Here is a 72,089-nt window from a genome sequence, read left to right as displayed (position 1 = left end):
TTTAGCATACAAGTCTTTTAACTTTTGGTTAGATTTATTCCTAAGTATTTAATTATTTTAGGTGCTATTTTAATTTGAATTGCTTTCTTAATTTCCTTTTGGATTGTTCATTGCTGGTATATAAAAAAATACAACTGATTTTTCTGTTTTGATTGTACCCTGCAACTTTGATGAATTTGTTTATTAGCTGTAGTACTTTTCCTGTGAATTCTTTAAGATTTTCTATAGATAGGATCATGCCATCTGCAAATAGATAGTTTTACCTCTTCTTTTTCAATTTGAATGTTTTTATTTCTTTTTCTTGATAGCTCTGGCTAGAACTTCTAGTAGACTGTTAAATAGCAGCAGGGAAAGTGGGCATCCTTGTTTTGTTCCTAATCTCAGAAGGAAAACTTTCAGTCTTTCACCATTGAGTATGATATTAACTATAGGCTTTTCTTAAATAACCATTACCATGTTGAGGAATTTTCCCTTTATTCCTAGTTTTCTGAGTGTTTATCATGAAAGGATGTTGGATTTTGTCACACAGCTTTTCTGCATCCGTTGATCATCTCCCCCCCACCCCCTTCATTCTATTAATGTGATGTGTTACATTGATTTTTTTATGTTGACCCACCCTTGCATTCCTGGAATAAATCCCAGTTGGGCATGGTGAATAATCTTTTTAATATGCCCTTGGATTTAATTTGCTAATATTTTGTTGAGGATTTTTGCATCTATATTCATAAGGAATATTGGTCTGTAATTTTTCTTGTGACATCTTTATCTGGCTTTAACATTAGAGTAATTCTGGCCTTGTAGAATGAGTTAGGAAGTGTTCCCTCTTCTTCAGCTTTTTGGAAGAGTTTGACAAGGGTTTATGTCAATTCTTAACTGTTTGGTGGAATTCTCCAGTGAAGTCATCTTATCCAGGACCTTTCTATGTTGGAAGATTTTTTATTATTGTTTCAATCTCCATACTAGTTATAGGTCTAGCCAAAATTTCTATTTCTTTTTGAGTCAGTTCATGTAAATTTTATTTTAAGAATTTGTTGATTACTTCTAGTTTATCTAATTTGTGATTTTACAGTTGTTCACAGTATTCACTTCAAATCCTTTTTATCTTTACTAGATTAGTAATAATGTCCCAACTTTCATTTCTCACTTTAGTTATTAGCATCTTTTCTCTTTTTTTTCTTTGTCATCTATGTATTTGTCAATCTTTTCAAAGAACAAATTTTTGGTTTTATTGATCTTCTCTATTGTTTTTCTAGTCTCTTTTTTGTTCATCTCTTTATTCCCTTCTTTCAGCTAGTTTTGGGTTTAGTTTTTTTTTTTTTTTCTAGTTCCTTAAGGTGTAATGTTAGGTTATTGATTTGAAATATTTCTTCTTTTTTAAATAGGCATTTACAGCTATGAATTTCCCTCTGCATCTTAATGCGGATATAAATTTAGTTATTTAAAGCTATGCATTTCCCATACATTTGGTATGTTGTGTTTTTGTTTACACAAAAATTCATCTCTAGATTTTTAAAATTTTCCTTCTGATTTATTATTTTTTCCATCAGTTATTTAAGAATGTGTTATTTAATTTCCACATATTTGTGAATTTTCCAATTTTCCTTGTGATATTCATTTCTCACTTCATCCTGTTATGATCAGAGTAGATATTTTGTATGACATCTACTTTTAAAATCAATTCAGACTTGTATTGCAACCTCACATATGATCTAACCTGAAGACTGTCCCAGGTGTATTTTAGAAGACATTTGTATTCTGTTATTGTTGGGGGCAGTGTTCTGTATACATGCTAGGTCTGATTGGTTTATTGTGTTGTTCAGGTCTATTTCCTTATTTATCTTCTCTCTGGTTGTTCTATTATTGATAGTGGGGTATTGAAGCCTCCAACTATTATTGTAGAACTGCCAATTTTTGCTTCATATATTTTTGAGGGTCTGGTATTAGGTATGTAAATCTTCATAATTTTGTATCTTCTTGCTCTATTGAAACTTATTAATATATAATGTCCTTCTTTAAATTTTGTAAGCTTTTTTGATTTTAAGTCTACTTTGTCTGATATTTTATAGCAACCCCAACTCTCTTTTGGTTACTATTTGCATGGCATATATATATATTTTACCATCCTTTCATTTTCAACCTATTTGTGCCTTTGGATCTACAGTGAGTCTTCTGTAGAAAAAAATAGTTGGATCATGCTTTTTTAAAATCCATTCTGCCAATCTCTGTCTTTTAATTGAAGAGTTTAATCCATTTAAGTTTAAATTATTGATAAAGAATGATTTAATTCTTCCATTTTGCTATTTGTTTTTTACATGCCTTATAGACTTTTTGACTCTCATTTCCTCCATTACTGACATTTCTATGTTCCATTGATATTTGTAGTGAAACATTAATACGTTATAATTTCTTTTTGTGTATATTCCTTAGATATTTTCTTTATGGTTACCATGGGGATTACATTTAACAGGCTAAAATCATAAAAATCTAATTTGAATTGATACCAACTTAATTTCAATAACATATAAAAACTCTGCTACTATATATGATAGCTTTACTTCTTTTATGTTATTGTCGCCACAACTTATATTTTATAAATTGTATACTCAGTAACATAGATTAATAATTGTTTTTATGCATTGTCTCTTAAATCATGTAAAAAATGAAAAGTGGAGTAACAAACCAAAATTACATTTATACTAGCTTTTATAATTGCCCATGTATTTACTTTAACCTCAGATCTTTATTTCTTCATACAGATTCAAATTACTGTCTAGTGTCTTTTCATTTCTACCCGAAGGACTCCATTTAGCATTTTCTTGCTTGAGCAGTCCAGAAGTAATAAACTCTCCGAGCCTTTCCCAAAGGGACCTATGGCCTTTACCAGGGTCACTGTACATTTGGGGAAAAGGGAATAATCAGACCTTTTTGGGATTACTGGACACTGGCTCTGAACTGACACTAATTCCAGGAGACTCAAAATGTCACTGTGGTCCACCAGTTAGAGTAGGAATTATAGAGGTCACATGATGAATGAAGTTTTAGCTCAAGTCTATCTCACAGAGCCCAGTGGGTCCCCAAACCTATCCTGTGGTTATTTACCCACTTCCAGAAGGTATAACTTCAATGATATACTCAGTAACTGGAGGAATTCCCACATGGAATCTCTGATCTGTGGAGTAAGAGTGGGAAAGACCAAGTGGAAGCCACTAGAACTGCCACTACCTAGAAAAAAAGTAAAAGTAGTATTGCATTCCCGGAGGGATTGAAGAGGTTAGTGCCACCATGGCTAGTAGTTGGTTTTCAAACTTTCTTCTGTGGTTTCAAAGCTTAAGCACCAATAAAGAGTTTACAGAAATATCCCCTTTCTCCCTTCATAGCGCTCAGTCACTTCCACTGGATTGAGCTCAGAGAGATATGAGAGAGAGATATCTGCTGATGAGCATGACTGCACTTGTTCTGGCCCTGTTGTCTTGAGGCACTCTTTTCTTGATGATCTCTGCTGTGGTATGATACATGCAACGGCCTTCCATACCACAAAATATTTTCAAAATAATTTATATTTCATTATGCTGCATCTCTGATTTCTGTTTCTATATTTATTTTGTGAACTAGCTTAATTTCCCCCAAATAAGTAACTATATTCTCAAGCATCCCAAATTGATTTAAAATCATCTTTCTCACTTTTCCTCCCTTTCTTCCTTCCTTTTTACTTTCCTGACTCTCCTTTTAGTGCCATTTAGCTGACTTGTATCATTGTCACGTTGATTATTATAGTTTTATATTAAAATGCTAGTAATAGAACAAACTGAGCTTTATTATTTATCACTATTTTCTTGATAAATATCACCAATGTAGTCATCTAGATAAGTATTAGAATTACTCTGTGGTGTTGAAAATATGCAAATGATGTTTTAATTATATTAAACGTACAGCTCATTTTATGGGAGACCTTAAATTTAGGCTTCTTTAAAATTTTATTTATATAAGAATATAATTCTGCATACATAATTCATGCAAAAATGTAAGTAACTTTTAAGATTTCTGCAACATATTTGACATGCTTCTCCCCCAAATTTAATATACAAATTATCTCAATCAGGCCTAACTTTGTTCCATTACTGAGGCAAAATCCTTTGAGTACAATAAATCATCACTTAACATTGTGGATAGGATCTTGGAAACTGTGACTTTAAACAACACAACATATAATAAACCAATTTTACCATGGGTTAACTGATATAAACAAGAGTTAAGTTCTGATGGTATATTTCTGGTTATAAAAACATCACCAAATTTCTAAATAAAGACCCAAAACATTTCTAATATTAAACACTGAAATAAATGTGATATAGACATATGTTTAATAAAGATTAATAAAAACAAGGTACTTATTTTCCAACCCACTTATTCCAGGTCAGGGTTGAGGGTGGCTGGAACCTACCCTGGCAGCTCAAGGCGCAAGGTAGTAACCAGCCCTGGACAGAATACCCTTCCATTTCAGGGTGCACTCAACTCACACACCCACAATCATTCAGACTGTGACAATTTAGACATGCCGATTAACCTAACATGTACATCCTTAGGATGTGGGAGAAAACCGGAGTACCTGGAGAAAACCCATGTAGACATGGGGAGAATGTGCAAACTCCACACAGGCAGTGCCTGTGACCAAGAATCATTTTTTTTCCTCACCAACATTATAATGAAACTACATTGAATGAAACATTATTCAAGGGCTTGGTGTACTGTACTCCACACCACGTGATTTATGAAGATTTGCACCATGTCTGATGGGAACAGGCACTATTATTGGCCCTATGTGAGCTCACAGTATTTCTCTCTAATCCTCTCCAGTGCTTCTTTCCTGGGAGTTGCACATGCACATGCTGGTGGTTGGTACTCAACTGATACTTGAGGAGGATGACCCTCCACTATCATGTGACTTGAAATTTCTCTCCATGGGGCAGTTCAAGGGCTCACCTGGTTCTTTACCCATCTCTCTGAGTTCACTGTTCTTCACTGTCCTATGTCCAATGGCTTCAAACCTGTTGTTTCACGTATTTTCTCCTTTTTTTTTTTTTTTTTTTTTTTTTTTTTTTTTTTTTTTTTTTTTTTTTTTTTTTTTTTTTAATATTTATTTTTTATTTTTTTTTATTTTTTTAATTTATTGGGGTGACAATTGTTAGTAGAATTACATAGATTTCAGTTGTGCAATTCTGAATCACATCATCCATAAATCACACTGTGTGTTCACCACCCAGAGACAGCTCCCCTTCCATCACCGTACATTTGATCCCCCTCACCCTCATCCCCCACCCCCCAACCCCCTTACGCTCTGGTAACCACCAAATTACGTTCCCCAGATTAATTTTCAAACCCCGTGGCCATCCTGTGGTCACCGACTGCCCTCCAATCCCCTCACCCTCCCCCCCACCCCCCACTCCCCCCGCCCATCTAGCAACCCTCAGTTTTTCCTCATTGTCTCCCAGTTTCTGATTAGGTCATTCACTTATTCTTTTCTTTAGAATCCGCAAATAAGTGAGATCATATGGAACTTATCTTTCTCTGTCTGACTTATTTCACTTAACATAATGTTCTCTAGATCCATCCATGTTGTTGCAAATGGTAAGATTTCTTTCTTCCTTATGGCTGCATAATACTCCATTGTATAAATGTACCACAGTTTCTTAATCCAATCATCTACCGATGGGCATTTTGGTTGTTTCCATGTCTTAGCTATTGTGTATAGTGCTGCAATAAACATAGGAGTGCATAGAGATTTTTGAATTGAAGTTCTGGATTTCTCCGGATAGATACCTAGGAGTGGAATTACTGGATCATAAGGTAGTTCCATTTTCAGAATTTTGAGATACCTCCATACTGTTTTCCATAGCGGCTGCACCAGTCTGCAATCCCACCAACAGTGCACAAGCGTTCCCTTTTCTCCACATCCGCGCCAGCACTTGTTGTTTGTTGATTTATTGATGATAGCCATTCTGACTGGGGTGAGGTGGTATCTCATTGTGGTTTTTATTTGCATTTCTCTGATGGTTAGTGAGGTTGAGCATTTCTTCATATGTCTGTTTGCCATCTGAATGTCCTTTTCAGAAAATGTCTCTTCAAGTCCTCTGCCCATTTTTTAATTGGATCGTTTGTTTTTTTGGAGTTGGGTTGAGTAAGTTTTCCATAGATTTGTGATATTAATCCCTTATCAGATATATCACTGGCAAATATCTTTTCCCATTCAGTAGGATCCCTTCTTGTTTTATTGATGGTTTCCTTTGCTGTGAAAAAACTTTTTAGTTTGATATAATCCCACATGTTTATTCTTTCTCTTAGTTCCCTCGCGCGAGGGTGTATATCAGTAAAAATCTTACTCCGGGTAATGTCTGAGAAGTTTCTTCCTATATTTTCTTCTAGGTATTTTATGGTTTCAGACCTTACATTTAAGTCTTTAAGCCATTTTGAATTTATTTTTGTATATGGTGTAAGGAGGTGGTCCAACTTCATTTTTTTGCATGTGTCTGTCCAGGTTTCCCAGCACCATTTATTGAATAGACTGTCATTACTCCATCGTACATTCTTGCTTCCATTGTCGTAGATTAAATGGCCATATAGGCGTGGATTTATTTCTGGACTCTCTATTCTGTTCCATTGATCTATGTGTCTGTTTTTATGCCAGTACCATGCTGTTTTGATTACTGTAGCCTTGTAGTATAATCTGAAGTCAGGTATTGTTATACCTCCCACTTTGTTCTTATTTCTCAAGATTGCCTTTGCTATTCGGGGTCTTTTATGGTCCCATATAAATTTTAGGATTATATGTTCTATTTCTGTGAAAAACGACGTTGGCAGTTTGATAGGAATTGCATTGAATATGTATATTGCCTTAGGCAGTATGGACATTTTAACTATATTAATTCTTCCTATCCATGAACATGATATGTGTTTCCATCTATTTATATCTTCCTTCATTCCTTTCATCAGTGTCTTATAATTTTCTGAGTATAGATCTTTTACTTCTTTGGTTAAATTTATTCCCAGGTATTTTATAGTCTTTGGAGCGATTGTAAATGGGATTGTTTTTTTAATTTCTCCTTCTGATGTTTTATTATTGGTATATACAAATGCAACTGATTTCTGAATATTAATTTTGTATCCTGCCACTTTACTAAATTCATCTATCAGCTCTAATAGCTTCTTGGTGGAGTCTTTAGGGTTCTCTATATATAGTATCATATCATCTGCATACAATGATAACTTTACTTCCTCCTTACCAATCTGGATGCCTTTTATTTCTTTTTCTTGTCTGATTGCTGTGGCAAGAACTTCCAGAACTATGTTGAATAGAAGCGGAGATAATGGGCATCCTTGCCTTGTTCCTGATCTTAGGGGGAATGGTTTTAGCTTTTCCCCATTGAGTATGATGTTAGCTGTGGGTTTGTCATATATGGCCTTTATTATGTTGAGATAAGATCCCTCTATTCCCACTTTCTTAAGGGTTTTTATCATAAATGGCTGTTGAATTTTATCAAATGCTTTTTCTGCATCTATTGATATGATCATGTGATTTTTATTTTTCATTTTGTTAATGTGGTGTATCACATTAATAGATTTGCGGATGTTGAACCACCCCTGCATACCAGGAATGAATCCCACTTGATCGTGGTGAATGATCTTTTTAATGTATTGCTGAATTCTGTTTGCTAATATTTTGTTGAGGATTTTTGCATCTATGTTCATTAAAGATATCGGCCTGTAGTTTTCTTTTTTTGTGGTGTCTTTGTCTAATTTTGGGATCAGGGTGATAGTGGCTTCGTAAAAAGTGTTTGGGAGTCTTCCCTCCTTCTGGATTTTTTGGAAGAGCTTGAGGAGAATTGGTGATAATTCTTTTTTGAACGCTTTGTAAAATTCACCTGTAAAGCCATCTGGTCCAGGGCTTTTGTTTGTTGGGAGACTGTTGATTACTGATTCAATTTCCGTGGTGGTAATCAGTCTATTCAGGTTTTCTGTTTCTTCTTGAGTTAGCCTTGGAAGGTTGTACGCCTCTAGAAAATTGTCCATTTCTTCCAAATTGTCAAATTTGTTGGCATATAGTTGCTCATAGTAACTTCTTAAAACTCTTTGTATTTCTGCAGTGTCCGTTGTCACTTCTCCTCTTTCGTTTCTGATTTTATTAATTTGGGTCCTCTCTCTCTTTTTTTTAATGAGTCTGGCTAATGGTTTGTCGATTTTGTTTATCTTCTCTAAGAACCAACTCTTGGATTCATTGATCTTTTGTATTGTTTTTCTGGTTTCTATTTCATTTAATTCTGCTCTGATCTTTATTATCTCCTTCCTTGTGTTCCCTTTGGGCTTATTTTGCTGTTCTTTTTCCAGATCCCTTAAATGTGAAGATAAACTGTTGATTAGTGATGTTTCTTGTTTCTTTAGGTAGGCCTGCAAAGCTATGAATTTCCCTCTTAGGACTGCTTTCGCGGCATCCCAAAGATTTTGGGTCGTCGTGTTTTCATTTTCATTTATCTCGAAATATCTTTTGATTTCTTCCTTGATCTCCTGCTTGACCCATTCATTATTTAGTAATAAGTTATTCAGCCTCCATGAATTGGTGTGTCTTCCCGTTTTTTTCCTGTAGTTCATTTCTAATTTCATAGCATTGTGATCAGAGAAGACAATTGGTATGATTTCAATTTTCTTAAATTTATCAAGACTTGTTTTGTGGCCTAACATATGATCTATCTTGGAAAATGTTCCATGTGCGCTTGAGAAGAAGGTGTATTTTGCAGCATTGGGGTGAAATGTTCTGAAAATATCGATTAAATCCAAGTGGTCCAATGTATCATTTAAGGCTGTTGTTTCCATATTGATTTTCTGTCTGGAAGACCTGTCCCTTGTGGTCAGAGGTGTGTTGAAGTCCCCGACTATAATAGTGTTACTGTTGATCTCTGCCTTTATGTCAGTCAGTACCTGTTTTATATATTTAGGTGCTCCTATGTTGGGTGCATAGATGTTTACTAGGGTTATGTCCTCTTGTCGGATCGATCCCTTTATTATTATATAGTGCCCATCTTTATCTTTTAGTATGTTCTTCATTTTAAAGTCTATTTTGTCAGAAATAAGTATTGCAACTCCAGCTTTTTTCTCGTTTCCATTTGCATGAAATATCTTACTCCAACCCTTCACTTTCAGCCTGTGTGTGTCTTTTGTTCTGAGGTGAGTCTCTTGTATACAGCATATACAAGGGTCTTGCTGTCTTATCCAGTCAGCCACCCTATGTCTTTTGATTGGAGCATTTAATCCATTTACATTTAAAGTGATTATTGATAGGTACATAGATATTGCCATTTTTAAATTTGTAGTTAGGTTGTTTTGATCTTTCTCCTATTTACAGAAGACCTTTTAGTATTTCTTGCAATGCTGGCTTGGTGGTAATAAATTCCTTTAGCTTATTTTTTTCTGGAAAGCTCTTTATCTCTCCATCAACTTTAAATGATAGCCTTGCTGGATAAAGCAATCTAGGTTGTAGGCCTTTGTTTTCCATCACTTTAAGTATCTCCTGCCACTCCCTCCTGGCCTTCAATGTTTCTGTAGAAAAATCATTTGATAGTCTTATGGGAGTTCCCTTGTATGTAACCCTCCGTCTTTCTCTTGCTGCTTTTAGGATTCTCTCTTTGTCTTTAAGCTTTGCCATTTTAACTATAATGTGTCTTGGTGTGGACCTGTTTGGGTTAATCCTGGTTGGAACTCTCTGCACTTCCTGGACTTGTATGTTGGTTTCCTTCATCAGGTTGGGGAAGTTTTCAGACATTATTACTTCAAATATGTTCTCAATCCCTTGCTTGCTCTCTTCACCTTCTGGTATTCCTATGATGCGCATGTTGTTGCGCTTGATGTTATCCCAGAGGTCTCTTAGGCCATCTTCATTGTTTTTTATTCTTTTTTCTTTTTGTTGTTCCGTTTGGGTGATCTCTGCTACCTTGTCTTCTAAGTCGCTGATTCGATCCTCTGCTTCATCTAGCCTGCTGGTAATTCCTTCAAGTGAGTTCTTAATTTCGGTAATTGTGTTCTTTAGTTCCAACTGGTTTTTCGTTATGATTTCTACATCCTTCTTTATGTTTTCTCTAAGCTCGTTTGTTATGATTTCTACATCCTTCTTTATGTCTTCTCTAAGCTCCTTAAACATTCTTATCACCAGTGTTCTGAACTCAGTCTCTGAGAGGTTGGTTACGTCTGCTTCATTTGGTTCCAGTTGTGGAAGCTTCTTCTGTTCTTTTATTTGGGACGTGTATCTTTGTTTCCCCATTCTGGCTGACTGTGTTTATTTTGATATATTAGGTAGATCCCCTAGAGTTCTTAGTTCTTGCTAGGTTATCTTGTGTAGTATGTGTCCTTTATATTTGACTCGCACCACGTCGTCCTCCTCTGCGTGTGCTCCAAAGGTGAGTCTTGTGTTGTGTACACTGTCCCGTTCAAGAAGATCTTTAATTGCTTCCCGCTAATGAGCAGGTGGGGTCAACTCCTGGGCTGACCTGCCGTGAGACTTGGCTCTGCCCCCCGCAGGGCACTCTGCTGCGTGAGGGTTGACCACCCCAATGTGATTTGGCCTCTATGGGCTCCAGAGCCTGCCGAGAACCCCCTCTAGGTATGTGACCTGTAGGTCAACCCCGGCTGCACTCCGATTTGGTCTGGAGTTGGCCCCCAGATATGCCGAGTCCCGTGCCACCCAAGCTGGGCCCCGGCAGGGAAGTCCCAGAACAAGGCAAATCACCAAGCACAGCAGCAACGACAACAGCAAAGAAGAAGAAAAGAAAAAAAAAAAAAAAAAAACAGCCGATAACCCCCGCTCAACACAGGCAAAGATATCAAAGATACAAGATAAAGCAAAACAAAACCAAGCAAAGCAAAACAAAGCAAAACAAAAAGCAGCGACCGTCTCGGCCTGAGCCCATCAAGCAATGACCAGGTTGTCCTCTGCTGTACCAAAGAGCCCCCTGCTTATTGCACAGGCAGAGCCGGTCACCTGGTGCTCAGAGAGACTTTGGGACTGCAGACTTAAAAGCGTGGGCCTGAGGGGTCTGGATGATAGTCTCCACAAAGTCAGTGCAGCTTCTGCCCTTGTCCGCACGTATGCACACCGAGAGGAGCACCACCAGTCCTTTGTCCAGAGCTCGTGAGTCCTAGGGCACTCCTTCAGTGTGTGTGTATGGGTGCGGGCGGGAGATTTCTGATCTGCTGACCGTGCCTCACAAGCTGGGCCCTGGCAGGGCAGTTTCAGAACAAAGCAAATCACCAAGCACAACAACAACAACAACAACAAAGAAAAATATCAAATACGTTCACATGCAAAAACCACCTGATAACCCCACTCGACAGAGGCAAAGATATCAAAGATATAAAGACAAAGCAAAACAAGACAAAACAAAGCAATACAAAAAGCAGCGACAGTCTCGGCCTAAGCCCACCAAGCAATGTCCAGGTTGTTCTCTGCTGTACCAAGGAGCCCCCTGCTTATTGCGCAGGCAGAGCCGGTCACCTGGTGCCCAGAAAGACTTTGGGACTGCAGACTTAAAAGCGTGGGCCTGAGGGGTCTGGATGATAGTTTTTACAATATCAGTGCAGTTTCTGCCCTTGCCTGCACAAATGCACACTGAGAGTGGCACCACCAGATATGTGACCAAAACTCTTGAGTCTTAAGGCACCTCTTCAGTGTGTGTGTGTGAGTGCGGGCAGAAGATTTCTGATCTGCTGAAAGCCCAGAGCTGCGCCTGCCTCACTGCTGATCTCCGGGTGTGTCTCGGCCGCTGCACCCACCCCACCCTAGGCAAGCCAGGAAGGGTGGGGGCTGGAGATGGAGGGGTCTTCACTCTCCCAGCCCAGCCGTGCGTCGCCCTCTTCCCGCAGGCCAGAAAAGGTGGTGGCTGGGGGTGGAGGCGTCTCTTCTCTCCTAGCGCAGCCAAAATCACGCACACTGCCCAGTCTGCCTGGGTCAGGGCTGCCCGTCAGGCTTCCCAAAGCGTGAGCGTTAGATACCACTTCTCAGTTCAGGGGCCGGTTTAAGTCTCTGGAAGGGCGGGGTAAGATTGAGAGGGCAGGGCGGGGGGGAGGGGCCCAGGTATGGAGACTGCGACCCCCCGTCCGCCGCAGGGCGCGCCGCCTTCCCGGCGGGAGAAATCAGCCGCGGGACGCAGGGAAAGCACCCGCCTCCCGGTCTCTGCGCTCTGCGCGCCCGGCACAGCGGGGCTGCACCGCGGTTTCCAGTCCCAGTCTCTGGAAGGGCGGGGTAGGATTGGGAGGGCAGGGTGGGGGGGAGGGGCCCAGGTATGGAGACTGCGCCCCCGACCGCCGCAGGGCGCGCCGCCTTCCCGGCGGGAGAAATCAGCCGCGGGACGCAGGGAAAGGGCCTACCCCCGGTCTCTGCGCTCTCCGCTCCGCCTGGGATCCCGCGCCTGCCCGGCTCCGTGGTTTTCGGTTTTCGCCCCCGCCAGCTGAGGCTCCGCTGGGGGCTGGGCTCTCCCGCCGCTGCCGGCCGGGCGCTCCCACGCCGCTTCTCCTCCTCCTCTCCTTGCTCCGTCCAGTTAGCTTATCCCCAAGAATTTCTTAGCTTCAAGCAATCCACGAATCTCTCCACAATATTGTGTGGTGAGCGAAAATTTCCTCGATGGGTTATAGTTCCCGTTTGCAACAAGATCTGGAGGAGAACTCAGATAGTGCGCCCTGCTGCCGCCATTCCTATCTATTTTCTCCTTTTTAAAGTTCTTTTTTAGACAAGAGGCAAAATCTGGTTCATATTACTTCATTTTGAGCAGAAGCAAAGAGGAAGTGATTTGAAAACACTTTTGCAAATTCCTAGAAAAAGAGTGTCTCTCTTTATAAAGACTTTGATACGTTTCTGAGCTTTCTATTCTGTTACACCTAATCAACATTTTTTGTATTAGTAATTTTAATTATTGAGATTTAAATGTTTTCACGTTTAGTTTTTCATTTTTTCTTGTATTAAAAAAAAACTTAAGAATCTTCTCTTTAAAAAAGAAAAATGCGAGTACCTTTGGCATTGTTTAGAAGTTCAGAATTACGTGGTTATCTAAATGTGAAAACACTAGGGTGAATCTGCAGGATGGAGGACAAGTACACATCCAGCTAACTAACATCTTTCCATTTTTAAAAAAATGAACAAAAGTTACAAGGACCCTATAAATTAGAAGAGAAAGATTTTAGTGCTCACCAGAACCACTGTGTACCCCAAAGTCAGTTTGGTTTTACTTGTCCAATTTTTCACAATTTCTACCAGAGCGCAAGTATTACAGTTGTAATTCTGACAAGTGAGCGCGGGCTCCAATGGAGCTGAGGGGACAAGTACCAGAGGCCGTCATTGAAGGTCCAAGCCCAGTGGGACTCTGTCTGAGAAGGCGGACCCCGAGCCCTGGGGTATTGTAGGAGCGTAGTCCATCCGGGGGAGGTTTGGGTAGTGTGGGTTCGCCTTCTGGAACATTATGGGTATAGCAGACTCCTCTCCGGAGGCATTGTGGGTAGCGTAGTCCCTCGCTCCAGGGCATTGTGGTAACGTAATCCCGCACCCTCGGAGCGGTTTGGTAGCGACGAACCGCGCCTAGGAGCTTCAGGGCCGTTGTAGTCTCCGGAGCATTGTGGGTAGTGTGGCCCCGCGCTCCGGCGCATTGCGGGTATTGTAGTCCCATCAGGGGACATTGTGGAGAGCGTAAGCCCCGCCGCTCCGGGGCATTGTGGGTATTGTAGCCCCGCGCTCAGCGAGCACCATGGGTAGCGTAGTCCCTCTCCCCGGGGCATTGTGGGCATTGCAGTCCCTCCCTGGGGCACTGTGGGTATCGCTCTCTTACGCCCCCCGTGGGTAACTTGGCGCGTGGTGGCCGTCCTTCGGCTCTTGTGGTGAGCGAGCCCACGATGGCCACCCGCTCCCGGGGAAGGAGGGTTGGAAAACGGGGAGGGCGGGAGGAGGATGTCTCACTCTGGCCGCGGATTCCTTGAGGTTTGATTTCCCGGGTGGGATTCGGGGGCTGGGTGCGCAGAGTCCTGCCCTGTAGGGGCCGGGAATAGTTCGCGTAATTTGGGGAACACGGGCACCCTTGGCTCGGAGCAGACGTCCCCACAGTTGTAGCCGGGAGGCTCGGGCTTCCTTCTTGGGTGTTCATGGGGGGCGAGCGGCTGGGTGGTGCCCACCGTGGTGGTGGAGGTCCCGCTTGACCCCCGAGGACCCGGGTTTGGGGGGAAGCGTTGGCCTAGAGCAAACCAGATTTGAATGGTGAGGGGCTGCTGGGGCGAGTGACCGGGGTCGGCGACCTCGGAGCCCTGGGGAAAATGAAACGGCCTAGTGGAGTCAGCCATGTGCTGGCTTGCGTCGGAGTCCTTGTGCCCCCCATGAGCTTCGGGACACAGAACTTTCACCAAACCCCACGGTGCTGCTGGTTGACCCCTTGAATTACTCGGGGTGAAGCAGGGGTAAGACATCCAGACTTAAGTTCTTATTTTTAACTTTTCATTATGAAAACATTGCAAGCATACCCAGAAGTAGTTGTGAAGTTCCATGGATTCATCAGTCAGATTCACCACTTATCAATGAGAAGCTGTCCTTTTCCCCTACGTCTGCGACCACCAGTGTGCATCTTTTTGGGCATTGCCTCTCCGCAGGGGCCTAGGCCACACCTGCAGTGGGAGACCCCACCTCTCTAGGGAGAGTTCAAATCCAGGTCTGCCCCTTTCTCACTGAAGCTGTTGTCAGTGTGGAAAGGTAAAACTTTTATCTGGCACATGCTAAGTCCTCAGTAATGTTAGTGTTTTTACTAAATCCCATAGGCACAGAGATGATGATGTCATGCTGGGTGCCAGGATGATGTCAGAGCAGGTTTTCTTTAAAACCCACACCCTAACTGTCCCTGGGGCTGTCCTTCCCTTCCTGGTTCCGATACTTTAGTGAAGAGGACCCAGCTGCAGGCTTGGGAGTTTCCAGCCTGCAGTCTGGGCTGGGAGAGAATCCTGAGGCTGGAGCTGCTTCTGTTGTGCCCAAGTCGGCCCAGGAGCGCCCTGAGCTCCCTCCAAGTCCAGCGGGGCTGCCTATGAGGGAAGGGAGAACTCCTAGGGGCCTGTAAGCCCCGTCTCAGGTGGGCAGGACTTCCTTGTGTTCCTGTGGTGTCTTTGCTTATCATCGAGGGGATGCATTGCTTTGCTGTCCTTGATATCTTGCTGGTAATATCCGCTCTGGGCTCAGCTGCAAGTGGTTTCCGAGGAAACCAGGCCTGTGCTTGAAGGGGCACACCCCTCTACCCGCATTCAGTGGCGTCCCGACATCTACAGGGAACACCCTCCCAGACAGTCACGCAGCTGTATTCTCAGGGCCTTGCAGTGCTGGCAAAACAAACGTGGTGAGAAGTAGTGTTTTGAGAGCAGTATTCCGGTGTTGGAGGTGTGCATTCAGTTCACTGCCATGGTTTATTTCCTCAGCCATCTTGTACATTTAGTAGTAGAATTCTCATTTTATAGAGAGGGAAATGTAATAACATTTATCTTGGAGCTAGCTATTCTTTAACTTTCAAAGTTTTGATGAAAAGTTAAAAGTTTTCATTAAAAAAACTTGCTCTATTTTTCAAGTTCATGTGATACATCTAATGCTGATAAAACTTTCTGCTGATCCTTGGTCTCAGTCCCTAATGACATTAACTTCTGTTGATGACATTAATGGCACCAACAGAAGGCAGGAATCACACCATCCAGTGTTTGCAGTTTACTCCCCCCACCCCCTTAAGGTTTCTTCTACTTTCCTTATTTTGGGAGTGTGAAGGGAGATGGGTTATTAAATTTAAAATTATGAAAATTTTACAAATACAGCCAAAAGCAGTGAGAATACTGTAAGAGCACCTGTGTGCCCCTCGCTTAGTTTAGCAATTGATAACATTCTGCTCTTCCTTTTAGTTTTTTCTGAAGTATTTTGCAGCAAATCCCAGGTAACATTTCACCTGTAAATAGTTCAGTATGCATCTCTTTTGAATAAGGACTTGAAAGAAAACAACTTGTATACCACGTTACACTCAACAAAGTAACCAAAATTCTTTAATGTCACCTGATAGTCAGGCTGTGTTCAATTTCCCCAGTTATCTCAAAATGCCTTGCTTTAAAGCCTGCTCTCAACAACCCAGGTAAGAGGCATGTGCAGAACAATACTGGGAATCCTGCCTTCTGAATACCCGTTCGCTTTTCTTCTCACCTGTTCTAGCCCTGGGATCTTTGTTAATGGCACGGTTCTAAGATTCTAAGTACTGCATGACCTCAGGCTTCTTGCCTCCTTGTTTTCCAGATTTCTCACTAATCTGATGAGTCTTGTCAGTTCTTCCCTTTCTTCTTTCTCACCTTTATGTTAGCTGAGCATATTGTCTTTCCCCATGTTCTAGTTCATCTTCATGTTACAAAAGGGTCCTCTATTGTGGGTTCTGAAGTCAGATTCTGAGTCTCCCCTACTACTGATGCTGTGACCTTTGCATTTGCCTTCCATCTGTGTCCCTCCCTTTTTCTCATCTGTGAAATGGGGCTAATAGCAATGTCAGGGTTGTGAGGTGGAAATGTGATCCCACTTTGGAAGGGCTGAGGGTGCCCGACGCATAATGAGTGCTCAGGAAATGGTGATGGTGATTATCCATTCTGAACTGCACCCCCAATGAGCCTTTCCAGAGTCATCCTTCACCCTGCACTCCATCTGGACTCTGGTTTATAGCCACTTGGAAATCTATTCTAGGCCATGCAGTTTTATTCCCTCATGCCTTTATGCTTCACACATTCACCCTTGTTAACCAATTAGCTCAGATGTTTCTTCAGTGCAGAGATTTCTGAGTGTTCTCAGAAAGCACTCCCACTGTCCCCTTTAGTCCCAGAGCATTTAGGCATGAGGACTGGGGCTAGCATGGTGCGTGTCGACTGTGTAACTATCCCGTTGGTGTTGAGATGGTTCTTTGAGAGACAGGCACCTTGTCTGGCTCCTGACTCCTCTTGGGTCACTGCTTGGCACTCAGCTGTGAAGATATGAGGGGTTGCCCTTTCTGAATGGAAAGGGACATTTGTGTGGGGAGTGATGGAAACTCGATGGGAAAGGGGGTTGGGCTGTTATTGGGGAGGGTCATGGGTGCTAGAATAATAGGTGTGGATCTTGTTCTGTGGTCAGTGGCAGCCACTGCAGAGTTTTGACCAGAGGGGAGGTCACGATTTCTTCCTTCACTTATTACCTCTTCTCTCTGCTCCCCTTGAAAGTCACCAAGAGAGTTGTCTACACTTGATAAATCCACTTTTTTCTTCACCCAATCTCTATTTCATTTCCAGATATTTGGGATTTTTCTAGATGACTTATTGTTACTGATTTCTTATTTAATTGTATTCAGATCAAAGAACAAATTATGTGTAATGTCAGTCCTTGTAAGCTGTGAGTTATTTCACGACCCAGCATATACAGTATCTTGGTGAATTTACCATGGGCCCTTGAAAAGAATGTATTCTGCAGTTGTTGGGTGTCGTTCTAATAATGTTAGGTCAAGTTGGTTTATTGTTATGTTCAGATCTTCTATTATGATGTGTTTAGTTATTTTTATCAATTTACTTAACAATAATTTAATCAATTTTATCTATTAGTAGTTATTTTATCAATTACTGTGACAAGGTGTTAAATTCTTTTAACTAGGATTGTAAAATTGTCTATTTCTTTTTTAATTCTGTTAATTTTTGCTTTATGTATTGTGGAGCACTTATAAGATACAAATATATTTACCTTTAGTATATTGTTCTGATGATTCGACCCTTTTATTATGATGAAACATCTCTTTGTATCTCTAGTAATATTCTTTGTTTTGAAATATACTTTATCTGATATTAATATTGCCACTCCAGCCTTCTTTTTCGTCTTGTAATGTCTTTTTCAGGTTTTGGTAGCTAGGTTGTGGCAGCCTCATAAAGTGAATTGGGGAGTGTTCCCTTCTTTTCCTACTGAAGTTTTGATAGAATTTATTAGTGATCCTGGACATTTCTTTCTGATAAAGTTTAAAATTATGATTTTTATATCTTTAGCAGATATAGGGCTATTCCAAATTTCTATTTTAGTTTTGATAACAAGGAATTTGTTTATTTCATCTAACTTTTTAGAACTTTGGGCCAACAGTTTATTTTTTTTAATAGGCATCCCTTATTGTCCTTTTCGTGCCTGTATAATTTGTAATAATGCTTCCTCTTTCAATCTTGATACCAATCATTTGACTTTCCTTTTGTTTTTCATTATTTAATCACTCTTCCTATGGGTTTAGCAATTTTTAAATGGGATTTGACCCTCTTTTATTATTTTTTATGGTAAAAAAACCAGAAAACCTACATTTACCCTCAACAATTTTTATGTGTACAGTACAGTATTGTTAACTGTATCCACACTGTTATACAACAGATCTCTAGAACTTTCTCATCTTGCATGAGTGAAACTACCCATTGATCAACAACTTCCTGTTTCCTCTTCCTGGTAACCACCATTCTCCTTTCTGTTTTTGTTAACTTACATTCCTCATGTAAGTGGAATAATGCAATATTTGTCTTTTTGTGACTGGCGTATTTCACTTATGCATAATGTCCTCAAGGTTCACCCATGTTGTAACAAAAGGCAGGATTTCTTTCTTTTTTAAGAGTGAATAATATTCCATTTTATGTATTTACCACTTTTTTTTTTTTTTATCCATTCACCTGTCGATCGACATTTAGGTTGCTTCCACATCTTGGCTAACGTGAGTGTGCAAATATCTCTTCAAGGTCCTGTTTTCAACTCCCATTGTTAATTTTTTTAGAAACCTCCCTACTATTTCCATAACGGCTGCACCATTTTACAATCCTGGCAACAGAGCACTAGGGTTTCAGTTTCTCCACATCTTTGCTGAAACTTATTTTCTGGTTTTTTGATAATGGCCATTCTAATAGGTGGAGGTGGTATCTCACTGTGGTTTTGATTTGCATTTCTGTGATAATCTGTGATGTTTAACCATCTTCATGTGCTACCAATCATTTGTATTTCTGAGGAAATGTTTATTCAAGTCCTTTGCCCTCTTTTTAGTCAGGTTGTATGTTTTTTGTTAATGAGTTGTAGGAATTCTTTATATATTCTGGATATTAACCTCTTATCTGGTATATGGTTTGCATCTATTTTCTCCCATTCTGTAGGTTGCCTTTACACTGTGTTGATTTTTTTCCTTTGCTGCATAGAAGTTTTTAAGTTTTATGTAGTATCACTTACCTGTTTTTGCTTTTATTGTTTGTGCTTTTGGTGTTATTGCCCATTCCAATGTCATGAAGCTTTTTTCCTGTTTCCTTGTATAGTTTCGGGCCTGGGGCTTAGCAATTTTAATATTTGCAAATAATCAACCTTGTCTTAATTACCTTTAAAGTTTCATTTATATTTCATTGATTTTTTCCTAATTACTTATTTTCTTCTTATTTATTTCCTCTTTATTTCATAGCTTCTTAAGGTGGAAGCTGAGTTTTTGTAAATTAAAACTCTTTTTGGTGCATTCATGTAAAGCTATAGCTTTCCCTTTAAGAAATGCTAGAGCTGCTGTATTAGTTTGCTAGCACTGCCATAACAAAACACCACAGACCAGGTGGATTAAATAGCAGAAATTTGTTTTCTCACAATTCTGAGGGCTAGAAGTTGAAGACCGAGGTGCTGGCAGTGTTGGTTTCTTCTGAGGCCTTTCTTTGGCTTGTAGATAGCCTTCTCCCTGTGTTTACATGGATTTCTCTGTGGAACTGTCTTGTATTCAAATTTCTTTTATAAGGATACCAGTTATATTGGATTCAGGCCAATCCTAATAATGTCATTTTAACTTAATGACCTCTTTAAAGAACCTACCTCCAAATAAAGTCACATTCTAAGGTACGGGGGATTAGGACTTTCACATATGGATTTGGTAGGGACATAGTACAGCCCATAACAACTCCATATCACAAATTTTGTTAGTTGTGATATGTTTCGATATGTTGTATTTATTAGAATTATTCAGTTTGGAACACTTCTTTATGTCCCTTGGAATATTTGCTTCTATCCATATCTCTTTTAGACCAGTGTTGCTTAATTTCTAATCATGGAGTTCTTTCTAGATATCTTCCTGTTAATGATTTCTACTTTAATTCCATCTTGGGCAAAGAACATACTCCTTTTAAGTTTTAGTCCTTTGAAATTGGTGACTCGTTTTATATGCCTTGGAATTTCATTTACCTTGGTGAATATCCTATGTGCACCTCCTGCACTTGGGTTTATTGTTGTATGAATGTAAATTATATCAATACTACCTTTAGTGTTATTTTAAATCTTCTGTTTCCTTACTGATTTACTGTCAATTTGCTTTATCATTTACTGAGAGGTATAGTAAGTTTTATTAGCTATGATTATGACTCTGTTTCTCTTCTTCACTCTGCCGTTTTTCCTTCATATATTTTCTCCTAGTCTGTGGACTGACTTTTTATTTTCTTACCAGTATCTTTTGCAGAGCAGAAGTTTTTAATCTTAACAGAATCCAATTTACCAATTTTTTCTTTCGTGGATTGTGCTTTTGGTGTTACATATGAGAAGACATGGCCAAACCCAAGGTCATCTAGATTTGTTTATTTTTTGTGAAAGGTGTAAGATCTGTGTGCAGATTCTTTATTTTTCCCTGCATGTGGATGTCCAGTTGTCCACTACCATTCATTAAAAAGACAGTCCTTTCTCCATTGAATTTCCTTTGCTCCCTTGTCAAAGATCAGTTGACTATTTGTGTAAGTCTATTTTTATACCCTCTATTCTGTTCCATTGATTTATCTATTTTTTAAATTTATTTTTTGCCAATACCACACTCTCTTAATTATCGTGACTTTATAGTGTTGTGAAATCCGATTGTGTCAGTCTTCTGACTTTGTTCTTTAGTATTGTGTTGGCCTTTCCATACAAACTTTGGAACAAGTTTGATGATATCCTCAAAGTAAGTTGCTGGGATTTTGATGGAAATTGCACTGAGTATATAGATCAGGTTGGGAAGAACTGACATCTTAATATTGAGTCTCCCTATTCATGATATGGACTATCTCCATTTATTAGATCTTCTTTGATTTCTTTCAGCAGAGTTTTATAGTTTTCCTCATAGTAGATCTTATAAATTTTTTAAAAAAGTTTTATACCTAAGTATTTCACTTTACTGGGAGCTAATATAAATGTTGTGGTGGTTTTAACTTCAAATTTCATTTGTTCATGGCTGGTATACAGGAATGCAATTGATTTTTGTGTATTAATCTTGTATCGTGCATCCCTGATATAATCACTTATTAGTTCCAGAAATTTCTTGTTAATTCTTTGGGATTTTCTACATAGACAGTCAGGTAATCTGCAGACAAAGACAGTTTTATCTGCTCCATCCCAATCTGTATACCTATTATTTCCTTTTCTTCTTACATTAGCTAGGAATTCCAGTAGGATATAGAATAGGAGTGGTTAAAGGGAACATCCTGGCCTTGTTTCTGATCTTAGCAGGACAGCATCTAGTTTTTCAGCATTAAATAAAGCTGTGGACTTGGCACTCTTTAAGCATAGCCACAGTTATTTATAGAGGGTATCAGCACAGCCCATTCTTAACCTAAGCCTAATAAAATTAATATTGATTCATTAATGCCATCTAATATCTAGCCAGTGTTCAAATTTCCTCGATTGCCTCAAAAATGTCTTAACAAGATCCATGTGTTGTATTTGATGGATATGTCTCTTAAACCTCCTTTTATTCCATAAATGTGCTCTTTCATGTGTCTCCTCTCTGTCTCTCTCTGTCTCTGTCTCTCTCTCTCTTTCTCCCCAACCCCCCAGCCATTAACTTGTTCAAGGCTTTACATTTTTAAGAAAATTATAAACATGTCAATTTACTCCTCAGTACTTCAATTTCTTAACTCATTTTTCTCTATATCCAGAATATTATGATCACACCTAACAATATTCACAGTAATTCTCTAACATCATTTAATACACAGTTCATATTGAATTGTTCTTCATAGTCCCCCAAATGATCATTTGTCCATACAAGGTCTATAGATCACATCTGAAGAATGGTTTATCTCTTATGTAGCTTTCCATTAGAGAAAATCTCCCCTCTTAAAAATTTCTTTATGAAATTGATTTGTTGAAGACCTGGGTCCTTTGCTGACTGCCCATTCTTAAGTTTTAAATCTTGAGAACCTAATCTTGGATATATGTAATAAGTGGAAGGGACTGTGAAATCAGATTACGGCTTTCACCCTGCTTCAAGTCTCCCCGCAAATCTACAATTTGTGGAGCCTATAGCACTTTCTATTTTGAATTTCCTGGGCCTTGTCCTTTGGCCTTGGGACAGATGTGAATGGGGAACTTCTGTTTTCATGATAGGGTATTTTATTTCTCAACATGAATGCTCACCTGTGGCCACTCTGGGGCCTTTTTCCTCTTAAGAGAGTCTACACAGTGACAAAATCTCACCCAGCTGCTTGGGGCTGAGCCTGCTACTGGCCCAGCTCTGGGAGTCTTATTTACAGGACACTGGTTAAAAATGAGCTGCTCTGATGCTCTCTGCAACCTCTGTTCCCCTCACTCCTGCTGAACTAGGAGGCTGGATGAAAGGGTACTCCTGCTAAGCATCCCTTCACTTCTCTTTCCCCAGCTCTGCCTCTGCAACTTGACTGTTCTCTAGGAAGAGCACTCAGCAGGCCAGGAATATGGCCCCAGGGCTCCTGACAATCAGGGACGAGGTGAGTCCTGAAATTTCTTTCTTGCTCATGCAGGGTGGAACATCACCTTTCCTTGTCCTGGAGCTGCCTTGCTGGTTTTCTAGCCCTGATCTTGGAGGTGTAGCTTGTGTTACTTGTAGCCTTTTCTCAGCCTCCTTTGCTTCATTCATGACTCAGGCATTCACCAAGTAGTAAATTGTGATCAGCACAGTTGAAATACAAATATAATGCATTCATGCTTATGTGCCCAGCAATTCCCAGGGCCTAACAAAGTGAAAGAAGGCTTTTTAAGAAAGTGAAGGAAGGCTTTTGAGGGGGGAGCTGACTGAGCTGCCCCTGATGGACTTAGCAAGTTGAACAGCTGAGGTAAGGTATTCCTGTGGGAATGGGTCAGGGACCTTAGGCTCAGACACTGGGTGACTGGCAGCCTGTTTCTCACCATATGGGAAGCTTGGAGCAGCCAGTGGCCTTTGGTCACATCAGTTTTCTCTGTGTAGAGGTGAGGGTGCTGACTTGCTGTCATCCGAAATCATGGAGGCCACCAGTCAGTGGCATGACATATTTAAGTCTTGGAGGAAAAACTGTCAACAGAAAAGCTGTCAAGAATGAAGGAGAAATTAGGATGTTTCCAGGTAAAATCATTAAGAATAGACCTGCTCTACAAAAATGCTTCAGGCCGAAATGAAAGGATTCTAGACAGTAACTCTTAAACTATAAGAAAGAAAAGTGAATGTTAAAGCCAGTATTGTACTTTCTGTTTGGTTTATAACTTGCTTTTTTAAATATAATTTAAGGTAAACATAAAAAAATTATAAATCTATGTTAACGGGCATAAAATGTATAAGGATGTAATCTGTGACAATTACAAAATATGGGAAAAGAGGTGGAAAAGTATAGGAGGAGAGTGTTTGTATATTGTTGAAACTAAGTAGGTAGATTTTTACAGGTTTAACATGTTAATTGTAATCTGCAAGGCAACCACTAAGAAAATACTAAAAAATGTCAGAAAAGGAAAGAAGGGAATAGAAGTGTTACACTAAAAAAAAATTAAAAAAATAAAAAAATGTTAAAAAACGGCATAAATGGAGGAATTGAAAAACAAAAGACATACAGACACAGAAAACAAATAGCCAAATGGCAGAAGTAAATCCTTCCTTTAGTAATCACGTTAAATGTAAATGAATAAACTCCCCAATCAAAAAGCACAGATGAGCAAACTGGATTAAAAAAAAACAAGATCGGATTATTAAAAAATGGCGGCATGAGGTGAGCCTCTGGAACTCTCCTCTTGAATTTACAATAAATTGAACAGCTATAACTCCACAAAGGACTCCCTGCACAGCAGACAGGCAAGATGAAGAGGCTCACTACTGAATTCACCTAAAGGTGGGCAAATTGCGCAAGCAGGGGAGGAGGGAAGGGAGAAGTGCGGAGACGGAGTCCCGCGGGCATAGGACACAGACCTAGCTCAGTGCTCCAAACTCGGAGAATCCCGGAACTCCCGCAGCGGCGGGAGAGGGAATAACTCAGACTGCTAGGGCTCTGCTTATGACCCACAGGCCTAAAGGGACAGCATATAACACAGCTGAACCAAACGCTCACGTCAGAGACCTCAGAGCAAAGACTGAGGGAAGAAGGCTGAAAACAGTGGTTTAAGCCCTCACTGCTGAGCAGAGAATGGAAGCCGTAGGCACTGAGACAAGCCCTCCCCTCCTTACCCTCCCAGAGATTGCCCCGCCCCCATCTGCCCAGTGCTAGAGGTGGAACAGTAGCACTGTCAGATCAAAAGAAGAGAATATTTGCAGTTCTGAGAACTGTGGTCCGCAGACAGATTTGCAGCCCAACTAGGTCCAGCAAAGGGGAGGGTGCTGTGGAAGTGGTGGTCTGTGGTGATGGTCGCCGCCATTGCTCTGGGCCACCTCTCACAACTCACCCCGCCCCTGTCCCCACCTATCTGGGTGGATCCCTGCAGGAGTAAACAGAACTGCTGAAACACATGGGCTCTGAATCTGGTGCAGGAAGAGCTTTGGAACTTCAAAAGCTCTGTACATCCCCACAGGGACATGGCACCCTATGACCCAGGTGAACTGTTAACGAAGGAGCAGCCTGCCTTCCAAGGAATCCCCCTATTGTGTGAGAAGCTGGAAGAGTGCAGAAAAAACATAACACGACAGTGTGAGAGAAAAAATGGCTGCAGTCGGAGAGAAAATAAGACATTCTACCAACACGTACTGGAAAACAAAAGAAAGACCTCTTCCTATTAACTTGTGGCAGAACCCACTCCTGGAGATGTCTAGGAAGAGAAATAATAAATCATTAATTGCCATAAATAACCAAGGCAACAAGATAGCTCAGAAAAAAAGTGAAAAGTCTCCAGAAAAGGAACTTAAAGATATGGAAATATGTGACATAAATGACAGAGAATTCAAGATTGCAGTTCTGAAAAAACTCAACGAGATGCAAGAACACACGGAAAGGCAGTTTAATGAACCCAGAAACACAATCAAAGAACAACACGAACATTTTACCAAAGAGACTGAAATTTTAAAAAAGAAACAAATAGAATTTCTGGAGATTAAGAACTCAATAGAAGAAATGAACAATGAAATAGCCAGCTTAGGTAGTAGAGTTGACCAGATGGAGGAAAGAATCGGTGACATCGAAGATAGAAACCTGTAAATGACACAGATGGAAGAAAAAGAGACTTGAGACTTAAAAGAAATGAAAGAACTCTCCAAGAACTTTCTGACTCCATCAGAAAAAGCAAAATATGAATAATGGGCATACCAGAAGGAGAAGAAAGAGAGAAGGGAACAGAGAATATATTCAAACAAATAGTCGATGAGAACTTCCCAAACTTGTGGAAAGAACTGGATCCTTGAATCCAAGAAGCAAACAGAACACCTAATTACCTCAACCCCAGCAGGCCTTCTCCAAGGCACATTATATTGAAGCTGTCTAAAATCAACGACAAAGAAAGAATCCTCAAGCCAGCCAGGTAAAAGAAGATGGTAACCTACAAAGGAAAGCCCATTAGATTATCATCAGATTTCTCAGTAGAAATGCTACAAGCCAGGAGGGAATGGAACCAAATATTCAAACTATTGAAAGAGAGAAATTATGAGCCAAGAATAATATATCCAGAAAAGATATCCTTTAGATGTGAAGGCAAAATAAAGACCTTTCCAGACATACAGAAGCTGAGGGAATTTTCTAATACATAACCTGCACTACAAGAAATACTAAAGGAGGCTATTTGACCACCATCAACAGGGACAACTTGTGGCAACCAAAACATAAAAAGGGGGAGAGTAAAGGCCTGAACTGGAATATGGGAATGGAGAAAGTTAGCATGCTGAAGAAAATGGAATACTCTAAATATCAAACATTCTTTTACATAAACTCAAGGGTAACCACTCAAAAAAAAAAAAAATCCAGAACTGAAACATATACTGTAATAAAGGAAGAAACAGAGGGAAATATCAAAGAATACCACCAAACAGATCTAATAGACAACAAAAAGGCAAAGAAACAATGGAGACACAGTCTTACCAGAAAACTAAAGATAGAATGATAGGAAATCCTCACATATCAATAATCACCCTAAATGTAAATGGACTGAACTCACCAATAAAAAGGCACAGAGCAGATTGGATCAAAAAACTAAACCCAACCATATGCTGTCTGCAAGAGACGCATCTCAGCTACAAAGACAAGCATAGACTCAAAATGAAAGGGTGGAAATTGACACTCCAAGCAAATGGTATCCAGAGAAAATCAGGTGTAGCCATAATGATATCAGATGAAACAGACTTCAGGGTGAAAAAGGTAATAAGAAACAAAGATGGACATTTCATAATGGTAAAGGGGGACTATACAACAAGAAGACATAACAGTCATCAATATTTATGCCCCCAATCAGGGAACACTGAAATATACCAAGCAACTGCTAACAGAACTAAAGGGAGAAATTGATCAAAACACAATTATACTAGGGGACCTAAATACATCATTGACAGCTATGGATAGATCATCCAAACAGAAAATAAATAATGAAATAGCAGCCCTAAATGACACATTAGATGAAATGGACATAACTGATATTTATAGAGCACTTCAACCTAAAACATCAGACTATACATTTTTTTCTAGTGTACATGGAACATTCTGGAGGCTAGACCATATATTGGGTCATAAAACTAACCTCAGCAAATTTAAGAAGATTGAAATCATACCAAGCATATCCTCCAATCACAGGGCTTTGAAATTGGATATCAATTGCAAAAAGAAAGCAGGGAAAACCACAAATACATGGAGATTAAACAACATACTTTTAAAGAACAACTGGGTCAAAGAAGAAATGAGAGGAGAGATCAAAATATACATAGAAACAAATGAGAATGAAAATATATCCTATCAAAATTTTTCTGATGCAGTGAAAGCAGTTTTAAGAGGGAAATTTATATCATTACAGGCCTATCTCAAGAAATAAGAAAAATCCCAAATAAATAACCTTATGTTACACGTTAAAGAACCAGAAAAAGAAGAACGAATGAAACCCTAGGTCAGCAGAAGAAAGGAAATAGTAAAAATCAGAGCAGAACTAAATGAAATGGAGAACGAAAAGACAATAGAAAAAATTAATGTGACAAAGAGCTGGTTCTTTGAAAAGTAAACAAAATTGACAAACCCTTGGCTAGGCTCACTAAGATAAAAAAAGAGAAGACGCTAATAAAATCAGAAAAGAAAAAGGGGAAGTTATCACGGATGCCACAGAAATACAAAGGATCATCCAAGAATATTATGAAAGATTATATGCCACCAAATTCAGTAACCTAGAAGAAATGGACAAGTTCTTAGAAACAGCTTTCATAGGCTGAACCATGAACAACTGGAAAATCTCAACAGACCAATCACCGGTAACGAAATTGAATCAGTCATCCAAAACCTTCCAAAAGCAAAAGTCTGGGACCAGATGGCTTCACTAGTGAATTCTACCAAACCTTCAAAGAGGATCTAATACCAATCCTGCTCAAACTCTTCCAAAAAAAGAGACAGTACTCCCTAATTCATTTTATGAGGCCAACGTTACCTTGATACCAAAACCTCGTAAGGACAACACAAAAAAAGAAAACTACAGACCAATATCTCTGATGAATACAGATGCAAAAATCCTAAACAAAATTCTAGCAAATCGAATACAACAATGCATTAAAAAGATTATTCATCACGGCCAAGTGGGATTCATCCCAGGAGCACAAGGTTGGTTCAACATACGCAAATCCATCAATGTGATACATCACATAAACAAAATAAAGGACAAAAATCATATGATTATATCAATTGATGCACAAAAAGCATTTGACAAGATACAACATCATTTATGATTAAAACACTCAATAAAATAGGTATAGAAGGAAAATACCTTAACATAATAAAGGCCATAGATGACAAACCCTCAGCTAATCTCATAATTACTAGTGAAAAACTGAAGCCCATTGCTCTACGTTCAGGACCACGACAGGGCTGACCCCTATAACCTCTGCTTTTCAACATAGTGTCGGAAGTCCTCACCAGAGCAATCAGGCAAGAGAACGAAATAAAAGGCATCCAGATTGGGAGTGAAGAAGTTAAATTGTCACTCTTGGCAGATGACATGATGCTATATATAGAAAACCCTAAAGACTCCACCAAAAAGCTATTAGAAACAATCAACGAATACAGTAAAGTTGCCAGCTGCAAAATCAACATACAAAGTCCATTGCATTCCTATATACTAACAGTGAAATTTCAGAAAAAGAAATACAAAAATCAATTCCTTTGGCAATTGCAGCAAAAAGAATAAAATACCTACGAATAAACTTAACCAAGGATGTAAAGGACCTATATGCTGAAAACTATAAGACATTTTTGAAAGAAATTGAAGAAGACACAAAGAAATGGAAAGACATTCCGTGCTCATGGATTGGAAGAATCAACATAGTTAAAATGGCTATATTACCCAAAGTAATATACAGATTTAATGCAATCCCCATCAAAATCCCAATGGCTTTTTTTTTTTTGAAGAAATAGAACAAAAGATCATCAGATTTGTTTGGAACCACAGAAGACCCCAAATAGCCAAAGCAATCTTAAGAAAAAAGAACAATGCTGGAGGTATCACACTGCCTGACTTTAGCTTGTACTACAGGGCAACAGTAATCAAAACAGCATCTTATTGGCAGAAAAACAGACATACAGACCAATGGACTAGAATTGAGATCCCAGAAATAAACCCACATAAGTATGGAAAGGTAATTTTTGACAAAGAAGCAAAAAACATACAATGGAGAAAAGACAGCCTCTTCAATAAATGGTGCTGGGAGAATTGGAAAGTCACATGCAAAAGAATGAAACTGGACTGCTATCTGTCACCACGTACCAAAATTAATTCAAAATGGATCAAAGACTTAAGCGTAAGACCTGAAACAATAAACTGCATAGAAGAAAACATAGGTACTAAACTTATAGACCTTAGGTTCAAAGACCATTTTATGAATTTGACTCCAAAAGCAAAGGAAGTAAAAGCTAAAATAAATGAATGGGACTATATCAAACTAAAAAGCTTCTGCACAGAAAAAGAATCCATCGACATAATAAAGAGGCATCCAACGGTATAGGAGAAGATTTTTGCAAACAGTGCCTCCAATAAGGGGTGATATCCGAAATATACAAAGAACTCATGCAACTCAACAACAAAAATACAAACAACCCAATTGAAAAATGGGCAGACGACCTGAAGAGACATTTCTCCAAAGAGGACATACAAATGGCAAATAGACATATGAAAAAATGCTCAATATCACTAATCATCAGAGAAATGCAAATAAAAACCGCAATGAGATAATCACCTCACCCCAGTTAGGCCATCTTGTTGATGGCTGTCATCAACAAGACAAATAGTAACAAGTGTTGGAGAGGCTGTGGAAAAAAAGGAACCCTCATACACTGTTGGTGGGAATGCAGATTGGTGCAGCCGCTATGGAAGGCAGTGTGGAGGTTCCTCAAAAAATTGTGAACAGGATTACTGTATGACCCAGCAATCCCTCTCCTGGGTATCTACCCAAAAAATCTGAAAACATTTATCCAGAAAGACACGTGTGCTCCAATGTTCACTGCAGCTTTATTTACGGTGGCCAAGACATGGAAACAACCAAAATGTCCTTTGATAGATGAATGGATAAAGAACTTGTGGTATATATACTCAATGGAATACTATTCGGCGGTAAGAAAAGATGAAATACGACTATTTTTGACAACATGGATGGATCTTGAGATTATGATGATAAGTGATATGTCAGACAGAAAAAGCAGAGAACCATATGATTTCACTAATATGTGGTATATAAACCAAAAACAACAAAAGAACAAGACAAACAAATGAGAAACAAAAACTCATAGACACAGACAATAGTTTAGTGGTTACCAGAGGGTAAGGGGGGAGGGAGGTGGTAGATGAGGGTAAAGGGGATCAAATATATGGTGACGGAAGGAGAACTGACTCTGGGTGGTGAACACACAAAGGGATTTATAGATGGTGTAATACAGAATTGTACACCTGAAATCTATGTAATTTTACTAACAATTGTCACCCCAATAAACTTTAATTTTTTTAAAAAAAAGAAACCAAGGTCTATATATATGCTGTCTAAGAAACTCACTTTAGATATAAGGACTTAAAGAGGTTCAAAGTGAAAGGATGGTAAAAGATATTTCATATAAAAAGTAACCATAAGAGAGTCGGGATTACTGTGTCATGAGACAAAATAGACTTTAAATCAAGGATAGTTTATAAAAGATTAAGAAGGACGTCATATGTTGATAAAAGGTTCACTAAAGAAAGAAGATAAACAATTGTGTATATATATATGTTTACTTTATCTTGATAGATATTAGGGTTGTTTCCACCTTTGAGCTATTTTGAATAATACTGTAATGGACATTGGTGAACAAGTATCTGTGTCACTCCCTGCTTTTAGTTCTTTGCTGGTTCCTATGGTAAATTATATGTTTAACTTTTTGAGGAAATGAACTCTTTTCCATAGAAACCGCACATTTTACTTTTCTGACTAGCAATGCACAAAGGTGACAGTGTCTCTACACCCTGTCAAACTTGTTGTTTTCTGTTTCTTTGGCAATAACTGAAGATTAGTGGGAGCAAAGTCCTATAACTAAGGATATACAGAAGAAGCCATGTCAAGACTGGTAGGAGGTGCAGAGACATGAAATGGGCTGATCCCACACCCACATGTGGCAGTTAAAAATCAGGACTGATATCTCTCCTGGGGAAGTCCGTACGAGAAGCGAAGGGTCCCACTCCCACATTAGACTCCCCAACCTAGGGTTCTAATGCCAAGAAAAGAAGTCCTCATGATTTCTGGCTGGAAAAACCATTGGAGCGTGTGGCTGTGTGAGATGGAGGGCTGCTGTAGTCTCAGGCATTCCTCTTAATGGATTTATTTGCTGATGGACTCACTTGCTCTGGGGCAGCAGCTCAAAAAGTGCCAGGAACTTACAAGAAGGAACTGAATTATATGGCGTGAGGGAGAGTGCTGGATGGGCAGCTTTTTCCCAGACAAGTGCTGGCAGAAACCATTGTTCCTTTGTTGAGTCTTCCCACGACCCAGCCTGCACATGCAAGGGGGCATCATATCTGAGTCTCCATCAACCTGACTGACACTGTTCGCCCCACCCAACTTGCTGGCCCATCCAAGCAACTTCCAGTGGCTTTTCTATATAAATGGTCTATCTTGTCTCATGCTATGAGCTTTCCTAAAACTTCTCACAGGTTTGCAAACCCCACACAAGCAGCATCTGGCCTCACTGTGATTGCTAAGCAGTACTTCTTGCAGAGCAGCACCAAACCTGACACCAGTGGCAGCCACATTCAGTTCGCAGCTCAGCCTCTCCCAGGTACCTCCAAGCCCAGCACAAGTGGGAACCATCTACAGATCACTTTGTAGCTCATACCAAGTATTCCCAGGTAGGGCACAGGCAATGGCTGAACTTGGCCTGCACCAGACCCCTCCCAAAAGCCCAAACCAACACATTCAGTGGCCAGCTTCACATCGCACCAGAGCCCCATCCAACCACCTCCACAAATGACACACCCAACGGGCAGACTCAGTAGGCACCAGAGAACTGCTAAAGCAAATCCTGCTCTATAGGGTCAGCCCCTGCACAACAGCTCCTCCACCGTGGTCACCGCCAGTTCTCACAACCAATCAGCCTGTGGGTCAGTCCCTCCCACTGATGTGCCAACAGCAATCAAAGCTCAACTGCAATAGGAGGGCACACATAACCCACACAAGAGACATATCTGAAGCTCCTGGCTTGGGTGACAGGAAGACTGCCACTAGGCCCCACCTACTACATAAGGCCACTCTACCAAGACCGGGAGACATAGCAGCTTTACCTCATACATAGACACAAACCCAAGGAGGCAGCCCAAACAAGAAGACAAAGAAACATGTCCCAAAAGAAAGAACACAACAAGGCTCCAGGAAAAGAACTAAACAAAATGCAATCTACCATATGCAGAGTTTAAAACACTGGTTATAAGGATGCTCAGTGATTTCAGGGAGAACTTCAACAAGGAGATAGAAATATGAAAAGGGAGCGAAACAGTCCGAAATGAAGAATACAATAACTGAAATGGAGAATACATTGGAAGTAATCAACAGTAGATTAGATGAAGCAAAGAATTGAATCAATGATTTGGAACACAAGGTAGCAGAAAACACCCAAACAGAACAGCTAAAAGGAAAATGAATCCAAAAACATGAGGAGAGTTTAAGGGGCCTCTGAGACAACATCAAACCTATCAACATTCATATCATATGGTTATCAGAAGGAGAAAGAGAGCAAAGAATTGAAAACCTATTTGAAGAAATCATGATAGCAAATTCCCCTAACCTTATGAAGGAAATAGACATACAAGCCCAGAGCACAGGAAGCACAGAGTCCCAAACAAGATGAAGTCAGAGGTCCACATCAAGTCACATCAAAATTAAAATGCCAAAGGTTATAGACAAGGAGAAAATTTTGAAAGAAGCAAGAGAAAAGCAGTTAATTCCCTAAAAGGGAGCTCCCATAAGACTGTTAGCTGACTTCTCAACAGAAATTTTGCAGGCCAGAAGGGATTGGCAAGAAATATTCTGTGATGAAAAGCGAGGACCTACAACCAAGATTAGTCTGCCCAGCAAAACTATCATTTAGAATCAAAGGACAGAAAAAGAGCTTCCCAGACAAAAGTTTAAGGAGTTCATCACCACCAAACCATTATTACAAGAAATGTGAGGAAGAGAAGGAAAAAGAAACATCAAAAAATATGAATAATAAAAAGGCAATAACTACATATCTCTCAACAATGTCTTTAAATGTAAATGAATTAAATGCTTCAATCAAAGACAGTGGATGGCTGAATGGATAAGAAAACAAGACTCTTAGCATATGCTACCTACAGGAGACTCACTTGACATGGAAAGACACACAGACTGAAAATAAAAGGATGGAAAAAGTTATTTCATGAAAATGGAAACAAACAAACAAAAAGCTGGCATAGCAACACTTACACCAGACAAAATCGACTTTAAAACAAAGGCTATAATGAGACAGAGAAGGACCCAGAAATTCTACTTCTGGGTATTTATCCGAAGAACTCCAAAACACTAATTTGAAACGACATATGCATCCAATATGTTCGTTGAAGCATTGTTTACAATGGCCAAGGCATGGAGGCAACCTAGGAGTCCATCGATAGATGAATGGATAAAGAAGTGGTGCATATACAATGGAATGTTACTCAGCCACAAAAAAAAGAATGTAATCTTGCCACCTGCAACCACACAGATAGGCCTAGAGGGTACTATGCTAAGTGGAATAAGTTAGAGAAAGACAAATACTGTATGATTCACTTACATGTGGACTCTAAGCAAACAGTGGATCAAAACAAACTCACAGATAGAGAGATCATTTTGATGGTTGCCAGCTGGGAGGGGTTGGGGGGAGTGGGTGAAAAAGGAGAAAAGATTAAGAAGTACAAATTTATAGTTACAAAATAGTACTGGGGATGTAAAGTGTAGTATAGGAAATACGTATGGTGTCAGACGGGTACTAGATTTATTGGGGTGATCACATTGTAAGTTGTATAAATGTCTAATCACTATGTGTACACCTGAAACTAATATTGTATGTTAACTGTAATTGAAAGAAAAATTACAATACCATTAAAATCATTAAAAACAGAAATTCTTAACAAAACATAGAATTTGTATGCTGAAAACCACAAAATGCTGATAAAAGAAACCAAAGAATACCTCAGTAAATGGAGAGACATATCATGTTCATGGATTTGAATAGTCAACATACTAAATATGTCACTTATCCAAACAGATATATAGGTTTAATGGAAATCTCGTAAAAATTTTATCAAGGCGTTTTGGTCCCTGTAGACAAGTTTATTCTGAAATTTATATGGAAAGTCACGTGCTCCAGAATAGCTAAAATAACCTTTAAAATGAAAAATACAGTGGGAGGAATCAGCCTACCTGCATTCAAGGTCTGTCATGTAGCTACTGCAATCTATGATGTTTTTTGACATCATAGACATAGAGATCAATAGAACAGAATAGAGAACTAAATAGATTTACCAGCAATGTGGGAAGGGGGATAATAGTCTTGAACACATGGCACCAGGGGTCAAGGTAAATGCAGGATCTGTGGCTCTCATCTGGGTGCCCCACACCAGCCTTCTTGCTGCTGTGGCTCTGGATAGTGGCTTCCATTGGCTGGTGGGCGAGGCTGGCTCCTGGGTGAGCAGGGATATGTTTGTTTTGCAGGCACTAATGGCCTTCCGGGATGTAGCTGTGGCCTTCACCCGGAAAGAGTGGAAGCTACTAAGTCCTGCTCAGAGGATCCTATATCGGGATGTAATGCTGGAGAACTACAGCCACTTGGTGTCGCTGGGTAAGGACAGCCCTTCTAAGGTCTTGGACTCTGCCTGCGGGCATTTTAAGATCTATGTAGCAAGCACCATGCTTTTGGCTGAGAAAGAAAAATAACATTTTCCCTATACCCCCAGAGAATGTCTGGATTCTATAGAGTTGAAAATAGTGAAGTTGTGTGTGTGTGTGTGTGTGTGTGTGTGTGTGTGTGTGTGATTTGACTGCATTTCATTCCATAAAATGACTGTATTTCCAGCACTCTTCCAAGGCCTGGCCCCTCCTCCCAAGTAATCATGCTCCCAATGATGGAATATTTGTATTCACTCCTCAAGCACAGGGGAGAATCAGTGTACTGCCTTTAGTTCCAGGACTCCCCCTCCCCTTAGTTATCCTTTCTCAGCATTCAGGGAGCCTTTGCCCCACCTCTGTGCTTCCCTACTACTCCCTTTCGGTTATTGCATTCCCCAGCTGACTCTGAGTTCTGTGATAGCCTTTTAAGCCACTAACCCAAGGTCACCTTGGTTTCTTTCCCTGTGAGTAGGAATTGCCTTTTCCAAACCCAAACTCATCACACAACTGGAGCAAGGGGACGAGCCCTGGAGAGAGGAGAGCGAATGTCTTCTGGACCTTTGTGTAGGTGAGTGGAAAGCACCAGGCAGACAAGGAGACAGGCCAGTGAAGCACTCAGCAGGTGAGGAAGTTCTGAGAAGCATCTGTGAGCTCCCGAAAGCTCTTCTCCAGGCCTCCCTTCCATGCCATCCTGCTTACCCCAGAGAGGGCTTCCCTGGCACCCCGCCCTCGTACCCCAGAAGCCTCACTCTGCTCATTTGGCCTAGGATCTCCTTATTGTGCTTTTCTTAGTGGGCCTGATCTTCAACATGGTAGTTGCCCTCTGAGCCTGAATCACCTGTCCCTGCTAGATACTGTCCAGTTTCTGTTCTTAACCTGGTAACTTTTTGTGCATCAGTTCCACCCCATAATTCCATAACTTTGTTTCTTTTATTTTATGATGTATTATTTAAGATTACAACAGGGTATGAAGAATTACGCAATGAGTGCCAGTGTGCCTTCCTGGCAGAGTCAGAAATAGAAAGTTGTAAGACCAGGCGACAGCCCTGGACCTACCCTGGTTGTATTCTGCTCCTCCACCCCGCCCCTGAGAATCCAGTTTCTGCATTAGCATTCCCATGACTGCCTTTATGCTTTTTTATCCATTTGATAGTCCTTCAACCACATAGAGTGTTGTTTTGCATAGTTGTAAACTTCTCTGCACGTAGTATTGTAATGCACACATCCTTCTTGAACAATGTGCAGGTTTAGTTTATACTTTTTAAAAGTGTTACATGATTCCATTATGTGAATATTTCTATTTTAATGCAGTTGAATTATCAGTTCTCTTCTTCTGGACACTTAAGTTATTTCGTTTTTGGCCGTTTAATAATGTTGCTGTATATTCTTTTATTCCTTTGGAAACACATGCGAGAGTTTCTCCAGATGCCTGCGTAGGAGTGCAGTAGCTGGTTCGTAGGCATGCATGGTCTCGGCCTGATCAGGTTGTGACACATTGTGTTCTGAAGCTGTTACGCCACTTTCCTCTCCCAGTAGCAGTGACTAGAGCTCTTGTTCCACATCTTCACCAACACTAGATACTGTCAGACCTCGTTTTTCAACCGTCTGTTCGGTCTGTGGTGAAATCTCAGGGGGTTTGCTTTCTAGTGAGCACGAGCCTCTTTTCCTATATTGATTAGCCATTGGTGTCTCCTCTTCTGTGATTTAATTGTTCAAGGTGTTTCCCTCCTTGTCATTTGGGCTGTTTTTCTCTTATTGAATTGTAGACATTCCATATAAATTTTGGGAACGTTATAGGTCTTTGATCCAACTGAATTAATTTTATGTGAATGTTGGCAGGTAAGGATAAATTTTTCTGTGGTTTATCTGTTTTCATTGTTTTATTTTCAACATTTCTGGAATTTTATTTTTGTTTCATTTTGCTTCTAAGTACAACCATATATCTAGACTTGTACTTTACAGCAAATTCATGGTATTAGCCTTAAAAATATAAGCATTAATTATGGAATGGGAAAATGTGTTATTATGCTATAAGGTATTATTATGGTATAATAGTTAAGGGATAATTATAAGGTATATTATCAAAGTATAATAAACTACATATATTTAAAGTGTAAAATTTGGTATGTTTTGACATGTATACAGCCATGAAACCGTTGCCTCGATCCAAAAATACTGAGCATCCCTATCACCCCAAAGTTTCCTTGTGCCTCACTGTAATCCCTGTCTTCCACCCCTCCTCCTTCTCCCCATACCCTGGCAACCACTGATCTGTTTTCTGTCATTATAGATTTGTTCGCACTTTCCAGAATTCATGTAAATTAAATCATACAGAATAATACTGCATTCTTTCACCTCACACAATTACTTTGAGTTCCATCCATGGTGTTCTGTATATCAGTAGTTCATTTCTTTTTATTGCTGAGTAGTATTTCACTATATAGATATCACAATTTATTTAGCCATTTGCCTGTTGACTTTGGGGGGGTCTCCAGTTCTGACGCATACAAATAAAGTCTGTGTGAACGAACATTCATGAGAAGCCTTTGTGTGGACTAAACTTTCCTTTCTTTTGGATAAATACTTGGGACTGGAATGGCTGGGTTGTATGATACATGTATCTTTAACTTTTTACTGACCTCACAAACTGTTTTCTGAAGTGGCTGTACCATTTCACATTCCCACCAGCAGTGTAAGAGAGTTCCAGATGCTCCACATCTTTGTCCAAACTTGGTGTTATTATTTTAATTTTAGACATTCTCATAGCTGTGTCGTGGCATCTTCTGTCGTTTTACTTGACATTTTCCTAATGACGGTTGATGTTGAGAATCTTTTCACATGCTTGTTTGCCATCTGTATATCTTCTTTGGAGAAATGATTCTCAAATCTTTTGCCCATTTAAAAAGTTGGTTTCTTTTCTTTTCTTTTTTTTTATGAAGTGTTGAAACTTCTTCATATGTTTTGTATAGATATCCATTACCAGAAATAAGATTTACAAGTATTTTCTCTGTGGCTTGCTTTTCATTCTCTTAAGCAATTCTTAATTTTGAAGTCTTTCAAAGAGCAATTCTTAATTTTGGTGCAATCTAAATTTCAATTTTTTTCTCTCAGTCTCAATTTTGCTGGTCTATTTAAACAATCTTTACTTAAAATAAGGTTAAAAAGATTTTAATATATATATTTAAAGTTTTATAATTTTTATTTTACATTTAGGTCTATAACCTATTTTGAGTAAATTTTTAAACTTGGTACCAGTTCTGGATTTAGTTACATTTTGTTGTTGTTGTTGTTGTTGCATATACACATCCATTTTTTTCCAGCACCATTTATTGAAAACCCAACGCTTTCTTTGCTCAATTGCGTCGTATGTTTGTGGTAAATCAGTTGACCTTATGTGTATGGTCTATATCTGGACTCTGTATTTTTCTACTCCTCTCTCTTTTTATATCTTGATGCCAGTACTACATAGCCTTGGTTATTTTACATTTATAATAGTCTGGCACTCGGTATAAATTCTCCAACAGTTTTTCTTTTTTCCAAGTTGTTTTAGTTATTCTAGATTCCCTGCATTTCCATTTGGATTTTACAATTAGCTTGGTAATTTTCACAAACACAACAAAAGACTGCTGGGATTCTGATTGGGATTGAGTTGAATCTACATCAATATACGTAAATAATACATGTCATCCAGTACATGAACATAGTATATATCTCTCCACTTTTATGGTACTTTTTAATTTTTCTCAGCATTGTTTTTTAGTCTCCAGTACACAGGCCTTGAGCATCTTTTGTCAGATTAATCCCTCTCTATTTCATATTTTTTATGCTAATTAAGGTGTTTTCAAATTTCAAATTTCAATTGTTTGTTGATAGTACATAGAAATACAATGAATTTATGTATAATGATCTTATATCCGGTAAACTTGCAAAACTTCTTAGTCCTAATAGCTTTTTTTTGTAGATTCTATAAGATTTTCTACATAGGTGATCATGTTATTTGTGAATAAGTATAGTTTGCTTCTTTCTTTCCATTCTGTATGTCTTTAATTTCTTTTTCTTGCCTCATTGCACAGGCGAGAACATCCAGTGCAATGATGGATTTAAATGGTGAGCACGGACATCCTTTCCTTGTTCCTGATCTTATGAGGAATGCTTTCCTCCTAAGTAAGTGTAAGTTTCATAGCTGCCCTTTATCAGCTTGACAAACTTCTATTCCTTGATGAGAGTTTTTATTGGGAATGGATGTTAGATTTTGTCAAATGTGTTTGCGGCATCTTTTCAAATGATGATGTATGTTTTTCTTTCTTAGTTTTTCAATTTGGTGAATTACATTGATGTTTTTTCTTGTTAAACCAGGCTTGTGTCTCTGTTAATACAATGCACTGACTTTATTCAGAGTTCACCAGTTTTACCTTCACTCTTTCATGTGTGTGTGTTTCTTCAGTTCTATGAAATTTTATCCCATGCACATTCAGATATATTGAAAAGATATTGAAAGATACTATATTGAAAGATACAGAATAGTTTCATCACTAGGATTCCTTGTGCCACCACCCTTTTATAGCCACAGCCAGCTCTCTCCTCCCCTCTCTTCCTCTGGCAACCATTAATCTATTCTCTATAATCTAGTCTCTATAATTTTGTCATTTCAAGAATGTTATGTAAAAGAAATCATATTGTATGTTATCTCTTGGGATTCACTTTTCTCTTTCAGCATAACTCTCTCTTTAGGTTGATCCAAATTGTTGCACATATCATCATTTCATTCCTTTTATTGAGTAGTAGTTCACGGTATGAATATACCATTTTGTTAAACTGTTCACCCACTGAAGGACATAAGGGTGTTTCTACAGGTTTCTGGCTATTATAAATAAAGCTGCTGTGAACACTTGTATACAGGTTTTTATGTGAACATAAGGTTTTCATTCCTGGGATAAATACCTCTAGGGTGCAGTTGCTGGGTCATTTGATAAATACATGTTTAGTTTTGTAAAAAAGTGTCATGCCCATTTCTAGAATAGCTATGCCATTTTATATTCCCACTGGCAATGTTTGAGAGACCCAGATTTTGTACATTCTTGCCAGCATTTGGTGTTAGTAGTGTTTTTCATTTTGGCCATTCTGACAGATTTCTAGCAATATCTCTTTGGTTGGTAAGAGTGAGGAGTTTAGTGCATTTCTTCTTGGGGAGAGCTGGGTAGCTTGAGCATATCTGAGTAAGTGCAGTGTATCAAGGCTTTACTCTTCTTGGAAAAGAGACTGGTGTTCTCTCCATGAATAGGTAAAGGCCCTGTTCATGGGTGTCTATCGCTGTCGTTTAGTGAGGTCTTCATGGCATGTCCTTAGCATCTGCTCATTCTCCTCAGATGATCTCTATCCCTCAGGGTGGTGGACAGGTATGAGTGTGTGTTAAGTCTGACCTGACCACTGAATATTCCAGGCAAAGATGATGTGGTAACAAGTGGTCAGAGGAAAGGGATAGTCTCCTTCTACGTTGGCTCATGTGGGTGATTGGCAGCCAGGGACCCACAGACTCAGGTCCAGGTTGTCCACTTAAGCATCTCCAGACACTGAAGTTTAAGAGGGCCCATTTCCTGGCAGTTCATCTCAGCTGGGTGGGCCCCATGAAAGGCGGTTGGCCTCAGGAGTAATGGGTAGCATGCATGTACTTACCTAGCGTTATCGTTTTCTTTTTAGGTGGAATTTACTTACAGAAAATAGGAAATCTTAAGTGTATAGTCTGCGAGTTCAAACAATGCATGAGCCTCCTCAAACTAAACTCTATCAAAATACAGATTATTACTGTCATCCTATCAGAAAATTTCCTTGTGCCCCATCTCAGTAAACCCCACCCCTATCATTCACAGGTACCACTGATTTGAGTTTATTTCACAGTAAATTAGTTTTGTTTGCAAATGAATAATATTTATATCCTTTTGTTTAAAGGTTCTTACACTCACTGTAAAGATTTTAAACTTCATCCATGTTGTTGCATACATATAAATAGTCTGTTCCTTTTTAATGCTCAGTAGTATCCATCACATCATATGAATATATATATGATTGTTTATCCATTCTCCTTGGTAGATACCTTGATGGCTTCCAGCTTTTAGTGATTTTGAAAAAGCTTCTATTAACATTCTTATGCTAGTTTTTTGTTTCTTTGTTTAGTAAACCTTTGTTTTGATGTTCTTTGAATAAATACATAGGGTATATATGAGATGTATTAGTTACCTAGGGTTGCTGTAAGAAATTACCACAAACTGAGAAGCTTAAAACAACAGAAATTTATTCTCACAGTTCAGAAACCAGAAGTTCAAGTCAACCTGTTGGCGGGGTTGTTTCCTTCTGGGGGTTTGGAGAGAGAATCTGCCCCTTGCCTCTCTCCTAGCCTCTGTTGGTTGCTGGCAATCTTTGGCATTCTTTGGCTTGGAGCTGCATCACTCCAATGTCTGCCTCTATGGTCACATAGCCTTCTTCGTTCTATGTGTCTCTGTATATAAATCTCCCTCTTCTGGTAACGATACCGGTAGTATTAAGGCTCACCCTAATCCAGTATGACGTCATCTTGATTATATCTGCAAGGACTCTGTTTCAAAATAAGGCCACATTCATATGTTCCAGGTAGACATGAGTTTGGGTAGGATACTATTCAACCCAGTACACTGGGTCATAAGGTAACTGTATGATAGTTTAGTAAGAAATGACTAGACCTTTTCCAAAGTGTTTGTACCATTTTCCATTTCATGAACAACATACGAGAATTCCTATTGCTTTACATTCTTCCTGACAGTTTTCATTTTCTCGGGTGATCGATGTGTAATGGTATCTCATGGGGGTTTTAATTTCCGTTTACCTGATGATTCTCAACATCGAGCACTTTCTACATGATGTTTGATCGTTCACATATATCATATATGTGCTTTGTGAAGTATCCATTCAAATATTTTCCCATTTTTTATTGTATTATTTTTTGTTGAGTTCTGTGAGTTCTTTATTCTTCGTCATATGTACATTTTGAAAATATTCTCTCTCCGTCTGAAACTTTTCTGTTCATTTAATTAACAATAAATTTTGATGAGTAGATGTTTAGTTGTGAGAAAGTCTGGTTTTTTGCTTTCTTTTAAATTTTTTATTGTCATGATGATAATCTGTATTTTTTCCAAATGTTGTATAGTTTTAAGCTTTACATTTAGGTCTACGATCCATCTTGAATTAACTTTTGTGTATGTTGTGAGGCAGGGATCAAGGTTTATTTTCCTTTTTCATAGGGCTATCCAGTGGCTCTAGCACCATTTGTTGAAGAGTCTTACCTTTCCCTAATTGGATTGCTTTGTTGACAATCCAGTGACTAGCCAAGTGTGTGTCTATTTTACACTCTCTATTCTGTTCGTTTGATTAATAATATGTCTAACCTTAAACCAAACCACACTATCTGTATTACTGTAGGGTCATGGAAAGTCTTGAAATCAGGTAGTGTAAGTCCTCTCCCTTTTTGCTTCTGAAGATTGCTTTGGATAGTTGAGGTCCTCTGCATTTCCACTTAAATTGTAGAATCAGGTTGAGAGAGAGAGACAGGGAGGGATTGAGGGAGAAAAGAAGGGAAGGAAGGAAGGATACCTGGGTAGTGTTTATTATTGAGATTTTAGTGTATCTATAGATACCTTGGGGGAGAAATTAAATCTTACCAATATCAAGTCTTACAACTCACTACCTAGATCTTTTAAATTTGTCTCAGCAAAATAAAAGTTAGTGAGATGCAGCTAAAGCAGTGCTTAGAGCTAAACATATAGCCTTAAGTCATTATATTTGAAAAGAGAACCAGTGACTTAAGCTTTTACCTTTAAGAAGCTAGAAAAAGATGAGCAAAGTAAATGCAAAGTGAGTAAAAGGAAGGGATAATGATGGTAAGTGCAGACATCAATGAAATATAACACAGATTAACAACAGAAAAATTTGCAAGCCATATGTTGATCCCTGAAAGATCAACAAAATTATGTATCACTAGGTAGACTAACCAAGGAAAAAAGGAAGAAGATATGAATAATCAATTCAGGAATGAAAAGAAGTCATTACTATGTATCTTTCATACTTCAAATGGACACTAAAGGGATATTATGTACAAGTTTATACTAATAAGTTTAATAACTGACATGAAACGGATGAATTCATTGAAAAATATTACTGACGCAGGATGGAACAAAATCTGAGTAATGCTACATTTCTTAAAGTAATTAAATTGGTGGTAGATTAATGAACCTGCACATGGAATAAAAATCAAATTGAATCCAACCTTATTTAAAAAGAATTATACACCATGCCCAAGTGAGGTTTATTCCACATACGTGTATACAAGGCTCAACAACACATCACAGGAGTAACTTTCAGTAGGAAAAGAAGCACTTTTGCGTGTCTTCCGTATTGAATACGGTACCTGATTTAAATACAGTTAATGTCACCCTCACAGGAAGCAATTCTAAAAAGAATGTTCATCCATCATAATTTTTGTGCCTAGCTAGTAATGTGGCAAATTTTAAATAAAAGTGATTTAGAATTATAGTGTCCACTTTGGCAAACCCTAAACTTGAACATGGTTTTAAACATCCAGAAATTCCTGAATAAAAGGAGAAATAAAAATAAAATTTTACCAAGGTAGTGTTTTTCAGTGAATCAGACATTTCCAGGATGTAGAAGGAAATTAATCAGTTTAGAAACTCTTTTAAAATCTATAACTGCTCTTGTGTCTGTTGATTTTTGAGACCAATAAGTATGTCAGTAATTGGACAAAACTTTGGTCTCAAAACTTTCCAATAGAAAGAGAGAAAAAAAAATCAATGCCTATTAGCTCCTTAAGGAACTCGTTCCTTCTGCAGCCGTGGGGATGCGTATAGAAGTACAGCTGTGGGTTAAGTGACTGGCCTAAGACTCTGGCTCACAAGAGGAATGCTGTGCATTTATTGCTTTTAGACGATTTAAACAACTTCAAGACTTGGTCAAGAAATGTAAAAGGTGGACGTTTTCAGTGTTCACCAGAATGAACACTTGGAAATTGGACAAATCTCACAGTATGCCATCTCCATGATTTTAGGACAATATAAAAGAAATGTTAGCATATATGATAGTTAATTTTATGTATCGGCTTAGATGGCTGCAGGTTGCCCAGACATTTAGTCGAACATTAGTCTGGTGTTTCTGTAAGGGTGTTTTTGGATGCCTTTAATATATAAATGGGTAGACTGAATAAAGCAGATACCCTCCCTTATATGCGTGGCCCTCATCCAATCAGCTGGAGGCCTGAATAGAACAAAAGGCTGACCCTCTCCCAAATAAGAGGGAATTCCTCTGGCCTGAGTGCCTTCAAGCTGGGACATAGTGATGGTAGTGGGGGAGCGGGGGGGGGGGGGGGGTTGTTTGGTTTTTCCTGTTTTCACACTGGAACTGAAACATCAGTTCTTCATGGGTGTCAAGCCTGCTAGCCTTTAGATTAGAACCATACCATTGGCTCTCTCCTAGGTCTTCATCTTGCTGATGACAGATCTTGGGTCTTTGAAGCCTCCATAATCACACGAGCCAATTCCTTATACCCTTATAATACATCGTGTGTGTGTCTGTGTGTGTGTGTGTGTGTGTGTGTGTGTGTGTGTGTGTGAACACATCCTATCCAGAGTTCTGCTACTCTGGATAACCTGAATACTGATTTTGGTATTGAGAAGTGGGGTGCTGCTGTAATGAATATGTAAAATTGTGGAAGTGGCTTTGGAATTAGGTGATAAGTAAAGGCTAGAAGCATTTTGAGGTGTAAGCCTAGCTTGACAAGAAGAGACTGTTGGTAGAAATATGGACATTAACTGTCATTCGGTGAGGACTCAGAAAGAAAGCAGGATAGCTGGAGAGAAAACTTCCATTTTATTAGAGGATAGATAAATATGAAGTGACTAGCATTCTACAGTATGGATTTTCTATTAGAAGAATGGTTAGAATTGGTTCCTGTAGGGTGACGTCAACTGTATTTAAATCAGTCACTGTATTTAATACAGAAGACACACAAAAGTGCTTCCCTTACTACTGAAAGGTGTTTCTGTGATGCTGTGAGGTTCACCAGAAAGCCCTAGGCTTTAACCCAGCGGTGTACAGCAAGCCAAGGTGAAGGCAGTGGCTGCTTTTCTCTTCCTGTCAAATCATGGACAACTAACAGTCGTGTAATACTGAAAGCTCAGCTGTTAGAACTTTGAAATTACAACAAACTATTTATTGGAAACTGGTGAGCAGAAATGTACACACCTTCCCCAAGTTGTGAAAATGTGAACAGCCTAACTTAACAAAATAAACTCACTGACAGTTCAGTGAGCTGCACTAGAGTACATTTGCTAATGAGAGACCAACCATGGTGGGACCTCTGCTGGCCAGAACTGTATGAGAAGACCGAAAGGATGTTCACTTTCACATCTGGATGTCCAGTGGGCTCAGCACTTGTGATTACCAAAGCCACTGCACGGGAGGTAATCGATCGAGTTAGAGAGAGAGAGAGAGAGAGAGAGAGAGAGAGAGAGAGAGAGAGAGAGAGAGATTTGAGTTTATTGAGTAGTTTGCTGAGAAAGCAGTGTAGGGGGTTTTAAGTGTTAAGAGGTTTCACAGTGGCTATTCTTGTTAGTATTGAAAGCTCGCATTTTTGACCAGATGGAATGAGTCAATACTGTAGATCAGAGTTCAGGAAACATTTTCCCTAAAAGGCCAGGTTAAATATTTTAGGCTTTGCAGCCTCTGTGTTCTTTGTTACAACTACCCAACTTTGCCACTGTGTGAAAGCTGCTATAAACACTACATGAAGAGTGATGGGGCTGTAGTCCAGTAGACCTGTATTTACAAAACACCTGGCAGACTAGTTTGCTGAACCATGTTGTAGATGGTTCAGAACATACGTCTCAGTTTGACTGGTGAAGAAAGAATCAGGTAGGTCTGGAAAGGCCTGTTATACTGCGTTTATTTAAGGGTCATGGTATTATTGTTCATTCATCAGCTTCAGATGGATGGAACCAGTGTAATGGAACAAAGCATACAGATTTGATAGCTCGTAGGCAAGAGCTATTGTAGGCAGAAATTTTTCCTTTTACAACAATATGTGGAAAACTGAGAAAAGCATGTCTTGGATTGACTGGGGACACGGGGAGCCAGAATCCTTTAAGGGGCTGCAGAACTAGACCGTGTCTGTGTTTCACTGCTGAGTCCCCACTTTCTGATAGAGAACCCAGCACATATCCTCCAGGAAATACTTGTTTAGGACAGTTGCAATACCTTCCAGTTCTTCTCCCACACGGACCTCTGACTTCTCCTTTATACTGCCTACCCCACGCGGCCTCTAGGTACAATGACTCCTTTTAATGACCCCATCCTTTTCTTGTAGGAAGTCACTAAAGAAATTTGTAGCAAGTCATATAGTTTAACTCTCAGTAAAAGCATGTATTTGTGGATAATGTGTACATCGCTGTTGATGACGGTAGCTTGCGGGATAATTGTATTGGGGAAGATGTATAACTATTGTCAGCAATTTATAGAGCTGGTGCTGCCTGTGATGCTTTCTTGAAACTTTTGAAGTCGGGATGATAATTAGAGCTGGCTCATCTTGTGAGTGTTCTGTTGTAAGAGAATATAGGTTCATGTGTCACCGTGGGACGGAAGGTAGGTTTGTAAAGGAAGTCTTTCTATGAACACCTGAGGAATGACTGTTGGGTAAGTTTAACTGTCCACCTGTGGTGATTTTGACCGAGACTTTCTCTCCAGCAGAACCAAGGAAAGAATTCCAGCCCCGTCTGTCCTACCCGGTGGCCTTTTCCACTCCGCAGCTCCTCAGAAAATATGTGCTGTGCGGTCATCCCCCGCAAATCCTGCCAAGCTCTTCTGCAGGGAGCCACTTCCCACTAGAAGTTCCAAGCTGCTCAAGTGAGAAAGCAGACGATGGAGGGAGAGGAAACTCTGACACCATTTTCAGGAGGCTGCCACAGAATGGGAGTTCGAGTGTATTCTTCAGCCCATTTCAAGCTCAGCCAGTAGACAGAATAGTAGGTAACAGAGGCGGAGGAATAGACCAGGGGCTGACCTCTGAGGAGGCAGACACAATGTTGACGGAAGCAAACATCTCAGAATCTGGAGCAGTGATATGTGGAAAGTATAGACTAGGCCTTAGCACAAACGTCAGCCTCTTTAGCCTCCAGAAGCATCATGTGTGCCCTGAATGTGGCAGAGGCTTCTGTCAGAGGTCAGACCTCCTCAAGCACCAGAGGATGCACACAGGGGAGAAGCCTTACAGTTGTAGGGAGTGTGGGCGGGGCTTTGGCCGGAAGTCCTCCCTCACCATACACCAGAGGAAACACTCGGGGGAGAAACCGTACATGTGCAGGGAATGCGGGCGACACTTCAGGTACACGTCCTCGCTCACCAACCACAAGAGGATACACTCTGGGGAGAGACCTTTTGTGTGTCAGGAGTGTGGGCGAGGCTTTCGCCAGAAGATTGCCCTCATCCTGCACCAGAGGACACACCTGGAGGAAAAGCCCTTCGTGTGTCCCGAGTGTGGGAGAGGCTTCTGCCAGAAGGCATCGCTTCTCCAGCACCGCAGCTCACATTCAGGTGAGAGGCCCTTCTTGTGCCTCGAGTGTGGGCGTGGCTTCAGGCAGCAGTCGCTGCTCCTCAGTCACCAGGTCACACATTCAGGGGAGAAGCCTTATGTTTGTGCTGAGTGTGGGCACGGTTTTCGCCAGAAGGTCACCCTCATCAGACACCAGAGGACACACACAGGGGAGAAGCCTTACCTGTGCTCTGAGTGTGGGCGTGGCTTTAGCCAGAAGGTCTCCCTCATGGGACACCAGAGGACGCACACAGGGGAGAAGCCTTACGTGTGCCCCGAGTGTGGGAGGGGCTTTGGTCAGAAGGTCACCCTCATCAGACACCAGAGGACACACACAGGGGAGAAGCCTTACCTGTGCTCCGAATGTGGACGCACCTTTGGCTTCAAGTCACTCCTCACCAGACACCAGAGGACACACTCAGGGGAGGAGGCTGATGTGTACAGAGTGTGTGAGCGAGGACTTAGCCAGAAGGCCCTGCTCACATCTGATCAGAAGACACACTCAGCACAGAAGCCATGTGTGTGTGGTGAGTGTGGGCGTGGCTTTGGCTTCAAGTCAGCCCTCCTCAGACACCAGCGGACTCATTCGGGAGAGAAGCCATACATATGCAGGGAGTGCGGCCGTGGCTTCAGCCAGAAGTCTCACCTCCACAGACACAGGAGGACCAAGTCCGGCCATCACCCCCTGCCACAAGAGCTGTTCTCCTGACCTTTACCTCCCATGAGTGTGAAGATGGCAGAAGTCACTAGGAAATGTTCTACTTTGCTCAAATGCAGTGGAGAAAAATATATACTGCATTCTTTTAGTCATCAGATCACTGATTTATGGTCTCCCTCCTGTGCTAGCAATGTGTTTTATTTGCTAGGGCTGCCATAATAAAATAGCATAGGATTGGTGCCTTAAAGAACAAACTTCTTTTCTACAGTTTTTGAGACAAGATATCCAAGATCAATGTGTAAATAGTTTGGTTTCTACTGAAGCTCCCTCCTCGGCTTGCAGATGTGACTGCATTCTTGTTGTGTCCTCACATGGCCTTTATTCTGTGTGGGTGCTTTCCTGGTATCTCTCCCTCTTTTAAGGACATCAGCCATATTGGGTTAGAGAACTTTTAAAGACCCTGTCATTAAATAACTCACATTGTATATCATGGTTTCCACGTGAATTTGGGGGGAACAATTCAGCCCATAAGAGTCAGCCTGCTGATGCCCCATATTCATATTCTCACATACAAAACAGCCCCCAAAGCTCTAACACATTCCGGCATCAACTGTGTGTCCAGGAGTCTCACCTGAATCAAGTGTGGGTGAGACCAGAGGTGCATTTCATCCGTAGGCACAACTTCTCTTCAGCCGTGTTACCTGTAAAGCAGACAAGTTATCTGCTCCCAAAATGCAGTGGTGAGACAGGCCTAGAATTCCCATTCCAATGCCGAAAGTGGGTTGGAGGCTCAAGAATGGTTTCTGATTAGATCCTCTGCCCTGTGGGCCCACGAGTGGCAGGGGTGGTACCGGGTCCACTGAAGCCATGGAGAGACATACTGGCCCCCAGACTCCTACTCTCTGGGCCCACTGTGGCACCAGCAGACCTGCTTATCTCTGTGTCACCTTTGGGGTCATTCTCCCCTCTCGATGGATAACACGTTTGCAGCCGGATAGTTCTGTTCTCCTTCCTGTTGAATTCCTTCATTTTATCCCATCTACCTCATTGTTAGTCCAACCTGTCAGTGTTTCTGCTAAGATAGTTGACTGGTTCCAAACTAATCTCTATCAAATGATGGTCTAGCCATACTGTGGTGCTCTTTCCAGAACATGCTGTCTCATATTTTGCAATATGGATAGGCTGAGGATTTTCCAGATCTTCAAGTTCTGGTTCCTTTTTGTTTTAACAGTTCCTTTAATTTATAATCCTACTTTCACATTTTACTGTGAGGAGGAAAGAGAAGCCAGGCTGCACCTTCAACACCTTCCTTAGTAATCTCCTTAGCTAAACACGTAACCTGTGCCCTCTGGATACCCAAATTTCATATCTGGCCAACAACTCTTCCCATAAAGGGGTGTTCTGGCCTTCCCTTCCCTTTCCCCATGAGTGTGACGATGGTCGAAATCACTAGGAAATGTTCTGCTTCCCTGAAATGGAATGGAGGAAAAACAATGTCACTTTCTTTCAGTGTTCATAAGATAGTTGGTTTAGGGCTTACTTTCTAAGCAGCAGTCCTTTATGTTTTATGCTCTTTTATTTTCCGTAACTGCTTCTTTACAAGTTTGCACACCTGATTGTGTGCCTTATTCTGTCAAGAACCCCAAATTATTCAAGCTCTTGGGGGACATGGGCGAGTCACTCTACATTTGTTCTAGACTCTGGTTATATACAAGGAGAATGATATTATAATGCCCTTCATCCTCACCCCTTCCTAAGTCCTTCAACAGCTGTGTGAGATCCCAAACCACATACTCAGCCTCCCCCAACAGCAAAGTGAAGGGCACCTATTAACACCTGAGCTTGCAGCCCGAGGTCCCATGCCATGAGTTGTGAATACGTGCAAAGATCCAGCCTGAGCACTCAGGCCCTTCAGCCACAACGCACCCTCGTACAGAGCACCCACCTTCATATGCAGGCAAGACACTGCCCCTTTACCATTGCATTTGTGCTTTCTAATCCCCAGAGCCTACAAATACCAGCGCAGGACTGGCCATGTCCCCTTACCTTGGGTACTGAATGTTCACTACAAGATAATTTTCACCAGGCCCAGATGCTTTGCTGGCTTAAAATCCAGAGATAATAAAAGATTAATAAAGTTTAATATACAAAAAACAAACAAACAGACAAATAAACAAAACCTTTGCATGGCAAAAATACCATAACATTAAAAGACAAATGACTGGAAGATAATTATATAACATATAAATCAATATATTTTACAGATAAAGGGTTAATATTCCCACTTCATTGGAACTTCTAAAAATCCCAGAGAAAGACCAGAAAGCCTATAGAAAAGTGGGCAAAGGACATGATCAGCCAGTTTAGCAAAAAGGGTATAAACAAAAGAAAAGACGTCCCAGTCCTCACTCATGATAAGAGAAATGCAAATTACAACTTGACTGAGATAACATTTCTCACTCATCAGCCGGCAAAACTTCAAAAACTGGACAGTGCTCTGCATTGGTCGGGCTGTGAAGAAACCGGCATTTTCATACACTGTTGGTGGGAATGCAAAATGGTAAAGCCTTTTACAGGGGTACTTGGCAATACTTAGACTGTAACATGTACCTATTGACACAGCAAGCACACTTCTAAGAATCTATCCTGCAGTGTCAATTGCAATTTTATGACTCTACACAACATGCACAGGGTTATTTTTCACAGTATTATTTATAGTTGCAAAATATTGAAAACTGCTTGAATGTTTAAACATAGTCAATGGTATAAACTGGAGCATAGACACAATGCAACTGAGTAAAATGCAACTGAGCAAAAGGCTGGAGAAGAAGATACTAATGAAACACTATGGAGGAAATGTTATTAACTGAAAAGAGCAAAGTGCCAAAAGCATGTATAGCTTGTTACCTTTTGCCTGACCACGGTGTTGTATACCTGAAGCTGAAGGTGAATACTATTGAATGTCAACTATAGTAAAATATATGTACAGTGTCAAAAAAATGTATACACACTTTAAGACAAGAAAAACTTATTAAAATTGTAATAATATATACCGATAACAAAAGATGACTCCAAGTCATGTGTGTACAATTTTGGCATATATATACACACACACACACACACACACACACATATATACATGTGTGTGTATATATATATATGTGTGTGTGTGTGTGTGTGTATACACATATATATGTATATGTGTGTGTGTGTGTGTGTGTGTGTATATATATATATATGTATTCCAGGTATGTGGAGCACAGCATAGGGAATAGTGATGGAATTGTAACAGCTATTTATGATGTTAGAGGGATAGTAAATTGGGGGAGTAGGTTATCACTTTGTGAGGGGTGTAAATGTCTAACTGTTACATTCTTTTGTACATCCAAAACTTATAAAAAATAAAATGACCAAATGTATTTTAAATAGATCATATTAAAAGAAAGAAAGAAGGGAAAATAACATAGTTTTTTTTAGTTTGAGGATATTTGACCACATATCCTCAGTCTTGGGCAGCGTCTACTTTTATGTGTGTGTGAGAATTACAAACAAATCCTAAACTCTTTTGTAGGCTTGTTTCTTGTAGCAGTATGGTGAAGCAATTCTGAAACTATTTTGGATGCCTTACAGGACTAAGCAAATGTCTATGTTGTTGGGAGCCAGGGTCTCACTGTGCAAGGAAAGCCATGTAAATGCAGAATCGGACAAAGCAAGGAAGAATCCTGTGAGGATGGACTGGGATCAGAAGTACTGGTGTGAATTTAAGATTGCTAAGATTTGTACATGTATGTCTGTACATGTTTCTGTGCTCGTGCATATTTGTGTGTATGTGTATATACTTGTACATATCTTCTACCTCTGTCTGCTGAAAAGACCAAGAAGCAAGGACACTCCAGTAGCAGTGAACATTCCTGCCATCCAGATCTTAGTCCTAACACCATTTTTCCATTAATGCAAACCCCGGCTTCTTGGATTAAGGGCTCCTTCCAGAGCAGAGTTAGGGCAGTGAAGGTATGAGATGATCCTGGAACATACCGTAATGCCAGAAAGTAAGGAAGTGCTAAAAAAGAACCTGATGGAGCATGGAACAAGTTTGCAGGTGTTTCCACTCACTGGACAAATCTGGGAAAATTTCAGCACCAAACTAATTGAGTACACTGAGTTATAAACCACTGGGAAAAGAGGAAACTTATGAGTCTACAACAATAATAGTATATAATTAAATGAAGTCTGCTGCTTATAGTACAATGTCAACAGCAACTGGTAACTTCGCTTATTCCTCCTAATCGTAGCATCTTACATAATCATAGTGCATTTATTAAAGTTAAGGAATTAACATTGGGGCAACACTATCAGGAACTGCACAGTGTATTCGGACTTTCCACTATTGTCCTTTTTCTGATGTAGAATCCACTCTAGTACCCCACATTGTTTCTGGTCATTATCTCTTTAGTATCCTCCTATCTGACAGTTTCTCAGTCTTTCTTTGTCTTTCATGACCATAACACTTGAAGAGAGCTGGTCAGGTATCGTATTGAATGCTCTTCAATTTGGGATGTCTGATTACTGGATTTGAATCATGGACATTTTGGAAGAAATCCACAGAAGTGAAATGTCCTGACTGTATCTCATCCAAAGGCACATGATGCCAACAGGACTTATTCCTGGTGATGTTAATGCTGATCACTTGGTCAAGGTGATGTCTGCCAGGTTTCTCCACCATAAACTTAACCATTTACTCTTTGCATACCCCATTCATTAAAAGTAGTCAGGAAGTCCAGCCCATGCTCTAAGGGTTGGGAATTAAGCTCTCTCTCCTGGAGAGTGGATCTTGTGAGTACAAGAGCAACATAGTGAGAGTGCTTCTTTCAAGCCCCACAAAAGATAGTGGCCTGGTGGTTCTTGGATCCCAAACTAGCAAAGACAGTCCAGGTGGGGCATTCCTGCCTGGATGGAGCATAAGTTCTGCTGATAACACCAGGTGAGTCCAGCAGCACCAGAAGATGGAATCGAGTAGGATCCCTGCTACCAGTAAGTGGTGAAGGGAAGTTCTCTCTTTTCTCACAGGATTGACAGTCCTCTCACCTAGAGACAGCAGGCAGTTAGGTGCACCAGCCACGGGGTTCCTGCCACAGAAATACCTGTCCCCACAGAACTCAGACTCCCCACCTTATTGCAAGACACCTGGCAGCCAGGTGGTACCGGAAATGACATCCTCCCTAAACAGTGCAGTCCAGGAAGGGACTGCTCCGTCCCCTACTGACAGATATCAGGTAGCCAGGAGGTACTGGGAATGGGGATCTTGACATATCAGTGGCTCAGTCTGTGAAGTTTTACCTACATTTTGGGCTAGAGCATCCATTTCCCTACCTAGAGACAAAGCATCCCGTTTTGTGAAGTTCCCAACACACTCCCCAACAACAGCAGGGAAAAGTGCACGCAATAGTGTCACCACATAAGCTAAGGAGCTGACTAGCTTTCCAAGAGCTCTGAAAACTAAGTTGTCATTGGAACAAAGAACCCACAAAAGTAGGAGAGGATCTGTGTGCTAACCCTAAAATCAGGGTGACTTGCTGCTAAAATGAAAGATTAAATAGGACCCAGAGTCTCTTAACAAGTAATATTCAAAATACAATAGAAGATTAACCATCATACCAAGAACCAGGAAATCACAATTTAAATGAGAAAAGATGAACAACTGACACCAACACTGAGATGAATAAGATACTGGAATTATCTGACAGGGATAGTAAAGCAGTCATCAGTAAAATGCTTAAAGCAATTACAAGTTCTCTTACAACAAATGAAAAAGTACAAAATCTTAGAAAAGTTAAACCAGAAAATCCAGTGGAAATTATAGAACTGAAAAACAGATTTAAAAACTGATTGAATAGGCTCAGTGATAGAGTGGATATGACAGAAATTGGAACCAGAGAATCTGAGGACTGATCTGTAGAACTTAGCCAATCTGAACGACAGTGAGTAAATACTGTGTGAAAAACATCTCTGCGGCAAGAACAAAACAGCTAACATTTGTGTCATCAGAGTCTCAGAGAAAGAGTGGGATTGAAAAATAAATATTTGAAGAAATAATGACTGCAAACTTCTGATACTGACAAAAGACATAAATGTGCAGATTCAAGAAGCCAAAAGAATTCCAAAAGTTACGAAAACTAAAGACAAAAATCTTGAAAGCAGCGAGAGAGAAACGACTCATTACCTATGTGGGGATACCAAATCACAGCAGATATCTCATATGGAACATGGAGGTCACAGGAGGTGGCACATTTTTCTTCAAGTGCTGAAAGAAAAAACTGTCAGCTGCAAACTGTGTATCTGGAAAACTATCCTCCGGGAATGAGGGTGCAATGAACACGTTCTCAAATGAAAGAAAACTAAGAATTTGTTGCTAGCAGACCTACCCTTAAAGATTGGGTAAACGCAGTTCTTCAAATGGAAAAAAGTGGTAAAAGAAGGAATACTGGGGGCACCCGGAAAGAAGAAAAAGTATAAAGAGCACAAATATGAGTACATACAATATACTATACTACCCACAAGTTTGTAAATTCATATGTGATGACTGAAGCAAAAATTATGCCATCTGATACTCTAAACAATGATATTTGAAAGTGGGAAAGGTAAAGGGACCCGAGTGAAAGTAACACGTTCACACTTCGAGTGGTACTGTATTGTTAGACTGTGATAAGGCACATATGTATATTGTAATACCCAGAGCAAGCATTAAAACTATATGAGGAGATAAAGCAAAAACGCACAAAGAAAGAATCCAAATGAAATATTAAACAACAATCAAATAATCCACAGAAAAGCAAGAAAAAAGAAACAGAGAAATGAGACCTGGAGGAAAGAAATGTAAGTAATAAAATGGCCGAGTTAAGCTCTAACATCAATAATTATCTCAGAAGTTCTAATCACACCAATCAAAAGACAGAAATTATGAGGGTGGATTAAAAAAAACACAACAATATATTGTTTATCAAATTCAGTGACATAGGTTGATTGAAAGTAAAAGGGTAGAAAAGATATACCATGCAATCATTAATTTTAAAAAGTAGGAGTTTCTATGGTAATATCAGATTAAGTAAGTACACTTCAGAACAAAGGAATTTACTAAAGACAAAAAAGGACATTACATAATAGTGCCGGAACCAATCCACAAGGAAGATATAACAATCCTAAATGACTGTGAACCAAGTAAACAAAATGCATGAAGCAAAAACTGGCAGAGAGAAAATTGAGAAAATTCATCATTGTTGTTGGTGATTGTTGTTATTGTTCTATCGATTGTTACTGTTCTGTCAACAACTGATAGTGCCACAACAAAAAAGCAACAAGGATGTAGCAGACCTGAACACCATTATGAAGCACCAAGATCTAAGTGACATATATAAAGATCACTCCCCCTAAACAGCAGGAGACATGTTTGTTTTTCAGCCACCGATGAAATACTCACCGAGACAGTCCATATTTTGGACCATGAAACACACCTCAATAAAGGATTAATACTGATTTTACACAATCTCTTCCAGAAAATGAATGAAAACGGAATATTTTCTAATTTATTTTATGAGGCCAATACTACCCTTCTACCAAAACAGACAGAGTGCAAAAATGTAAAACTGTAGATCAATGTCTGTCACGTAGAAGCAAAAATCTACAAAAAAGTATTAGCCAGTTAAATCCAACCATGTTTAAAAAGAAAAAGAATTACACAGGCATACCTCAGAGAGATTGTGGGTTTAGTTCCCAATCACCGCAAGAAAATGAGCATCACAATAAAGCAAGTCACATGGATTTATTTAGTTTTTCTGGTGCATACAAAAGTGAGGTATATACCAACTTTAGTCTATTGTGTGTGATAGCATTATATCTTACAAAAACAACAACAATGTACATAACTTAATTAAAACACACTTTATTGGCTAAAAATTGGTAACCATAATCTGAGCCTTCAATGAGTCATCATCCTTTTGCTGGTGGAGGGTCTTACCTTCAATTTATAAAAATGCAGCATCTGCAAAGTGCAATAAAGTGAGGTGCAGCAAAATGAGGTATGTCTGTCCTCGTGACTAATTAGAATTTATTCCACATATGCATGGCTGGTTCAATATTAGGAACTCAGCAATGAAAAGAAATGAACTACTAATAAAAACAACCTTGATGAATTTCAGAAAATTATGCTGACTGAAAAAAAGCCAGTCCCAAGAGGTTACATGCTGTATAACATGCTTGAAGTGAAAATTTTGAGAAATAGATGAGTGGTTACCGTGGGTTAAGGATTAGATTAAGGGGACAGGAGAAAGAGGAATGTGACTGTAAAAGGGCAACATGAGGGATCTCTGTAGTAATGAAATTGTTCTGTGTCTTCACTCTGGTGATAGACACATGAACATACATGTGATAAAACTGAGTGAAGTAAATACATACATGCGCAGAAATTCATATGTGTAAAACTGGGAATCCTGAGTAAGTTTGACGGATAGTATGAATGTGAATATCTCTGTTACATACTTGTACCATAGTTTGGCAAGATGCTGCCATTGGAGAACACCATGAAGGGTACACTTGATCTCTATGTATTATTTCCTACAATTGTATGTGTATTACAATTCTCTCAAAATAAAAAGTTTAATAATAAAAAAGGAAACATCTGAAATCAAAGGATAAAGGTAAATTTAAAGCCATGAAAACTATGTACAGACTTCTGGTCTAATCTAAATGTCCCTTATCCCATTAGAGTTAGAGCAGAATATTAGGATACATTTTAGGTGGTGTTTTTTTTGTGTGTGAGTAGTATGTTAGTGGAGTTGCTAGGATTTCACTTATTCCTGCTACATGGAAGGAATGCATGATGAAATAGAGTAATTAGAGACGGAAAGAAAAAAAAAAGATTCTTCCCTTCTTCCAATGGACAGGCCTTACTTCTCATTGCTCTCTTTATATGAGGTGAATTTTGTGTCGACTTGGCTGAGGTTAATTTTGTGTTAACTTGGCTGGACCACAGTGCCCAGATACGTGGTCAAACAGTATTCTGGATGTTTCTGTGAAGGTGTTTTATGGGTGAGATTAACATGTAAATTCTTGGACTTTTAGTGAAACAGATTAACCTCCATAATATTCGTGGGCTATATCCAATCAGTGGAAGGCCTGCATAGAACACAAACTGTGACAACAGTCCCAACAGGGCTGTGGATTAAATATGCTAATACATGTAAAGTGCTTAGAATAGTGTCTAGCATTAGGGAGTGCTACATAAATGTTAGCTGTTGTTATTTCAACTGACAGAACTCCAAATCATAACTTTTCAGTTAACATAGATTATAGGCTGCAGTTAGGGAATGTTCTCTTAGGAAAGCTATATTTCTTCCTTCCGTGTCTTCCTGCAGACTGGTTGGCTGAAGTCTGAAATGATCGCTGCCCTCAATGAAGGCTCAGATTATGGTTAGCTCACTTTGCAGATGCTGCATTTTTATAAATTGAAGGTAAGACCATTTTTGCACTGAAAGTGGCAAAAAAATAACAAACCCAAACTAACATTCTAGATGTTTTTCTACCATTTCTCTTTATCCTATATTTTTGTGCCCCAAGATAAGTAGGTATCGCTTCAATCACACATTTCATCATCTTTTAATAAAGATCTCTAATTTTCTTGCCTGGAATAAAACTGGATACTCTCTCCTACTTCCCCCATTTGGCCGATTTTAAATATTAGGTTCTCCGTCTTGCAACTCCATTTCCAGGCGGATCATTCTTTATCAGGAAGGCAGGAAACTATGGCAGCGGATTAAACATACCAGAGTTTATTCTTCTCACCTAACAAGAAATCCAGAGTTGGAGATAAACAGCTCAATTATGTGATGAGGGACCCGGGTAACTTCTATCATCGTGCCCCATCATATTTGGAAAGTGTTCTTTTACTTTCGTGTATGCATGACTGACTTGAAAAGGACAAAAGTTGGAAGGAGCCATGCCTGAATCAGAAAACAACTAATTTCCCCAATATTCTCAGCTGATGTCTCATTGACCAGCATTGTGTCAAACTGGAGGCCGATTTGGAGGCCAATGTTTAGAAAAGAAACAAAAGGGGAACTAAAATCTAAGTAACTAAAGAGAAAACACCTGTCATTCTGTCCTTTTGCATTGTGGTTTAAAGAAAAAGAACTCCAAGATGAATCACCATTTAGTTTCATTGTGGGCCAACATAGAGTCAACAAGAAGTCCCTCTTATGAATGTTTGAAGTGTCAAAAGAACATCGTTCAATAATGGATAGTACATCCAGACAGAAAAATCAATAAACAGCTAAGTTGAACAACACTGTACACCAAACGGACTTAATAGACATATAGAGAAAATTCCACCCAACAGCAGCATGTTACATTGTTCTCAAGCACCCATGGAACTCTCTCCATGATAAATCACATATAGGTCACAAAACAAGCCTTAATAAATTTAGGAAGACTGACTCATACAAAGTATCTCTCCTACCCACCATGGAATGTTAACTAAAAATAAGAGAAACACTGGAAAATTCACAAATACAGAGGGTACCCAAAAAATGTTCACATATGAAAAGACTGACAGAAAAGGCGGTGAGAGGTGGGTTTCTTGACATCTGCCCTGGAAGTTACCACAAAGTGAACATCTGTAATTCATCAAGGATTCTCTGCTCATCACACAGAACAGCTAAGAGACACACGCAAGGATTACCTGAAGGGAGCCAAACTGGACGAATGGGGGAAGAGGGACTGAGGAGACGCTGGACCCCATGACACAGACCGGAGATCCTAACAGCCAGGCTGTGGGCTCTCTCCCTGTGCCCCACAGTCCTGCTGAGGGATTAGCATATAGGACAGCAGCGCACAGCGCTCGAGGCAGAGACCTCAGCTGAGAACTACGGATTGGGCTCTCGTGTCAGGCAGAAAGCAGAGAAAGCATCGTGCCTGGATCCCTCCTCCCACCCTCCCACCCACTCCCTACCCCGCCATTCCAGAGTTTTAAGCAGGTCCAAGAATTGGAAGGAGTAGTGTCAGATTACAGAGGAAATGCAAAAACTGGAAAAAGTGCTTTGACAAGTGTGACCTAGGGAAGAAGCTGGGAGGAGTGTGATACTGCTGGGCTGGCCAGGGAGACAAAGTCACCTGCCTACCCAGCCCCCACCATTTCTGGTGGCTCCCAGCAGGAGAGTTAGAGCTGCTGAGATACACGCGGGTGTCAGCAGTGGCTTGCAGAGGCAGCTCTGGGCTTTCAGAAGCTCAGAAATCTCACACCCTCCACACCCCCCAACAGAAGAAGTGCCCGACCACCAGGGTGACCTGTGCGCAGAGAAGAAGCCCACCTCCCAGTGGCTGACTGTGGTGCTCTCAGCGCGTGTTTTTGCAGGCCAGAGCATAAACTGCACTGACTTAGTAAAAACTACCAACGACACCCCATAGCCCCGCCCACTTAGAACTGCATTGCCAGGGTCACTCTCAGTGCCAGGTGTCCAGCTCTGCCCCCACAAGATGCAGAGGAGATTTTCTATAGCAGAGGAAAACCTGGAGATAGCTCGGTGGACTTAAGCCAAGACTGGTGGTCATTTGTTAAATTTTATTGTTATCATTTTTAGATACATGAGATCAGACAATTAAGTTCATGAACCCATCCTAGAGAAAGTGATATATACCTCATTGCTGAACATCATTACGGTCACTTTCGAAGTACTCCCCTCGGGAAGCTATGCACCTATGCCAGCGCCTGGTTCACCGTTCAAAGCCATTCTGGAACTCATTTTTAGGAATGGCCATAAGAGCTGTCGTTGTATTACCCTTGAGGTCCTGAATGTCATCAAAATGTCTTCCTTTCAATATTTTCTTTATCTTCCGGTAAAGAAAGAAATCATTGGGGACCAGACCAGGTGAGTGGGGAGGGTGTTCCAACACAGTTATTTGTTTACTGGCTGAAAACACCCTCACAGACAGTGCCGTATGAGCTGGCGCATTGTCGTGATGCAAGTCCATGAATTGTTGGCGAAAAGTTCAGGTCATCTAACTTCTTCATGCAGTGTTTTCAGCACTTCCAAATAGTAACCTTGGTTAACTGTCCAGTTGGTACAAATTCATAATGAATAATCCCTCTGATACCAAAAAAATATTAGCAATATCATTGCAACAAGTTTGTGAACTTGTCAGACCTCGTATATATTTTTTCCCCTTTTTTCTCCCCTTTCTCTCTCTCTTTTTTCTTTTCCTTGCTCAACTTTTCCTCCTTCTTTGTTTCTCTGTATTGATTTTTTTGTTATTTTTTTGTTTTGCTTCATTTTTGTTTTGATTTTGTATTCTTGATATTTTTGTTTGTGTTGAGTGTTGGTTGTCGGTTGTTTTTATGTGTGAGTGTATTTGTTGTTGTTGTTGTGTTTGTTGATTTCCTTTGTTCTGAAATTGCCCTGTGTGAGAGCCTAGCCAAAGAGGCATAAGAATCAACAAAGCCAGAGGCCGACTCCAGACCAAACCAGAGTATTACCGGGTTTGACCTACAAGTGACACACCCAAAGGGAATTCTCTACAGGCCCAAGAGCCCACAGGGGACAGGACTCATCTGAGGGGTCAACTCTCACACAGCAACTCATACACTGTGTGCACAGACAATTCTCAGAGCGAGTCAGCCTGGGAGTCCATCTTACCCACTGACAAACCAAAGGCACTTAAAGCTCACCTTCAACAGGAGAATACACACAAGGGACACCTCTGGAACACAGGCTAATAGGGAGAAATTGCATTCAAATATAAAGTACACATACCACATAAGACCACCCAGCTAAGACTGAGAGACATAGGGGATCTACCTAATACATTGAAGCAAACACAGAGTGACAGCCAGAATGAGGGAAAAAAGAAACACGTCCCAAATAAAAGATCAAAAGAAACCTCCAGAAATGGAACTAAATGAAACAGAAGCAACCAACATATCAGAGACAGAGTCTGAACACTGATTATAGGAAAGTTTAAGGAACTTAGTGAGATTCTCAACAAAGAGACAGCAAACATAGAGAAGGATACAGACACCATAAAAAAATAACCAGTCAGAATTAATGAATACAATAACTGAAATGAAGAACACACTCAAAGGAATTACCAGCACATCAGATGAAGCAGAGGATCGAATCAGCGATTTAGAAGACAAGATAGCAGAAATCACCCAATCGGAACAACAAAAAAGAAAAAAGAATAAAAACCAATGAAAATGTTTTAAGAGACCTCTGGGATAACATCAAGTGCAACAACATGCGCATCATAGGAATACCAGAAGGAGAAGAGAGGGACCATGGGATTGAGAACATATTTGAAAATATAATGACTGAAAACTTCCCAAACCTGGTGAGGGAAATCAACATATAAGCCCAGGAAGCACAGAGATTCCAAACAAGATGAATCCAAACAGGCCTACACCAAGACACATAATAGTTAAAATGGTGAAGTTTAAAGATAAAGAAAGAATCCTAAAAGCAGCAAGAGATAGACATTCAGTTATTTACAAGGGAGCTCCCATCAGACTATTAGTTGACTTTCTACAGAAATTTTGCAGCCCAAAAAGGAGTGGCAGGAAATATTCAAAGTGATGAAAATCAAAGGCCTACAATCTAGATTGCTCTACCCAACAAGGCTATCACTTAAAATTGAAGGAGAGATACAGTTTCCCAGAAAGGAATTCATTACCACCAAGCCAGCAATGCAAGAAATGTTAAAAGGGCTTCTTTAAGCAGAAGAAAGATGAAAACAAACAAACCAACGAAGAACAGAAATACAAATAACAAAATGGCAATAACTATGTACCTATCAATAATCACTTTAAATATAAATGGAGTAAATACTCCAATCCAAAGACACCGGGTGGCTGAGTGGATAAGAAAACAAGATCCTTGCATATGCTGTATACAAGAGACTCATCCCAGATCAAAAGACACACACAGGCTGAAAGTGAAGGACTGGAGTAAGATAGTTCATGCAAATGGAAATGAGAAAAACATGGAGTAGCAATACTTATTATATCTGACAAAATAGACATTAAGATGAAAATATATTAAAAGACAAAGATGGGCACTACATAATAATAAAGGGATCGATCCAACAAGAGGACATAACCCTAGTAAACAACTATGCACCCAACATAGGAGCACCTAAATATATAAAACAGATATTGACTGACATAAAGACAGGGATGAACAGTAACTCTATCATAGTAGGGGACTTCAACGCACCACTGACACCAATGGACAGGTCCTCCAGATGGAAAATAAATATGGAAACAGAGGCCTTAAATGACACATTGGCCCAGTTGGATTTAATTGATATTTTCAGAGCATTTCACCAAAGCTGCAGAATACACATTCTTCTCAAGTGCACATGGAATATTTTCCAAGATAGACCACATGTGAGGCCACAAAACCAGTCTCAATAAATTTAAGAAAATTGAAATCATACCAAGTGTCTTCTCTGACCACAGTGCTATGAAATTAGAAATCAATTATAAGAGAAAAACTGAAAAACGCACAGATACATGGAGGCTGAATAACATGTTACTAAATAATGAATGGGTCAACAATGAAATCAAGGAAGAAATCAAAATATACCTTGAGACAGACAAAAATGAAAATGCAACAGCATCCCAAAATCTATGGGATGCTGCAAAAGCAGTCCTAACAGGGAAATTCATAGCAATGCAGGCCTACCTAAAGAAACAAGAAACATCTCAAATCAACAGTCTATCCTTACACCTATGGGAACAGGGAAAAGAACTGCAAAATATGCCCAAAGGGAGTACAAGGAAGGAAATAATAAAGATCAGAGTGGAAATACATGAAATACAGACTAAGAAAACAATACGAAAGACCAATGAAACCAAGAGCTGTTTTTTTAAAAGATAAACAAAATTGACAAACCTTTAGCCAGACTCATCAAGAAAAGGAGAGAGAGGACCCAAATTAACAAAATCAGAATTGAAAGAGGAGAAGTGACAACAGACACCACAGAAATACAAAAAAATTTAAGAAAATAGTACGAGCAACTATATGCCAACAAATTAAACAATCTGGAAGCAATAGATAAATTCCTAGAAGCACACAATCTTCCAAGGCTGAATCAAGAAGAAACAGAAAATCTGAATAGACCAATTACTACCAACGAAATTGAATCAATAATCAACAAGCTACAAACAAACAAAAGTCCTGGACCACATGGCTTCACAGATGAATTTTACCAAACATTCAAAAAGAACTAATACCTATTCTCTTCAAAGTATTCCAAAAATTCCAGAAGGAGGGAAGGTTCCCAAGCTCATTTTATGACATCACCATTACCCTGATCCCAAAATCAAACAAAGACGTTGTAAAAAAAGAAAACTATAGGCCGATATCCCTAATGAGCATAGATGCAAGAATCCTCAACAAAATATTAGCACACCGAATTCAGTAATACAGTTAAAAGATCATATATCATGATCAAGTGGGATTCATTCTTCATATGCAAGGTTAATTTAATATCCACAGATCAATTAATGCGATACACCACATAAACAAAATGAAAAATAAAAATCATATGTTCATATCAATAGATGTAAAAAAAAGCATTTGACAAAACCAAGCATCCATTGATAAAAACTCTCAGCAAAGTGGAAATAGAGGGAACATACCTCAACATAATAAAGGCCACATATGACAAACCCACAGCTAATATCATACTCAATGGGGAAAAGGAAAAAAGCATTCTCCTTTAGATCAGGAACAAGACAAAGATGCCCACTTTCATCAATTTTATTCAACATAGTTCTAGAAGTCCTAGCCACAGCAATCAGACAAGAAAAAGAAAAAGAAAAAAGGCATCCAAATGAGAAAGAAAGAAGTAAAACTGTCATTATTCAGAGATGGCATGATACTATATAGAGAGAACCCCAAAGATTCAACGAAAAAACTATTAGAACTGATAAATGAATTTACTAAAGTAGCAGGATACAAAATTAATATTCAAAAATTGGTTTCATGTTTATACACCACTAACGAACTATCACAAAGAGAAATTAAGAAAACAATCCCATTTACAATTGCATTAAAAAAAAACACTAGGAATAAGTTTAACCAAGAAAGTAAAAGAAGTGTATTCAGAAAATGATAAGACACTGAAAAGAGATATTAAAGAAGATACAAATAAATGGAAACTTATACCATGCTCATGGATAGGAAAAACTAATATAATTAAAATACCCATACTACCCAAAGCAAACTATTAGATTCAGTGGAATCCCTACCAAAACACCAATGGCATTTTTCACAGAAGTAGAACAAATAATCCTAAAATTTATGTAGAACCATGTAAGACCCCGAATAGCCACAGCAATCCTGAGAAAGAACAACAAAGCTAGATGTGTCATGCTACTTGATATCAAATTATACTGCAAGGCCATAGCAATCAAAACAGCATACTGTATTTCCCCGAAAATAAGACCGGTCTTGTATTAATTTTTGCTCCAAAAGATGCATTAGGGCATATTTTCAGGGACTGTCTTATTTTTTCATGTACAACAATCTACTTTTATTCAAATATAGTCATGTCACCTTCTTCTGGAACATTGTCATAACGTACTAAATGCATTCGTCTGGCTGACAATCTTAACCTGGGCTTATTTTCGGGGTAGGTCTTATTTTAGGGGAAACACAGTAGTGTTGGCATAAAAACAGACACATAGATCAATGGAACAGAATAGAGAGCCCAGAAACAAATCTATCTCTATATGGTCATTTAAATCTATGATGAAGAAAGCAAGAAATCTACATTGGGGTAAACACAGTTTATTTAAAAAATGGTGCTGGGAAAACAAGAGATACATACAAAAACCCTGAAACTGGACCACCTTCTTACACCATATACAAGAATAAACTCAAAACGGATTAAAGACTTAAATGAAATACCCGAAACCATAAAACTCCTGGAAGAAAATATAGGAAGTAAACTCTCAGACATTACCCTTAGTAATATTTTTATTGACATATTTCCTCGGGTAAGGGAAACAAAAGTAAAAATAAATGCATGGGACTACATCTAACTAAAAAGATTTTTCACAGCAATGGAAACCATCAACAAAACAAAAAGACATCCTACTGAATGGGAGAAGATATATGCCAATGACATATCCGATAAGGGGTTAATATCCAAAATGTATAAAAAAACAAAAACTCACACCACTCAACACCAAAAAAAGAAACAATCCAATTGAAAAATGGGCGGAGGCCCTGAATTTCTCTAAAGAGGACATACAGATGGCCAATACACAGATGAAAAGATGTTCAACGTCAATAATTTTCAGAGAGATGCAAATAAAAACCACAACGAGATACCACTTTACTCCTGTCAGAATTGCTACATCAGTAAATCAACAAACCACAAGTGCTGGTGAGGATGTGGAGAAGAGGGAACCCTTGTGCACTGTTGGCGGTATTTCAAATTGGTGCAGCCACCATGGAAAACAGTATGGAGGTTCCTCAAAAAATTAAAAATAGAACTACCTTATGACCCAGCAATTCCACTCCTGGGTATTTTGCCAAAGAAATCCAAAACACTTGTTTGAAAAAATACATGCGCACACACATTCTTTTTTTTTTCAAGAGAAGATCTACTGCCTACTTTTTAAATTTAATAATCCAACATCAACATCTTTTCATGTCTGTACCTATAGATCTATTTCATCTTAAAAATAAAAATAAACCCACACACACCCCAAATGTAACGCTGTGGAATAGTGTATGTGTATTTGTTTCACCTCTCCAATGCCAGCTAGTTATTTAACAGTCATAACCCCTACAGCTTCATTATTTAGATTATGAACTGCCGAACTGAAGCCCTGGGTCATTTTCTCCCTTTCTTTGCCTGCATTCCCTCTCTGAGTCCCATGAATCAGCCTTGGCCACAGACACCCAATATTTTTCTCCCGTATGAGGAAGGTTTCCAGTAATTACAGCTCCGTTCTTTGCCTTCTCCTCCAGCCTCCCCAGCTTCACCGTTGTCTCCACTCAGTAGGGAGGTGCACCTCAAGGCCAGGCCCTCCTCCTGCCCTCCTGTGACGGCCGGAGGTGTCTCTGTTCAGAAAAATCCCTCCACATATCTCTGCATCTCTGGTACTTTTTCACGCCAAGTCTGGTTCTGACTGCCCTAAGGTCCCTAGGACTCACAACTGTAAAAACATCATTTAAAGGCTAAGTATGATAAGCTCCACCAAGAAATTTCCAGGTGAGACGGGGTATAAAAATGACACATTGAATATATTCTTCAAAAATGGCCTTGTTATGAAAAAGAAAGGCTGAGAAACTGATCCAGATGAAAGGAGACTAAAGACACAGAACAACTAAATGCAATTTGCGATTCTAGATTGGCTCCTGTGATGGAGGTTTAAAAAAAGTCACAAAGGACATTACTCGATAAATTGCTCAAAATAGTATATGAATAGGAGATTCGTTATAACAAAAGTCTTATGCCAAATGTTAAATTTACTGAAAGGTATAACTGTAGTGTATACAAGAGACTCTGCTTTTTCTTAAAAAATGTACAATGAAACATTCAAGGAGTAAAAGTACATGATGCATGAAATATATTCTCAGATATTCAGGAATGTATGCATCGTTTTCATGCATGTATGTGTGTGTGTACATATAGAGACAGGCATGGGAAGGAGGCAGAGGAAGAGGCAGAAACAGAGAGCTAGACAGGAGAGAGATGGTACATGAGTCAAAATATTAGTAGATAAATCTGGATAAACAGTTTATGGTTTTACCATCCATACAACTTTTCCACAAGTTTATTTTGAAGTACATTTTTAAATGGACCATTCACTTTTTTATAAAATTGTTTTTACCTGACCTTTGAGATTTCTGCCTTTGAAACCCACAGCTACCCTCGCCCCCAAACCAGGCCCCAGAAATGTGCAATGCAACTTGCAACTGTTGCTTTGGGTCCTGTCCCAGGAGAGAAACCTGGGATCCTCTGCACATTTGACGCATTCTAACATTGCCATGGGATTTCACAAACTACTGGAGCATTCCCTCCCCTCCAAAATTGTTTTTTTCTTATTAAAAAACAGTTTAAAAAAACAATAAATTGAAGACGTTTACAGGCTGGAATCCCTAATTTCTCTCTTTCCTGATGCAAACGGATTGTCCGTCTTCTGGGTTTTGTGGTGTGAATTCGTTTGCCAGCACTTCCTCTGCTCTGCTTGTCACTTACCACTCCTCCAGGGATTTCAATCTTCCAAAAATGCATTGGCATCTTTTGTCCTAGCCTCTTCCCTTCTTGTCATGCTCAAGCACTTAGTCTTTTAAAATCCTTTACTTGTTTTAACAACTTTATTAAAATTATACTTCACACACCACACAATTCACCCATTTGAAGTGTGTAATTCCCTGATCTTTCCTATATTCACAGATATGTGCTTCATCACAATGTTAAAATAGTCATGACTTCAAAAAGAAACCTCGCAACCTTTAGCTACCATCCAAGTCTTCCCTCCTCGCCCCAGCCCTTAGCAACTGCTAATCTACTTTGTAGATTTATGTGGACATTTCATAGCAATGGGATCGTACGCGGTCATTTGTGACTGGCTTCATTCGCTTAACATAATGTTTTCAAGGTTCATCTACGCTGTAGCATGTACCAGTATTTTTTATTGCCAAAACGTTGCATTGTATGGATACTCCATATTTTATTTACCCATTCATCGGTTGGTGGACATTTTGGTTATTTCCAGCTTTTGACTCTATGAATAATACTGCTAAGAATATTTGTTATAAGTTTTAAGTAGACATGTTTTCATTTCTCTTGAATATATACTTAGAAGTGGTTGCTGGGTCATATGGTAACTCTATGGTGACCATTTTGAGGAAGTGCCAGACTGTTTTCCCAAGTGGCTGCACCGTCGTTCATTCCCACCAGCAGGGTACGAGGGTTCCACTTTCTCCACATTCTCAGTGACACTATTATATGACTTTTTGATTCCAGTCATTTGTGTGAGTGTAGTGCTATCTCGTGGTGGTTCTGATTCGCATTTCCCTGATGGCTAATGATGTTGAGCATCTTCTCATCTTTTACTTTTCATGGCTTTTTGGGAAGGAGGAGATAAGTGTGTCTGATCTACTGTGTTTTAACTCAAAACACAATAGCTCATTTCAAATGTTAAACAGGAAAACATTTCTTCTAAATAGTTGGAAACATGTATGTGTACAGCAACACCAAGTCCTTATCAACATGTATAGATTTCAGGTTCTATACTTTTTACATGTTAGTATAGTTACTATGTGATTAAGGGACAGCAATACTGTGCACTGGGTTTGCTCTGTAAGATTACTACTTGGATGGACTTGAGGGGGACATTCACTCAAATTAATCCTCGTGGATGAGTAAAAGGCAGAACAGGACTGATTGCCGAAGCCTCCAGAAGCACAATGCTTTTTTGTCACCAATGAGGTTTACATCTGTGGTGTATAAGTGTGTTCCACGGGTGATAAATATTAGAGAAATGTGAGATACTTTGACAGGGCACATAGCATATGATTGAAAGGTAGATGGCAAGATGCTTCAGTGGGCTTTTTCACTTGATTGTGATGTAAAAATGGGATGCATCACACATGCCAGATGATAACTGTGAAAGTTGGGTGAGGGTACATGGAAGATATATTTTTCTATCTGCTCTTGTGTTTAAATATTTCTGTAATAAAAAGCTTTAAAAAATGAAAGATGTTGGGTGCCTCATAAGAAGAGGGAGGGGGCAAAAGGCTACCTGACCAGGCTACATCACTCCATCAAATCCAGAGTTTAACTATCTCTCAATAAGGAGAATTCAGGAAGTGTCATTCCTTTGAGGGTGGGAAGGAAATCTCTTTCCATATAACAGGAAGAAAGAAGATATGGAGGAATAGGAGAGTGTTTTGATGAACAGTTCCCATCTCGTGGCTTCTAGCTCCTCTGTGAACAGGGGTTCTGTTCACAGTATGTCTGCTGAGCACATGAAGATGACCTCAGTTTGTGGAAACGGAAAGGACATTTGAAGTAGATTTGAGTACATCAGAGAGAGCATTAACTAAGGAAATAGTGACCTCGGGTCCATTTGTTTTCTTCATGTTAGCAAGCATAGAATAATTATTTGTGGACTGAGTGAATTATTTCCAGGGAGTGCACGGGCTCAATTTATCAGGGCACCAGTAGACTCCAATGTGAGAATTGATCCAATAGTGATCAGTTACTTATATGAAGGAATTTCTGGAAAAGGCAGAAAGATGGGCTTTTTTCCAGACAAAAAGGATTAAAGTGTGTTGGAAGGGTCCCACCTACAGTGGAGCTTTTGAAGTGTTGGTTAACTGACAGACCATCTGGTCTACCTTGGTCTATCCACATGGATGTTAGAGCCCTCCCAGATCTCCCCCACCTCTTTAAGTTCCAGGCTCTGGGCCCCATCTCACCTTATTTCCGTCCTAGGACCTCCACAGAATCTGCATTCTATCTGTGACGCTGAGCTTCAGACATTGTAGGGTCAATGACGTAACTCTGGACAAGAAGATACAAGTCAGGTAGTGAGAGAGGGCTGTGGGGACATCTGTTTTGCATTTTTTTTTTTTTAACACTGGGTATTCACAGCCTTTCTAGAAAAACCCCAAGTGCTCTCTAGGACATTCGTCCTATTTTTTGAGTCACAGCCTATACAAGTTGAGATGTGTTCCCTCCAGACCCCTATTGTAAGGATGGGTATCTGTGCTATCGTAAGTTTGGGTCAAAAAAGAGCATTCCATGGAGGTCCATGATGAACCCTAAATATCTGCAATCCTTGTGCATAGTCTAGGTCTCATCACGTCTGATTCATGAGCTGCAGATGTTCTGGGGCAGATTTATTATGGCTCCACCGTGGCCATGAATATCAAAGGTGACATTCCATCCTCAGAGCTGAATGGTACATGCTAAAGGCAAGATCATGTACATTTGCATCAAGCACGGATGGAAGGAAGGCACCAAGACCGCCTTCCCCAAAGACAAGGATGCCATGCCTGATGACATCCCTGCAAACACTGTTTTACTACTCAAACAACAGCCCCGTGCCTTTTGGTCTAAGGCAACAGCACACTCTCTGGTGCTCTCATCATCCTCAAGCAGGTGGAGCTTGGGTCAGACTGAGGAAGCTGGGAGCAAGGCCGGGTCCCAGTGCAGGGATGACGACGCATAGACCTTTGTTCCACCAGCAAATTCGTTCTCTCCCCTTCCTTGCTTCTTACTTTCTCACTCACTCTAAGGCATCTTTTCCGTACTTTCAGCTGTATTTTACCTTGGACCGTAGGTAGCTGCCTGGTCAACATTCCTACCACTAACAGTTGAGCGATGCTTTTGCTCTGCTAAAAAAATATCATGAATCCAATCACCTGAAGAAATATCCAGGGGCGGGAACCCCTTCTCCAAGGTGCCTTTCCAGTAAGGAAACTTCAGTGTCGACTTTAAAGGATGCTTTCCCAACACATTAACATGACCCACGAGACAGACTTCTAGGCTGCATCTATGCTCTTCCTGGACCCCACCCCAAGCAGCCCAGGATCCACTGTAGTAATATCCCCCGAAACACACTCACTGAGGGGTCACCCGCCCTGGGATCCTCTCATCACTGATTTCTCCATAATGACCACGCCACTGTTTCTTCTTCACTCATGTTTCCTCAAAATGTACCTGTCCCGGACCCTCTTCAGGTACAGAAGGCCCGTCATCCCCACCGCCCTAAAGGATATAAAGCATTCCATGAGGCAGAAGGTGTGGGCTGCTATACGTGGTCATTAAGGCTAAGCTAGGAGGCAGGAGACACAGCCCATCTCCTCACACTCCGTCAGGGACGAAATGGGCTTTTGGGGGCCACATGATATCTCTTTCTCAAGTAGCGCTCCAGGGGACTGGTCCCCTTTTAGAAGCCAAAGGAAGTACTCAGTAAGAGCTGAACTGACTGCTTTCTTTCCCTAAGCACAAGCCCTCAGTTACCCAAAACCCATGCCATCAATACAGTGCACAGAAAAGACATCATCATTATTGGGGAAACATGTATTGGGAGAATTAGTATTCTCCACAAGGGAGATTCATTCGGGGGTGGGGAAATGTATTTCCTGGGAATTATGGACAGCGGTTTTGCCTCTGAATAGTTGAGACCCATGTCTGAAAGCAGTGCCCTCAGAAGGGGTGAGAGCAGCCTGAGGGTCCTGTTGAGCGTGACCCCCACAGGTGGGGCTTGGATGGAGCCCAGGCTCCCTGGGGGCCCTGGTTGGGGTGCGTCTGACATGAGAGCTGCCCCTGGATGGGCCCTGCCTGGGCTCATGCTTGGGACTTCTGCTGAGCTTTCCCAGACTTCACTGGGGAGGGAAGGGGCGCTTCAGGGAAGGGGATAACTGTTATACGCCGGCGCCCCAGTTTCTCCTGTAGGAACTTCCCAATGGGTGTCTTCACTTTCTGACCTTTGGTTGTCCCAATGAAGACAGCTCTCCTTTGATCAGAGCCTCTGCTCTGTGTGGGTGATATGGGGATGCCCTTTTCCTGGGAATTTTCTTGCTTTTTCATGCACCGTATGCTCCCAGGATTAAGGCACTGAAAACAGCCCATCATTTTTTTCCTGAAAGGTATTCGAGGAGGAGACTGCCCCTTCTGTGGCAGGGTCTAGGAAGACTTGCTCCCAAGCATCTCCTCTAATGCCATGTCCTGAGGACAAATGCTCTGCTGTCCAGGTGGGGATGTTCCCAAGCCTGGATTGCCTCCGCCAAGCTCTCTGGTTTAGGGCATTGAGGGCTCACTCTGTTTTTAGTGTGTGGGAAAAGATTCCTCTGACACCACCTGAAGCTGTGCTTACGGAGCCGAGGCTCCTGCCGCTGCTCCAGTCTGACTCCTTGGGCCTCCACACAAACGTGCAGCACGTGGGAAGCTCTCATGTCCACACTGATCACATGCTCAG

At 40.0% G+C, this 72,089-nt stretch overlaps 1 protein-coding gene across 6 annotated transcripts; it reads left to right on the top strand.

Annotated features, from left to right (window-relative positions):
• Nucleotides 1-13,811: 13,811 nt before the first annotated feature.
• On the top strand, nucleotides 13,812-48,576 carry LOC117032523 (zinc finger protein 169-like). 6 transcript variants are annotated; one of them, XM_033124124.1, is made up of 6 exons: nucleotides 14,038-14,472; nucleotides 14,945-15,131; nucleotides 22,692-22,779; nucleotides 34,638-34,764; nucleotides 35,284-35,379; nucleotides 46,590-48,576. In XM_033124124.1, exons 3-6 carry the CDS (start codon nucleotides 22,747-22,749, stop codon nucleotides 48,140-48,142), a joined length of 1,809 nt encoding a protein of 602 aa, XP_032980015.1. In that variant the 5' UTR covers nucleotides 14,038-14,472; nucleotides 14,945-15,131; nucleotides 22,692-22,746; the 3' UTR covers nucleotides 48,143-48,576. The 6 variants fall into 6 exon arrangements, with proteins under 6 accessions (XP_032980014.1, XP_032980015.1, XP_032980016.1 ...); XM_033124123.1 differs by lacking the exons at nucleotides 14,038-14,472; nucleotides 14,945-15,131 and adding an exon at nucleotides 13,812-13,902; XM_033124125.1 differs by lacking the exon at nucleotides 14,945-15,131 and having other exon boundaries at nucleotides 46,593-48,576.
• Nucleotides 48,577-72,089: the final 23,513 nt, after the last annotated feature.

This window comes from Rhinolophus ferrumequinum, chromosome 12 (genome assembly GCF_004115265.2).
Source record: "Rhinolophus ferrumequinum isolate MPI-CBG mRhiFer1 chromosome 12, mRhiFer1_v1.p, whole genome shotgun sequence".
NCBI lineage: Eukaryota > Metazoa > Chordata > Mammalia > Chiroptera > Rhinolophidae > Rhinolophus > Rhinolophus ferrumequinum.
The sequence above is the reverse complement of the archived record's forward strand: the minus strand, read 5'-3'. Positions and strand labels throughout refer to the sequence as shown.

What these genes read in the sequence shown, in the direction of transcription:
- LOC117032523 (XM_033124123.1), top strand. Translation starts at nt 22,747, where the DNA reads ATGGCCCCAGGGCTCCTGACAATCAGGGACGAG. An exon ending in CAGCCACTTGGTGTCGCTGG is followed by an intron (nt 34,765 to 35,283) that starts GTAAGGACAGCC and finishes CCCTGTGAGTAG; the next exon opens with GAATTGCCTTTTCCAAACCC. An exon ending in TCTTCTGGACCTTTGTGTAG is followed by an intron (nt 35,380 to 46,589) that starts GTGAGTGGAAAG and finishes CTTTCTCTCCAG; the next exon opens with CAGAACCAAGGAAAGAATTC.